The sequence below is a fragment of the Mus musculus genome, chromosome 14 (assembly GCF_000001635.26).
Source record: "Mus musculus strain C57BL/6J chromosome 14, GRCm38.p6 C57BL/6J".
Taxonomy (NCBI): Eukaryota; Metazoa; Chordata; class Mammalia; order Rodentia; family Muridae; genus Mus; species Mus musculus.
Window position 1 is genome coordinate 103,852,578 of NC_000080.6, and position 72,089 is coordinate 103,924,666.

The 72,089-nt window shown below is 40.5% G+C and overlaps 2 long non-coding RNA genes across 2 annotated transcripts in view; both read left to right on the plus strand.

Moving 5' to 3' along the window:
• The window catches only part of Gm35197, a 148,688-nt gene extending 133,552 nt beyond the window's left edge, over positions 1–15,136 (plus strand). Inside the window, exon 3 of the long non-coding RNA XR_383715.2 lies at positions 14,858–15,136. This is a non-coding gene — a long non-coding RNA (predicted gene, 35197). The remainder of the gene's footprint in view (positions 1–14,857) is intronic.
• Positions 15,137–46,189: 31,053 nt separating this feature from the next.
• 4930518C04Rik lies at positions 46,190–48,067 on the plus strand. Its single transcript, XR_383716.3, has 2 exons — positions 46,190–46,781; positions 46,904–48,067. It is a non-coding gene; the product is annotated as an RIKEN cDNA 4930518C04 gene (long non-coding RNA).
• The last annotated feature ends 24,022 nt before the right edge of the window (positions 48,068–72,089 follow it).

Consider the following 72,089-nt stretch of genomic DNA (forward strand, 5'->3'; position numbering starts at 1 on the left):
ATATTGTTGTTCCACCTATAGGGTTATAGACCCCTTCAGCTCCTTGGGTGCTTTCTCTAGCTTCTCCACTGGGGTTTCTGTGTTCCATCTTATAGATGACTGTGAGCATCCACTTCTGTATTTGCCCGGCACTGGCATAGCCTCATACAAGACAGCTATATCAGGGTCCCTTCAGCAAAATCTTGCTGGCATATGCAATAGTGTCTGAGTTTGGTGGCTGTTTATGGGATGGTGGTACAGTTACACAATGGAGTACTACTCAGCTATTAAAAACAATGAATTTGTGAAATTCTTGGACAAATGGATGTATCTGGAGGATATCATCCTTAGTGAGGTAACCCAATCACAAAAGAAGTCAGTGGAATATGAATAAACATATCCTTCCTAACATTTATGAACTTGCCATGAAATAAACCCTTTCTTTCTTAAGATGCTTTGTTTGGATGCTTTATTACAGCAACAGGAGAAGAAACTAAGATATGCACTCACTGATAAGAAACTTAGATACGTACTCACTGATAAGTGGATATTAGCCCAGAAACTTAGAATACCCAAGATTCAATTTGCAAAACACAACAAAATCAAGAAGAGGGAAGACCAACGTGTGGACTGTGCCATGAAATAAACCCTTTCTTAAGATGCTTTGGTTGGGTGCTTTATCACAGCAACAGGAGAAGAAACTAAGACAATGGGCTTGAGTTTCCAAGGTGATTGTTGGAACATTGCTTATCTTTACTACCAGATACCAGGTTCTGGCCACATCTACAGGGCAGCTCACAACTTTTATTATATTCATCTGAGCAGGCATGAGTGGGAGAGCAATAATCTTATTATGTCTTCCATTTTCTGTGAAGTAAGCAAGTCTATAGGTCTAGTTACATACACAGAGATTGTTTTAGGTATGATTTTTGAAGACATGGTTTGAGTCTATCTCCATGGTACAAACAGTGAAAAGAGATGAAGGCGAATCAACAAGTCTACAGTAAGGCTAAGGGGCGGTACCCATGGAAGGTGACATTTGTTTTTTGTTTTTTTTGTTTTTGTTTTTGTTTTTGTTTTTGTTTTTTTTCAAGACAGGGTTTCTCTGTATAGCCCTGGCTGTCCTGGAACTCACTTTGTAGACCAGGTTGTCCTCAAACTCAGAAATCTGCCTGCCTCTGCCTCCATAGTGCTGGGATTAAAGACGTGCGCCACCACGCCTGGCAGGAAGGTGACATTTGTAAGCCCCCTGGGTAGGATGAAAGATCAGGGTTGATTTCCAATCAGCAGGTGGAGGCAACTAAACATGAAGTGTCCTGTTAGGAGGTGGTGTGCTAAGGCTGATGAGCAGGAAATACCTGTCTAGGTCCAGGAAGCAGAACTCTTTAGATGTGTAGCATCCTTTATTGGAGTGTTGATAAGAATTGTTTCCAGAGTGGGATGTACTAATGTCTTGAATTCATGATGCTGCTGGCAGATGGGTTGATGTGGTCTTGCAACTAGATGGGAGACCTCATTGCCTTCTGGTTCTTATGGTAAATATGTTAGGTCTTAAGAAGTAACACTTTTGAATCTCTGTCTTAACGTGGGAAAAAGGTAAAGAGCCCCCATTCATATGTGTCCTGAGCTCCCACTTATGTTTCCCTTAGTCATAAAAACCTATAGAGATAATCTCTTCTACTGAATAGAAGCATCACCTATGAATAAAAAAAAACTGATTGGGCAATGAGCTAGGGCAAGATTAGAAGGTGGAGCATCTGGAAGAGAGTGAGGAATTCTGGGAAAATAGTTAGGCATGGGAGACTCACCCCAGACATAGAAGAAGATGGTTGTATAAAACTTTTATTCATACATAAGGAGTTTCAGAGTCATTTCTGGGATCAGAGTGGACAGGTGGAAAAACATGAGGTTACAGATGGCATCTACTACACAAAACTAAAAAAATATTGAAAGCCTTTTCCTTGAACCAAGTTGAGAAATGTCTGGGGCAACAGAAAACGGACTAATTCTTCACCGTTGACTTTTTACAAATGGTAGGTAAGAGTGCATGCTATACAAATGCAGATTGGTGTTCTGGGGCACATGCATATTTGAGAATGATGGAATTTAGCAGGTTAAAAATTAATTGCTTCATATGTTTTCATATAGATTGAAATACATCTATTTACTTGGATTCTATCTCTATCTGTCAATCTATCGATCTATCAATCAATCTCTATCTCTCTCTATCTCTCTATCTCTATCTATCTATCTATCTATCTATCTATCTATCTATCTATCTATCTATCTATTTATCTATCTATCTTTCTAATCTATCTTTTCCTCATCCTTTGTTGAAGGCTGTTCCTTATTAGTTTTACATCCCTGATTATGGAAGTCTGAAGTTGATGACTACTGAGAGGATTAAGCCTTCATATCTGGGAGCTAAAGTGAGCTGAGAATCCATGGTAAGGCAGGTTGATAGTTGGGCTGTTGAATTTTACCCTGCTTTGTTCTAGGTTAATGAAGGCCTTGTATAAACCAGGCATTAAATAAGAGTGTGAGTAAAGCCATCCAGGAACTGGAAGATCGAAGAGTCTGTATCTAGTGAGTATGACCACTGCAAAGACAGACAGGGAGGGAGCACTCAAGACAAATCTAAACCAAATTGCCTCACTTGATAAATTTGGCAAATTAAACAGCAATTATTTGATGGGAAAACAGACATGGAATTTGGGATAAATTCGCCAATGAGGAACATGATATAGACAGTTTAACTCAGCTTTGACTTTTTTCTCTCCCAGTCTTCTAATTTCAAGTTATTTAAAAGTGAGTGAGTGAAGGTCATGACTGTGACATATCAGTCTTTTTATCACTCTTTATGCTTTTAAGTAAATATAATAACTATAAAGTGAAATTTATAAGTTAAAAGATACAAGATAGTTTCTTATGCCCCTCCTGGGGGTCCAGCTCATATACAGTCACCAAACCACTCACTATGGCTACTGCAGATGCCAGATTCTGAGAAGTGCTTGCTGAAGGGAGCCTGAAATGACTATCTCCTGAGAGGCTTTGCCAAAGACTGACAAATACAGAGGTGGATGCTTGCAGCCAACCATTGGACTGAGAGTGGGTCCACAATGAAGGAGTTGGAGAAGGGACTGAAGGAGTTGAGGGGGTTTGCAGCCCCATGGGGGTGAGCAACAGTGTCAACCGACCAGACCCCTGGTGGCTCCCTGGGACTGGACCACCAACCAAAGAGTACACATGGATAAACTCATTACTCTGGCCACATATGTGGCAGAGGATGGCCTTTTTGGACATCAATGGGAGGAGAGACCATTGGGCCTGAGGGTGTTCTATGCTCCAGTGTAGTAGAATGCTAGGGCGGGAAGGCAGGAGTGGGTGGGTGAGTGGGTGGGTGGGTAGGGTTGCACCCTCATAGAGGCAGAAGCAGAGACGATAGGATAGGGAGTTTCCATAAGGGAGACCTGGAAAGGGGATAACATTTGAAATATAAATAAAGAAAATATGCAATAACAGAAAAAAAAGAACATTCTTAAATAATTATTGAAAGTATTACTAAGATATTTTCCAATGAATAATCCCTATTTGTAGTAATACATACGCTAGAAAAAATATTGCTATTATTTAGGCGTATTCAATCATTTTTATGCATTAAAATAGATGAGCAATTAATTTTTGTAGAATTCAAAGAATTAAATGTCATGCTTACTATATATGTTATGTTATTATATTTTGCTCTGTTATTATATTTTTAATGATATGATCTATCATTGTGTGGGGCACATTAAATTCTTTTTGTTTACCACAGGTGTGTGTGTTTGTATGTATGCTATTCTTACCTTTACCCCAGGGAAAAGATTAATTTGTTCCATATATATTCCATATATAATATATGCATGCACACACACACACACACACACACACGTATGTCTGTGTGTGTGTGAGATAACAGTGGGTTTTTTATATAAAATTAGTTGAAGCACACGATATTTTAAGTAACTTTTGTTTTCAAGAGGAACATCTTTTCTGAAAATATCTCGGAAGCAACAACAATGTGTTTGATTTAAAATTAGATCTGAAAAACAACATATTTAAGTTATTTAATCTGAAGTATATAAATGCAAATAGATTTGTCTAAAAACCCAAACTGTTCTTTTCCTTTGGAATTCCAGACATAACATAGCTTCTTCCAGGCAGGAGAAAGCCTTGTATGAGCACAGTGCTATTCTCACCTTTACCCCAGGGAAAAGATGCATTTGTCCCAGGGATAGGAAGAAAAGGCAAAATGTCACTGTCTTAGCAACATTGTCACCACATTATCTAAGACTCCCGAGTATTTCCTAAGATATTTCTAATGTTCAATTTGACAATAACAAAATCTGTCTTCCAAACCGCAACTTAATTTCTATAGTTGTTAAATATCCTTGGAGCATCAGCCATTAGCAAAAGCTGAAGTAGGACTGGGAACAACAATGGTGCTTTAGGAATAGGCAACCACAGAGGCAAACTGTTCAAATATGTGTGCGCTTTGAGTTAGGACATTGGTAAAGGTCAAAAGGTCAGCGATTCACTTCCTGTACTATGTTGTTCCTTATAACAAATTTCTGGAAGTGACCGGCAACAGAGACAATCTTGCAAATGTCTTCATTTGTGCAATATGATGAAGTAAATTTCAGACTCAAAACAGAATTGTTTTGACTATTAACAATACTCACAGCGGGGGAATCAAGATGGCTTCATGGGTAAAGGTGACTGTGGCCAGTCTGGCGACCTGAGTTTGATCCTCAGGACCTACATAGAGAGAACTGGCTCTTACAACTTGTCCTCTAACCTCAACACATATGCATTCACACACACACACACAGACACACACAGACACACACACACACACACACACTCACACACTCACACACACACACAACAATGTGTATGCACACACATAAAATAAATAAATAGAATAAAAATAGAAATAATCATAGCCTAAGAGGAAAAGGACTAAGTATACAGAACTAAAGCTTACATAGCAGTCAAAGCCATGATGCAGCAGATGAAGTTAAGGTAACCAATGTAAGGTCCATTCATAATAGATGTATATCTTTGTTTATGTATGTGTAAGAATACCCTTTGATATTAGCAGTGTTATGTTGACTTCATCTTGATCTCAGTTGATTTCATCTTGATCTCATAATGTACTGACCTCTTTAGATGTCCTTTATTTTCATAGAATTATATTCTACAGTAGATTTTCTCTTTGATGGTTAACATTAGTTTTTGGACTAAACTTAAACCCATGTAAATCACTTCACATTAATAAATTCCTGGGCAAAAAAGGGAAGAGTGTTTCCATTGTAACATTGAGATTCTAGGTTTGACAAACATAAGCACATGGAATAGAGCAACATGTTATCTAAGAAGCAGAGATTTTTGTTGTTGCTGCTTCTGTTTTTTTGGATATTGTTGTTGTTGTAGTTTATTTGTCTGAGATGTGGTGACACCATTAGGCTGTAGGATGGAGTCTCCTTAGCAAGGGTGTCAGGTGTGTACTTGGTACATTCGAAGGTTCTCAGTCTGTGTAATCAGCAGCAGCTGTGGTCGCCCTGAAAACTGCTTCCTTTTGATGGTCATCTGTGTTGATGACCAGGCACTGCTGAGAGAGAGAGAGAGAGAGAGAGAGAGAGAGAGAGAGAGAGAGAGAGAGGAAGAAGAAGAAGAAGAGGAGGAGGAGGAGGAGGAGGAGGAGGAGGAGGAGGAGGAGGAGGAGGATACAGGAGAGGAGAGGAGAGGAGAGGGGAGGGGAGGGGAGGGGAGGGGAGGGGAGTGGAGGGGAGGGGACGGGAGGGGAGGGGACGGGAGGGGACGGGAGGGGACGGGAGGGGAGGGGATGGGAGGGGACCGGAGAGGAGATTGCACACAAGCCACAGGTCAGAAAGACAAAGTAAGGTCTTTTTGATAGTTTCATAATAACCATTTGAAAACAACTGAAGATCTGGGGCACAAGTCCCTTCCGCTCGACTCGAGACTCGAGCCCCGGCTACCTTGCCAGCTGAGTCGCCTGACACCCGCAAGGGCCCACACAGGATTCCACACGTGATCCTAAGACCTCTAGTGAGTGGAACACAACTTCTGCCAGGAGTCTGGTTCGAACACCAGATATCTGGGTACCTGCCTTGCAAGAAGAGAGCTTGCCTGCAGAGAATACTCTGCCCACTGAAACTAAGGAGAGTGCTACCCTCCAGGTCTGCTCATAGAGGCCAACAGAGTCACCTGAAGAACAAGCTCTTAACAGTGACAACTAAAACAGCTAGCTTCAGAGATTACCAGATGGCGAAAGGCAAATGTAAGAATCCTACTAACAGAAATCAAGACCACTCACCATCATCAGAACGCAGCACTCCCACCCCACCTAGTCCTGGGCACCCCAACACAACCGAAAATCTAGACCCAGATTTAAAAACATTTCTCATGATGATGATAGAGGACATCAAGAAGGACTTTCATAAGTCACTTAAAGATTTACAGGAGAGCACTGCTAAAGAGTTACAGGCTCTTAAAGAAAAGCAGGAAAACACAGCCAAACAGGTGATGGAAATGAACAAAACCATACTAGAACTAAAAGGGGAAGTAGACACAATAAAGAAAACCCAAAGCGAGGCAACGCTGGAGATAGAAACCCTAGGAAAGAGATCTGGAACCATAGATGCGAGCATCAGCAACAGAATACAAGAAATGGAAGAGAGAATCTCAGGTGCAGAAGATTCCATAGAGAACATCGACACAACAGTCAAAGAAAATACAAAATGCAAAAGGATCCTAACTCAAAACATCCAGGTAATCCAGGACACAATGAGAAGACCAAACCTACGGATAATAGGAATTGATGAGAATGAAGATTTTCAACTTAAAGGGCCAGCTAATATCTTCAACAAAATAATAGAAGAAAACTTCCCAAACATAAAAAAAGAGATGCCCATGATCATACAAGAAGCATACAGAACTCCAAATAGACTGGACCAGAAAAGAAATTCCTCCCGACACATAATAATCAGAACAACAAATGCACTAAATAAAGATAGAATATTAAAAGCAGTAAGGGAGAAAGGTCAAGTAACATATAAAGGAAGGCCTATCAGAATTACACCAGACTTTTCACCAGAGACTATGAAAGCCAGAAGAGCCTGGACAGATGTTATACAGACACTAAGAGAACACAAATGCCAGCCCAGGCTACTATACCCGGCCAAACTCTCAATTACCATAGATGGAGACACCAAAGTATTCCACGACAAAACCAAGTTCACACAATATCTTTCCACGAATCCAGCCCTTCAAAGGATAATAACAGAAAAGAAGCAATACAAGGACGGAAATCACGCCCTAGAACAACCAAGAAAGTAATCATTCAACAAACCAAAAAGAAGACAGCCACAAGAACAGAATGCCAACTCTAACAACAAAAATAAAAGGGAGCAACAATTACTTTTCCTTAATATCTCTTAATATCAATGGACTCAATTCCCCAATAAAAAGACATAGACTAACAGACTGGCTACACAAACAGGACCCAACATTCTGCTGCTTACAGGAAACCCATCTCAGGGAAAAAGACAGACACTACCTCAGAGTGAAAGGCTGGAAAACAATTTTCCAAGCAAATGGACTGAAGAAACAAGCTGGAGTAGCCATTTTAATATCGGATAAAATCGACTTCCAACCCAAACTTATCATAAAGACAAGGAGGGACACTTCATACTCATCAAAGGTAAAATCCTCCAAGAGGAACTCTCAATTCTGAATATCTACGCACCAAATGCCAGGGCAGCCACATTCATTAGAGACACTTTAGTAAAGCTCAAAGCATACATTGCACCTCACACAATAATAGTGGGAGACTTCAACACACCACTTTCTTCAAAGGACAGATCGTGGAAACAGAAACTAAACAGGGACACAGTGAAACTAACAGAAGTTATGAAACAAATGGACCTGACAGATATCTACAGAACATTTTATCCTAAAACAAAAGGATATACCTTCTTCTGAGCACCTCACGGGACCTTCTCCAAAATTGACCATATAATTGGTCACAAAACAGGCCTCAATAGATACAAAAATATTGAAATTGTCCCATGTATCCTATCAGACCACCATGGCCTAAGACTGATCTTCAATAACAACATAAATAATGGAAAGCCAACATTCACGTGGAAACTGAACAACACTCTTCTCAATGATACCTTGGTCAAGGAAGGAATAAAGAAAGAAATTAAAGACTTTTTAGAGTTTAATGAAAATGAAGCCACAACGTACCCAAACCTATGGGACACAATGAAAGCATTTCTAAGAGGGAAACTCATAGCGCTGAGTGCCTCCAAGAAGAAACGGGAGACAGCACATACTAGCAGCTTGACAACACATCTAAAAGCCCTAGAAAAAAAGGAAGCAAATTCACCCAAGAGGAGTAGACGGCAGGAAATAATCAAACTCAGGGGTGAAATCAACCAAGTGGAAACAAGAAGAACTATTCAAAGAATTAACCAAACGAGGAGTTGGTTCTTTGAGAAAATCAACAAGATAGATAAACCCTTAGCTAGACTCACTAAAGGGCACAGGGACAAAATCCTAATTAACAAAATCAGAAATGAAAAGGGAGACATAACAACAGATCCTGAAGAAATCCAAAACACCATCAGATCCTTCTACAAAAGGCTATACTCAACAAAACTGGAAAACCTGGACGAAATGGACAAATTTCTGGACAGATACCAGGTACCAAAGTTGAATCAGGATCAAGTTGACCATCTAAACAGTCCCATATCACCTAAAGAAATAGAAGCAGTTATTAATAGTCTCCCAGCCAAAAAAAGCCCAGGACCAGACGGGTTTAGTGCAGAGTTCTATCAGACCTTCAAAGAAGATCTAATTCCAGTTCTGCACAAACTATTTCACAAAATAGAAGTAGAAGGTACTCTACCCAACTCATTTTATGAAGCCACTATTACTCTGATACCTAAACCACAGAAAGACCCAACAAAGATAGAGAACTTCAGACCAATTTCTCTTATGAATATCGATGCAAAAATCCTCAATAAAATTCTCGCTAACCGAATCCAAGAACATATTAAAGCAATCATCCATCCTGACCAAGTAGGTTTTATTCCAGGGATGCAGGGATGGTTTAATATATGAAAATCCATCAATGTAATCCATTATATAAACAAACTCAAAGACAAAAACCACATGATCATCTCGTTAGATGCAGAAAAAGTTTTGACAAGATCCAACACCCATTCATGATAAAAGTTTTGGAAAGATCAGGAATTCAAGGCCCATACCTAAACATGATAAAAGCAATCTACAGCAAACCAGTAGCCAACATCAAAGTAAATGGAGAGAAGCTGGAAGCAATCCCACTAAAATCAGGGACTAGACAAGGCTGCCCACTTTCTCCCTACCTTTTCAACATAGTACTTGAAGTATTAGCCAGAGCAATTCGACAACAAAAGGAGATCAAGGGGATACAAATTGGAAAAGAGGAAGTCAAAATATCACTTTTTGCAGATGATATGATAGTATATATAAGTGACCCTAAAAATTCTACCAGAGAACTCCTAAACCTGATAAACAGCTTCGGTGAAGTAGCTGGATATAAAATAAACTCAAACAAGTCAATGGCCTTTCTCTATACAAAGAATAAACAGGCTGAGAAAGAAATTAGGGAAACAACACCCTTCTCAATAGTCACAAATAATATAAAATATCTTGGCGTGACTCTAACTAAGGAGGTGAAAGATCTGTATGATAAAAACTTCAAATCTCTGAAGAAAGAAATTAAAGAAGATCTCAGAAGATGGAAAGATCTCCCATGCTCATGGATTGGCAGGATCAACATTGTAAAAATGGCTATCTTGCCAAAAGCAATCTACAGATTCAATGCAATCCCCATCAAAATTCCAACTCAATTCTTCAACGAATTGGAAGGAGCAATTTGCAAATTTGTCTGGAATAACAAAAAACCTAGGATAGCAAAAAGTCTTCTCAAGGATAAAAGAACTTCTGGCGGAATCACCATGCCAGACCTAAAGCTTTACTACAGAGCAATTGTAATAAAAACTGCATGGTACTGGTATAGAGACAGACAAGTAGACCAATGGAATAGAATTGAAGATCCAGAAATGAACCCACACACCTATGGTCACTTGATCTTCGACAAGGGAGCTAAAACCATCCAGTGGAAGAAAGACAGCATTTTCAACAATTGGTGCTGGCACAACTGGTTGTTATCGTGTAGAAGAATGCGAATCGATCCATACTTATCTCCTTGTACTAAGGTCAAATCTAAGTGGATCGAGGAACTTCACATAAAACCAGAGACACTGAAACTTATAGAGGAGAAAGTGGGGAAAAGCCTTGAAGATATGGGCACAGGGGAAAAATTCCTGAACAGAACAGCAATGGCTTGTGCTGTAAGATCGAGAATCGACAAATGGGACCTAATGAAACTCCAAAGTTTCTGCAAGGCAAAAGACACCGTCAATAAGACAAAAAGACCACCAACAGATTGGGAAAGGATCTTTACCTATCCTAAATCAGATAGGGGACTAATATCCAACATATATAAAGAACTCAAGAAGGTGGACTTCAGAAAATCAAATAACCCCATTAAAAAATGGGGCTCAGAACTGAACAAAGAATTCTCACCTGAGGAATACCGAATGGCAGAGAAGCACTTGAAAAAATGTTCAACATCCTTAATCATCAGGGAAATGCAAATCAAAACAACCCTGAGATTCCACCTCACACCAGTAAGAATGGCTAAGATCAAAAATTCAGGTGACAGCAGATGCTGGCGAGGATGTGGAGAAAGAGGAACACTCCTCCATTGTTGGTGGGAGTGCAGGCTTGTACAACCACTCTGGAAATCAGTCTGGCGGTTCCTCAGAAAACTGGACATAGTACTACCGGAGGATCCAGCAATACCTCTCCTGGGCATATATCCAGAAGATGCCCCAACAGGTAAGAAGGACACATGCTCCACTATGTTCATAGCAGCCTTATTTATAATAGCCAGAAGCTGGAAAGAACCTAGATGCCCCTCAACAGAGGAATGGATACAGAAAATGTGGTACATCTACACAATGGAGTACTACTCAGCTATTAAAAAGAATGAATTTATGAAATTCCTAGCCAAATGGATGGACCTGGAGGGCATCATCCTGAGTGAGGTAACACATTCACAAAGAAACTCACACAATATGTATTCACTGATAAGTGGATATTAGCCCCAAACCTAGGATACCCAAGATATAAGATATAATTTGCTAAACACATGAAACTCAATGAGAATGAAGACTGAAGTGTGGACACTATGCCCCTCCTTAGATTTGGGAACAAAACACCCCTGGAAGGAGTTACAGAGACGGAGTTTGGAGCTGAGATGAAAGGATGGACCATGTAGAGACTGCCATAGCCAGGGATCCACCCCATAATCAGCATCCAAACGCTGACACCATTGCATACACTAGCAAGATTTTATTGAAAGGACTCAGATGTAGCTGTCTCTTGTGAGACTATGCCGGGGCCCAGCAAACACAGAAGTGGATGCTCACAGTCAGCTAATGGATGGATCATAGGGCTCCCAATGGAGGAGCTAGAGAAAGTAGCCAAGGAGCTAAAGGGATCTGCAACCCTATAGGTGGAACAACATTATGAGCTAACCAGTACCCCGGAGCTCTTGACTCTAGCTGCATATATATCAAAAGATGGCCTAGTCGGCCATCACTGGAAAGAGAGGCCCATTGGACTTGCAAACTTTATATGCCCCAGTACAGGGGAATTCCAGGGCCAAAAAGGGGGAGTGGGTGGGCAGGGGAGTGGGGGTGGGTGGATATGGGGGACTTTTGGTATTGCATTGGAAATGTAAATGAGTTAAATACCTAATAAAAAATGGAAAAAAAAAAAAAAGAAAACAACTGAAACCAGTAAAAAAATATCTGGTAGACACCAGGTTCAAAGCTACACCAGTGCAGATGATATGGTTATTATATGAACAAAATATGTTCCTGATAAGCTACATTCACAGAATTCAGTATAAATATCTGGTTCAGGACAACAGAAGTCTCAAATTCTACTTTAGAATACCATTTTCTTTTTTCGTTTTGTGCATGTGTGTGTGTGTGTATGTGTGTGTGTGTGTGTGTGTGTATGTGTGTGTGTGTGTGTATGTGTGCATGTGTGTGTATGTGTGTGTATATGTGTATTGTGTGTGTATGTGTGTGTATGTGTGTATTGTGTGTGTGTATGTGTGTGTGTGTGTGTTTATGGTATAACCCTTGTGTGGAGATCAGAGGACCTCGTGCTGGAGTTGATTCTCTCCTGTCCTCATCTGGACCTTGGGATAGGACTCAGGTTCTCAGGCCAAGCTCTTTACTCACTGAAACATGTACCCATTCCCTGAACACCATTTAAAGCTTTATATTTAACATTATTATTCATATAAATTATGATATTATGAGTTATATGAATGTCATTGTAATTATCCTTTTCTTTTTTTAGCATAAAGCTGACAATGTTGTACTGGAAGAAATGACTTCCAGTACAAAGATAAACCACCTCTTAGTGATAATCCGTGACTAGCGTCATGTCACAAACCTTAATAGCTTGTAACTTACTGAATTTAAAAAGTACTTTTAAAAAGTTATTTTTAAAAACTAGGCATTCGTTGATACATCTGTTCCATGCCAAAATAGAACTGTTAGCAATTCTGAAATGTTCTCAGAAATAATGAGACTTGGCTAAATGCACACAGTGCCTACAAGTTGATCTTCGAGGCATCTAAGATGCACAGCTGGGTTTTGTTAATGGTGCCAGTGGAATTTGTAGCACTATCTATTTTATGACAGCCTCACACCTACTTTTACCTTATAAGGTAAAGACCCAAACTCTAAATGTCTATTGTACATAGTCCTATATTTAGCAACAAAATGTGATTTTTGCAAGCCAAAAAGAAACAGGAATCCAGTCTCCAGATGCTGTTTTTGAAAGACAGCATCTAAACATTTGCTGTCCCATGACACAATAATGTTGAAAATAATTTCAGCCTGTTTTCCTAAATGCATCATATAAAGAAAGCCTGATTTCTCCTCTTTCTCCTCCTCCTCTCCCTCCTCTCCCTCCTCTCCGTCCTCTCCCTCCTCTCCGTCCTCTCCCTCCTCTCCCTCCTCTCCCTCCTCTCCCTCCTCTCCCTCCTCTCCCTCCTCTCCCTCCTCTCCCTCCTCTCCCTCCTCTCCCTCCTCTCCCTCTCCCTCCTCTCCGTCCTCTCCCTCTCCCTTCCCCTCTCTTTCTTCCCTCTCCCTTTCCTCCCTCTCCCCTCTCTCTCCCTCTTCTCCTCTTTCTCCTTTTCCTCCTCTTCCTCATCCTCTTCCTCTTTTTTCTCCTCCTCCTTCAATATGAGGACTGAAATGCTCAAATCCATAGCAGGATTTGCAGTTGTTAAAAGTACTTGTTCATGGTCTTTGGACCAAACAGAAACTCCTTTGATTGCAATGCCTGTGTTAAGATGACCTTCTTGAAATATTCTGGCAAAAAGGAAGAGTGTGAGATACACCAAGTGTTTGAAGACTACAGAATATTAGCACTTTAATCTGGCCTCCATAGGACATAAGAAGACTTAAGATGAAGATATCCCCCTCTCCTGGCTAGCTGGATGCTATTCCAATCCTACTTTAGCTAACAAACACCCCTTCTTCATTACTTGCTGTCTTACTTTGACAAGTTGTAAAGACTTCTCTTGAATGTGTGTCAACCCCATTTTACTAAGATAGAAGCCTCCAGGGGCATGGCAGAAGCCAAGGCTTGGTCATAAGACACCTACATCTCCTCTCTCTTGTCTTTTTCTCTCCTCCTTCCCATCCTTGTTCTCTTCTCTTCCTTCTTTCATCCTGCATTATGATCTGAGGGCATTCTTCTGCTCTCTCAGGGCTGTCCTTGAAAAATCCATGAGGCAGATCACTCACACACAGGACTTCTGATCATGACCTCAGAGACTATGTGATTTGATAAATGTTTGACATTTTTAAGTTATTAAAAGTTATTAAAAGAGTATCAGGTTTAATTGGACTTATGCATTTATACATAGGTGACTACTCATAAAGAGTGAGAAAAAATTTTAAAGGCACTGGCTTCATGGCAGCTTTGTGCCATCATGTGTGGTCTCAATATATGATGTGAAAGGAAAAATATCATTATGTCATAAAGGTTTATGAACTATACTAACATCATAAACATTAACATACTGGGAAGAGTTAGAAACATTGTGACAGACCGCTGTTTACAAAAGTGAATTGATTCAAACTTCAATAGAAAGAAAAGCCATTCCGTTTTTGTAGAGTGCTTTGCTCTTTCTATAATCATATATAAATATTTATAACATATGTACTTCCATGTATATGCACATAAAAACATAGACTCCTAAATATTTAGTATTCTAGTAGAAATTACATTATTAAAAGTAAATGTAAACTAAAGTCTGACTTGCCATAAACAATGAAAAGTATTACATATTAATGATTTTTTTGTACCGGGAGTCCATGTTGTTTAATTTTTTAAAAAGTTCTCCTATTTATAACTCAGTGCTTAGCTGATGAATTGAAAGTGAAGACCTTTTCTCCAACAGGGTCACACTGATAAGCTAGCTAGCAGTGATACTGATTTGTGTGAGTCAAAGAAGGATTTAGTAAATGACAGACATATATCAGTTACTAGATAAAACACACAAAGTTACTTTATAACTTACGAAAAGTTCCACTGGATCTAATGGTTCTGCTATGTAGAAATCAATGCCCATTTTTCTGATATGTTTGATTTCTTTTCCCAGATATTGAATTTCCCTCTTGGGGAATGTCAGGCCCTGAACCAAAGATCATAAATGATGGTTGGTTTCTAGTTTACAAAACACATCCAACTGCACTGCATGTGGACCTGGTCCCGTTCTGATTCCTCTGGATGTACATCTCTCAGCTCCTTCTGCAGCACCATGCCTGCCTGGATGTTGCTGAGCTTCCAGTGATGATAATGAACTGAACCTCTGACACTGTAAGCCAACCCTATCATGTTTTCCTTTATAAAATTTTCCTTGGTCATGCTATTTCTTCACAATGATGGATACTCCCAAACAGATATGCTTTTCATTTCTACATAATTACTCTGGAGTTTGAAAGTTATGGACGAATGCACCCAGTCTCAAACCATTTCTCCCCATAGCCTTGTTTAAAGCACAGGTATACTGGTCATACAGAAAATACCCACATCCACAGTATGGTAAAAACAGTGAGGTAGGCATAGTTCACACCACCCCAGAAAGTCTGTTAACGTGTTGTCAGCTGTTTTCTCACACTTCTCTTTATGGGTTGTGTTAGATACATGTCACTGGGATGTGTCCGCATCACTGGGAGCCTGACAAATTCTAGTCTACTTAGTTCTTACTAGTTTCAAAGGCACTGCAAGATTTTGGTCTCCTTACTGTTGGCTGGAGGATCTGTGTCCATGCTGGATTAGAGGGAGTCTCCATCTGGCCCTAAATTCTGTGTTTCTTATTCAATGATATCGATGGTCGGGGGAGGGGAGAAAAACCCAAACCAAAACTGAATCATCATGAAGAGAATCAATTTGTGTAGAGCATTCTTCTTATCTTATATTTAAAACTTTAAAAAAAATTTTTTTTTTAGATTTTTCATTCTGTGAAGGTTTTTAATCTGTATTTTTCTTCTTTGTCTGAAATGGAAATTCATGTCCAGTCTTTTTTTTTTCCATTTTTTATTAGGTATTTAGCTCATTTACATTTCCAATGCTATACCAAAAGTCCCCCATACCCACCCACCCCCACTCCCCTACCCACCCACTCTCCCTTTTTGGCCCTGGCGTTTCCCTGTACTGAGGCATATAAAGTTTGCAAGTCCAATGGGCCTCTCTTTCCAGTGATGGCCGATTAGGCCATCTTTTGATACATATGCAGCTAGAGTCAAGAGCTCCGGGGTACTGGTTAGTTCATAATGTTGTTCCACCTATAGGGTTGCAGATACCTTTAGCTCCTTGGCTACTTTCTCTAGCTCCTCCATTGGGAGCCCTGTGATCCATCCATTAGTTGACTGTGAGCATCCACTTCTGTGTTTGCTAGGCCCCGGCATAGTCTCACAAGAGACAGCTACATCTGGGTCCTTTCAATAAAATCTTGCTAGTGTATGCAATGGTGTCAGCGTTTAGATGATGATTATGGGGTGGATCCCTAGATATGGCAGTCTCTAGATGGTCCATCCTTTCATCTCAGCTCCTAACTTTGTCTCTGTAACTCCTTCCAGGGGTGTTTTGTTCCCAATTCTACTAAGGGGCAAAGTGTCCACACTTTGGTTTTCATTCTTCTTGAGTTTCATGTGTTTCGCAAATTGTATCTTATATCTTGGATATTCTAAGATTCTGGGTTAATATCCACTTATCAGTGAGTACATATCATGTGAGTTCTTTTGTCACTGGGTTACCTCATTCAGGATGATGCGCTCCAGGTACATCCATTTGCCTAGGAATTTCATAAATTCATTCTTTTTAATAGCTGAGTAGTACTCCATTGTGTAGATGTACCACATTTTCTGTATCCATTCCTCTGTTGAGGGGCATCTGGGTTCTTTCCAGCTTCTGGCTATTATAAACAAGGCTGCTATGAACATAGTGGAGCATGTGTCCTTCTTACCAGTTGGGGCATCTTCTGGATATATGCCCAGGAGAGGTATTGCTGGATCCTCCGGTAGTACTATGTCCAATTTTCTGAGGAACCGCCAGACTGATTTTCAGAGTGGTTGTACAAGCCTGCAATCCCACCAACAATGGAAGAGTGTTCCTCTTTCTCCACATCCACGCCAGCATCTGCTGTCACCTGAATTTTTGATCTTAGCCATTCTGACTGGTGTGAGGTGGAATCTCAGGGTTATTTTGATTTGCATTTCCCTGATGATTAAGGATGTTAAAAAATATTTCAGGTGCTTCTCTGCCATTCGGTATTCCTCAGGTGAGAATTCTTTGTTCAGTTCTGAGCCCCATTTTTTAATGGGGTTATTTGATTTTCTGAAGTCCACCTTCTTGAGTTCTTTATATATGTTGGATATTAGTCCCCTATCTGATTTAGGATAGGTAAAGATCCTTTCCCAATCTGTTGGTGGTCTTTTTGTCTTATTGATGGTGTCTTTTGCCTTGCAGAAACTTTGGAGTTTCATTAGGTCCCATTTGTCAAATTCTCGATCTTACAGTACAAGCCATTGCTGTTCTGTTCAGGAATTTTTCCCCTGTGCCCATATCTTCAAGGCTTTTCCCCATTTTCTCCTCTATAAGTTTCAGTGTCTCTGGTTTTATGTGAAGTTCCTCGATCCACTTAGATTTGACCTTAGTACAAGGAGATAAGTATGGATCGATTCGCATTCTTCTACACGATAACAGCCAGTTGTGCCAGCACCAATTGTTGAAAATGCTGTCTTTCTTCCACTGGATGGTTTTAGCTCCCTTGTCGAAGATCAAGTGACCATAGGTGTGTGGGTTCATTTCTGGGTCTTCAATTCTATTCCATTGGTCTACTTGTCTGTCTCTATACCAGTAACATGCAGTTTTTTATCACAATTGCTCTGTAGTAAAGCTTTAGGTCAGGCATGGTGATTCCACCAGAGGTTCTTTTATCCTTGAGAAGACTTTTTGCTATCCTAGGTTTTTTGTTATTCCAGACAAATTTGCAAATTGCTCCTTCCAATTCGTTGAAGAATTGAGTTGGAATTTTGATGGGGATTGCATTGAATCTGTAGATTGCTTTTGGCAAGATAGCCATTTTTACAATGTTGATCCTGCCAATCCATGAGCATGGGAGATCTTTCCATCTTCTGAGATCTTCTTTAATTTCTTTCTTCAGAGATTTGAAGTTTTTATCATACAGATCTTTCACCTCCTTAGTTAGAGTCACGCCAAGATATTTTATATTATTTGTGACTATTGAGAAGGGTGTTGTTTCCCTAATTTCTTTCTCAGCCTGTTTATTCTTTGTATAGAGAAAGGCCATTGACTTGTTTGAGTTTATTTTATATCCAGCTACTTCACCGAAGCTGTTTATCAGGTTTAGGAGTTCTCTGGTAGAATTTTTAGGGTCACTTATATATACTATCATATCATCTGCAAAAAGTGATATTTTGACTTCCTCTTTTCCAATTTGTATCCCCTTGATCTCCTTTTGTTGTCGAATTGCTCTGGCTAATACTTCAAGTACTATGTTGAAAAGGTAGGGAGAAAGTGGGCAGCCTTGTCTAGTCCCTGATTTTAGTGGGATTGCTTCCAGCTTCTCTCCATTTACTTTGATGTTGGCTACTGGTTTGCTGTAGATTGCTTTTATCATGTTTAGGTATGGGCCTTGAATTCCTGATCTTTCCAAAACTTTTATCATGAATGGGTGTTGGATCTTGTCAAAACTTTTTCTGCATCTAACGAGATGATCATGTGGTTTTTGTCTTTGAGTTTGTTTATATAATGGATTACATTGATGGATTTTCATATATTAAACCATCCCTGCATCCCTGGAATAAAACCTACTTGGTCAGGATGGATGATTGCTTTAATATGTTCTTGGATTCGGTTAGCGAGAATTTTATTGAGGATTTTTGCATCGATATTCATAAGAGAAATTGGTCTGAAGTTCTCTATCTTTGTTGGGTCTTTCTGTGGTTTAGGTATCAGAGTAATAGTGGCTTCATAAAATGAGTTGGGTAGAGTACCTTCTACTTCTATTTTGTGAAATAGTTTGTGCAGAACTGGAATTAGATCTTCTTTGAAGGTCTGATAGAACTCTGCACTAAACCCGTCTGGTCCTGGGCTTTTTTTGGCTGGGAGACTATTAATAACTGCTTCTATTTCTTTAGGTGATATGGGACTGTTTAGATGGTCAACTTGATCCTGATTCAACTTTGGTACCTGGTATCTGTCCAGAAATTTGTCCATTTCGTCCAGGTTTTCCAGTTTTGTTGAGTATAGCCTTTTGTAGAAGGATCTGATGGTGTTTTGGATTTCTTCAGGATCTGTTGTTATGTCTCCCTTTTCATTTCTGATTTTGTTAATTAGGATTTTGTCCCTGTGCCCTTTAGTGAGTCTAGCTAAGAGTTTATCTATCTTGTTGATTTTCTCAAAGAACCAACTTCTCGTTTGGTTAATTCTTTGAATAGTTCTTCTTGTTTCCACTTGGTTGATTTCACCCCTGAGTTTGATTATTTCCTGCCGTCTACTCCTCTTGGGTGAATTTGCTTCCTTTTTTTCTAGAGCTTTTAGATGTGTTGTCAAGCTGCTAGTATGTGCTCTCTCCCGTTTCTTCTTGGAGGCACTCAGAGCTATGAGTTTCCCTCTTAGAAATGCTTTCATTGTGTCCCATAGGTTTGGGTACGTTGTGGCTTCATTTTCATTAAACTCTAAAAAGTCTTTAATTTCTTTCTTTATTCCTTCCTTGACCAAGGTATCATTGAGAAGAGTGTTGTTCAGTTTCCACGTGAATGTTGGCTTTCCATTATTTATGTTGTTATTGAAGATCAGTCTTAGGCCATGGTGGTCTGATAGGATACATGGGACAATTTCAATATTTTTGTATCTGTTGAGGCCTGTTTTGTGACCAATTATATGGTCAATTTTGGAGAAGGTCCCGTGAGGTGCTGAGAAGAAGGTATATCCTTTTGTTTTAGGATAAAATGTTCTGTAGATATCTGTCAGGTCCATTTGTTTCATAACTTCTGTTAGTTTCACTGTGTCCCTGTTTAGTTTCTGTTTCCACGATCTGTCCTTTGAAGAAAGTGGTGTGTTGAAGTCTCCCACTATTATTGTGTGAGGTGCAACGTGTGCTTTGAGCTTTACTAAGGTGTCTTTAATGAATGTGGCTGCCCTTGCATTTGGAGCGTAGATATTCAGAATTGTGAGTTCCTCTTGGAGGATTTTACCTTTGATGAGTATGAAGTGTCCCTCCTTGTCTTTTTTGATAACTTTGGGTTGGAAGTCGATTTTATCCGATATTAAAATGGCTACTCCAGCTTGTTTCTTCAGAACATTTGCTTGGAAAATTGTTTTCCAGCCTTTCACTCTGAGGTAGTGTCTGTCTTTTTCCCTGAGATGGGTTTACTGTAAGCAGCAGAATGTTGGGTCCTGTTTGTGTAGCCAGTCTGTTAGTCTATGTCTTTTTATTGGGGAGTTGAGACCATTGATATTAAGAGATATTAAGGAAAAGTAATTGTTGCTTCCTGTTATTTTTGTTGTTAAAGTTGGCATTCTGTTCTTGTGGCTGTCTTCTTTTAGTTTTGTTGAGGGATTATCTTCTTGTTTTTTCTAGGGCATGGTTCCCGTCCTTGTGTTGGTTTTTTTCTGTTATTATCCTTTGAAGGGCTGGATTCGTGGAGAGATAATGGGTGAATTTAGTTTTGTCGTGGAATACTTTGGTTTCTCCATCTATGGTAATTGAGAGTTTGGCTGGGTATAGTAGTCTGGGCTGGAATTTGTGTTCTCTTAGTGTCTGTATAACATCTGTCCAGGCTCTTCTGGCTTTCATAGTCTCTGGTGAAAAATCTGGTGTAATTCTGATAGGCTTGCCTTTATATGTTACTTGACCTTTTTCCCTTACTGCTTTTAGTATTCTATCTTTATTTAGTGCATTTGATGTTCTGATTATTATGTGTCGGGAGGAATTTCTTTTCTTGTCCAGTTTTTTTGGAGTGCTGTAGGCCTCTTGTATGTTTATGGGCATCTCTTTCTTTAGATTTGGGAAGTTTTCTTCAATAATTTTGTTGAAGATGTTTGCTGGTCCTTTGAGTTGAAAATCTTCATTCTCATCCACTCCTATTATGCATAGGTTTGGTCTTCTCATTGTGTCCTGGATTTCCTGGATGCTTTGAGTTAGGATCTTTTTGCATTTTCCATTTTCTTTGATTGTTGTGCCGATGTTCTCTATGGAATCTTCTGCACCTGAGATTCTCTCTTCCATCTCTTGTATTCTGTTGCTGATGCTGGCATCTATGGTTCCAGATTTCTTTCCTAGGGTTTCTATCTCCAGCGTTGCCTCACTTTGGGTTTTCTTTATTGTGTCTACTTCCCTTTTTAGGTCTAGTATGGTTTTGTTCATTTCTATCACCTGTTTTGATGTGTTTTCCTGTTTTTCTATAAGGACTTCTACCTGTTTGGTTGTGTTTTCCTGTTTTTCTTTAAGGACTTGTAACTCTTTAGCAGTGTTCTCCTGTATTTCTTTAAGTGAGTTATTAAATTCCTTCTTTATGTCCTCTACCATCATCATGAGAAATGCTTTTAAATCCAGGTCTACCTTTTCAGGTGTGTTAGGATGCCCTGGACTGGGCGAAGTGGGAGTGCTGGGTTCTGATGATGGTGAGTGGTCTTGATTCCTGTTAGTAGGATTCTTACGTTTACCTTTCGCCATCTGGCAATCTCTGGAGTTAGTTGTTATAGTTGTCTTTGTTTAGAGATTGTTCCTCTGTTGATTTTGTTACCCTCTACTAGCAGACGTGGGAGACTAGCTCTCTCCTCTGAGTTTCAGTGGTCAGAGCAGTCTCTGCAGGCAAGCTCTCCTCTTTCAGGGAAGGTGCACAGTTATCTGGTGTTTGGACCTCCTCCTGGCTGAAGATGAAGGCCCAAAACAGGATCTTTCCCAGAAGCTGTGTTGCTTTGGCCAGGAAGGTGGCCGGTTGTCTGGAGCCGAAGATGGCGCCGCCTCAGAAGGTCTCTCTCATGTCCAGTCTTAATTAGTCCTTTCCAATGGACGCTTCCTTATGAGTGGGTGGCACTGTTTTAGATAAATCAAGGGGACAAAAATCCTAGCATGCTACATTTTAGACTACAAAAGATCATCATATGGAGAAGATTTTGTCTACAGAAATAAAATAGAGCATTTTACCATCAGGAGCTTGTGAAAATTCCTAGAAAGGTTTAGGTGTGAATTCGCTTGTTATCTAAGAACTCAGTTTTGAATTTTCAATGTGTACTACGTGGATTCTGTGGCACTATACAAAGTTTTTAGTCACAAAATGCAACAGTAAATTGTTCTTTGCTAATAAAACTTGAATAAAACAAAACATCTGGATGAAGAAAACTCAGAATACTATATAATTTTATGAGATAAGCATCAGTAGAAATAACTGAGTAATTCTGGTTGACTTTTGGAAATTGTGCAGTTTTATTTTTCTTTTCTTCTTCCTTCCTTTCCATCCGTCCCTTCCTTCCTCCCTCCCTCCTTCCCTCCCTCCCTTCCTTTCTTCCTTCCTTCCTTTCTTCCTTCCATCCTTCCTTTCCTCCCTCCCTCCCTCCCTCCCTTCCTCCCTCTTCCCTTCCCTTCCCTTCCCTTCCCTTCCCTTCCCTTCCCTTCCCTTCCCTTCCCTTCCCTTCCCTTCCCTTCCCTTCCCTTCTCCTTCCTTCCTTCCTTCCTTCCTTCCTTCCTTCCTTCCTTCCTCACTAATTTATTTTTATACATTTACTTTTGAGTACACTTTAGCTGTCCTCTGACACACCAGAAGAGGGCATCTGATCCCATTCCAGATGGTTGTGAGCCACCATGTGGTTGCTGGGAACTGAGCGCAGGACCTCTGGAAGAGCAGTCAGTGCACTTAACCGCTGAGCCATCTCTCCAGCCCCTGCAGTTTCTTAGTATCATCTATGTAGTTTTATTATCTAAAAGCTGAAGAAAAAAATAGAGAAAAAATGGAGTATACATAATTCCTCTCTTAAAAATACAAGATGATTACTTATGAACACTTAGAGTTAACTTATTCCTGTTACTGTTGAATATGAATATGCCTTTGCTCATTAATTGTTATCTCTACTTATAAGCATAGAATAGAGTAGCTCAAATTATGAAATAACAGGTTTCTGTGGCACGAGATATTAATTCATAAGCAAGCAAGTCTGTCTTAGAAGGTTCAATTCTGTTTCTTATATATAAAATAAAACAGTCATGTAAGAACTCAGCTTAACCCAAAGGTAACTCTCTAGGTGGGTCACATCATCAGAGAAAAGGTGGAAGAAAGTGGACGGCATGGTAGGGATAGACCCAAGAGTGTCAAGAAGCCAGAGTGTCCCCACTCCAAGCACTGCTTCTAAAGAGGAGGGCTGAAAAGCCTTTACACATGAGAAGAAGACACGAGGATTGTGGGTCAAAGATATGCAGAGACTCCAGACCAAACCAGATACCTAAACAGGTTTTTCTCTTTTCCAGAATTCCAGTAGCTGGCCCTGCTTGAGTTTATCAGAGCAAATGTACATGGACTCCTATGACTTATTTAAGGGGATTCATTAATAATAGAAATAATAATAAAAATACTCTCCACGTGTTGAGTAAAATGTTAATGATGTATCCACATCTTAACTTCTTAGGTTTTTGTTGTTGTTGTTGTTGTTGTTGTTGTTGGAGGCAGGACCATAATTTAGCCAAGACTAATCTTCTGCCCACGCTGTAGCAGAGACTTAAGTGCTGCTCCTTCTGTCTCCTGACCGCTGGGATTGTGGTAGAGAGGCCTAGGCCAAGATTAACTCTCCACTGCTCCAATTTATTAAAGTCACATAAAAACCCATGGAGCTTCGGTAATTGCTCATGTGTCACTAAAGGCGAGACTGCTAAGTCTCAGGGAATGTATAGATTGCAGTGAGGGAAAGGTGGACCCAGAGCTTGAGACCACTGTCTGTCTGTCTCTACTCTTAGGCTCACAAGTGTTTTGGTCTGGCCTGGGATGACATGGCATCATTCTGTCCACTCTTAACTTCTTTGCCTGGCTTTTATTGACACGAGTGTTGGAAAGGACAATTATTATAGCTCAAATGAAAAAGACTAAGTGAATAGTTCAATAATTGGTGCTTGCCAAAGCTGTGTTTCTCTCCATCCCCTTTTTAGATACAGCTCAACTAGTGATTTAATTGTGCAAATTTTGAATATAATTTCACTCTATTTATAATTGAAACAACTGAATAAACCAGGAAGTAAAAGGATCTTTGGAGAGAAACTAGTAGGAATAAATCTGTCAAGACCAAGTAAGGGACACATGACACCAAAAAGACAAACCTTTATGTTTTGCCAAATACTGAAACAAACAAATATTCCTCATTCACGAGCCATGTATATTTAAGAAACTGTGATGACATGGGCTATTTTGACAGCTCTTCAAAATACCCTTTTTTGGAGTTATTTGTTTTTGTGACAATCCTAAAACACGAACAACCCATGCCTATTCCCAAACACCATTAGATATCACAGATAATGTAGACTTCAATATTTAACTCAGGAAACATTTATTCTTGTGAGGAGAAGTGAGATTGGTTTCTTCAATTTATAAATTATAAACAAACTATCCAACTTCTATGAGGTTTGGTGTTGTCGTGTGTGTATTTGTTGAAATAATACATTTTCAACCAACTTTTTGGGAAGACTCAGTGAAGTTACAAATGAGACTGCTTTGGACATTAAAGATATTTTAGGATTCCTACTTTTAAAAAAATATTGTGTAGCTTTTAAATGTGATAAAGCAGTGAAACTATTTAGATGTAAACAAAATGATGCAACACACTTCCTTAGATTTTTTTTTTGTTGTTGTTGTTATGTTAGTGCATTGGCCTTATAATTCTTATGTACAGTCTTATGTTCTTTTGGAGTGTATACTGCTGATATTTATTCTTGTTATAGATAGTCAGTTATTCATTTCTTCATGCCTCATGTATTTACTGAACTCTGAGTTGCAGATGCTATACTGCTAGGCTCTGACACTGAGTCTACAGCAGGGAAGCAGATAAAGTTGGTGATGCATGTAGGACAGTTTTCACAGGGACATTACTAATGGAGCTGAACTGTAACGGATGAACACAGGCTTTCCAGGTGAATATACAGAGAATTCCAGAAAAAAAAAAAAAACGAAGTAGCGCAGCTTGACATGAATCTTGACTATAAAATCCCTTACGGCATATAAGCAACTTATTTTCAGTATGAAGTGGATGGCAAATAAACAATGGCCTTTAGAGTGTAATCAGTTTGAAAAGGCTAACATGAGGCTCCTGGACTAGAGGTTCACAAGTTAAGGGGATTGCCATTTTTCTATGGAAAGCATATGACTAACAGCAGGGAGCATGAACACATTCATGTATCAGGAAAATAGTGGATGGAGCTTGGGCAGATGTGCATGGGAGGAGGAGCTGCATTGGAGAAGGAGCTGTTAAGGCACAGGGTGCCGCTGGGTAAAGATTGTGGTCTGCGTCTGTGGTCACATGACTTTTACTTTGTACTAGACAAGGTGGCCGGGGGCTGCTCAGGTGACCGGCAGGTGGATTCAAGGCCTGATATCTGGGTGTGAGCTGATGAGAGTGAGAAGTGGGATCTTAATGGTGTGCTGACGTCTTTGATATTATTCAGGGAGGAAACATGGAAACTCTGGGATAACGATGAAGTTCGCCTAGTCGTTAATTAGCTTAATTTGTAGTGCTTGGGAAATATACAGGTGTGACATTCAGTTTAACAGTGGAGATGTGAGTTCAGAGCTCAGGATAAGGGAGTTAGAAGTGTCAGCAAAAGCCCCCTCCATGAGATGGAGCCTGTCCCTGACACTGCTTGGGTGGCAAGAATGTGAGACTAGATGGGTCAGAGATCAAGGGGAAGACGACCAAATACTACTGTTCTGCGCTGGGAACGTAGCAATAAAATGATTTCTAATGACATTCTGCTATACTCATAGATCATTGCTCAGACATCATCAAAAAAGTTTTCTTCTGCAGCAGGTGGGAAAAAGTACAGAGGACCACAACTGAACAATGTACACACCCAGTCCTAAATGGTGTTTCTATCAAATCTCTCCCCTTGAAATTCAGGAAACCCTGCTGAAGAGGAGGTATAAAGACTGTAAGAGTCAGCAGAGATATAAGATACCAAGGAAACAGGGCCTTCTAAAGAAGCAGGACTGACACACACGTAAACTCACATAGGCCGCAGCAATGTGCACAGGATCTGCAAGCATCTAATCCAGAGGGGACCCCAGGGCTGAGAGGGGAAGTGCACACAGGCTCACATCCCTCACACAAGTTATCTCCAATTGATAACTGCTTGCAAAGCCAAAAATAGGGTGTTTTGCTTTTTTCAATCTCACAATGAAGTCTCAATGGGTATACAAACCATTCTGAGATCCAAGCCCCGTGTTGAGCAGTAGAGGGACAACACAAATTGACCTCAATGATGTTTTCAGAGGTTATTTGTTCCCTGCTGCTATGAAGGAGCATTTTAGAGTTTTTAGCCTTACAGGTTTTCTGCATATATATTATGGCTTCCAGTTTTGTGTTTTTAAGGGATTTGTGTGTGAACATGTGTGTCTCTGTGTCTGTATGTGTTTCCTGTCTTTTTTCTTTGAATTTTTTCTTGTTTGTTTTTACATATTCTAATATCGTTGTTCTGACTTTGTCTTAGTTTACTTTTTAGATGCCTACTTGTTTTCTAATAAGGCAGAGAAAGAAAAGGTCTGGATTTTGGTGGGAATGGAGGTAGGGATTATCTAGGAAGATTTAGGAGGGAAACCATAATCAGGATATATTTTATTAAAATCATTTTCAATAAAAACAATAGAAAAAGAAGAATCAGCAATACATTGGATGATATGATCTAGAACTGGTATGAAGAGTAATTGCTAAATAAAACCACAAACAAAACTTAAAACTCTCACTGAAGACGAGGAATGGAATCAGAAATGACAGAAAGTGAAGAGATTTAAGAAGCTACTTAGAGATTTATCATGATGAGCACCGAGTAGATCATTGGTTATCTTCATAACTCTTAATAGGTACTCATAATCAATTCTAGAAGAAAGATTTTAAGAAATAGCATGGTTGCTTTGTATTTTCAATGCCCTCAAAAATATTTATTTTTATTTATGTGTATGTAGGGCTGCCTGCTTGTCTGCATGGGCACCGTGCTCGTGGAGGCCAGAAGAGGAAAGTGGATACATTGGAACTAGAGTTGGGGGAAGTTGTGAGTCACCAGGAGTTGAGAACTGAAGGCAGGCCCCTGCAAGAGCAACAAGTGCTTCTAAACTCTGGGCAACCTCTCCATCCTGACCTTATGTATTTTGAGGGAGATGCATATCTGGAAATGATTGGAGCATTCATGAGGCTCCCCAGCTGTTTGGATGCAGGATGCTCTTCAGTTCTTCCACTGTCAATATTCTCTCTTGTTAAGTCGCTAGTATTTTATGACATTCCCAAGATTCCTTGTTTGTGAGCACATTTCTCTCTCAAAAATCATTTAACTATTTTATACATGAAGAAAAATTTTCTTCAGCAGGAAAAATGAGGCCAGGCATGGAATAGGAAAACTTGAAAAGAACCATGCTGTACCGGCTGGGTTTGTGCGTCAACTTGACACAAGCACAGAGAAAGGAGCCTCCCTTGAGGAAATGCCTCCATGGGACCCAGCTGTAAGGCATTTTCTCAATTACTGATCAAGGATGGGAGGGCCCAGTGTGGGTGGTGCTATCCCTAGGCTGGTAGTCTTGGGTTCTATAAGCAAGCAAGCTGAGCAAGCCAGAGGAAGCAATCCAGTAAATAACATCCCCCCATGGCCTCTACATCAGCTCCTGCCTCCAGGTTCCTATCCCATCTGCCCTCCCCCTGCCTTTATGAGGGTGCTACTCCACCCACCCACCGACTCCCATCTTCCCTCCCTGGCATTCCCTAACAATGAGGCATCAAACACCTTCAGGCCCAAGGGTCTTTTCTCCCACTGATTTCCAACAAGTCTGTCCTCTGCCACATAAGTGGCCAGTGCCATGGGTTGCTCCATGTGTATTCTTTGGTTGGTGGTTCAGTTCCCAGGAACATCAGGGGTGTGGCCTGTTGACACTATTGCCCCCTTCTTGGGGCTGCAAAACACCTCAGTTATTTCAGTCTCTTCTCCAAATCCTCCGTTGGAGACCCAGTGCTCAGTCCAATGATTGGCTGCAAGCTTCTGCCTCTCTTTGTCAGGCTCTGGAAGAGCCTCTCAGGAGACAGCCATATCAGACTTCTGTCAGCAAGCACTTCCCGGCATCCACAATAGTGTCTGGGTTTGGTGGCTGTATATGGGATAGATCTCCCGGTGGGGCAGCCTCTGGATGGCCTTTCCTTCAGTCTCTGCTCCACACCTTGTCTCCATATTTCCTCCTGTGAGTATGTTATTCCTCCTTCTCAAAAGCGCCGAAGCATTCACATTTTGGTCTTACCTCTTCTTAGGCTTCATATGGTCTCTGAATTGAATCTTGGGTATTCTGAACTTTTGGGCTAATATTTACCTATCAATGAGTACATACCGTGTTCTTTTGTGAGTGTGTTACCTCACTCAGATGATATTTTCAAGTTCTTTCCATTTGCCTGGGAATTTCATGAAGTCATTGTTTTTAATAGCTAAGTAGTATTCCATTGTGTAAATGTACCACATTTTCTATATCTATAGCTCTGTTGAGGAACATCTGGGTTCTTTCCAGCTTCTGGCTATTATAAATATGGCTGTGCTGAACATAGTATCCTTATTACATATTGGAGCATCTTCTGGGTATGTGCCCAGGAGTGGTATAGCTGGGTCCACAGGTAGTACTATATCTAATTTTCTGAGAAACTGCCAGACAAGAATTGATGACAAATGGGACCTCATAAAATTTCAAAGCTTCTGTAAGGCAAAGGACACTGTCAATTGGACAAAACAGCAACCAACAAACTGGGAAAAGATCTTTACCAATCCTACATTCGATAGAGGGCTAATATTCAATATATACAAAGAACTTAAGAAGTTAGACTCTAGAGAACCAAATAACCCTATTAAAAAATGTGGAACAGAGCTAAACAGAGAATTCTCAACTGAGGAAACTTGAAGGACTGAAAAGCACCTAAAGAAATGTTCAATGTCCTTAGTCATCATGGCAATGCAAATCAAAACAACCCTGAGATTCCACCTTACACCAGTCAGAATGACTAACATCAAAAACTCAGGTGACAGCAGATGCTTGCGAGGATGTAGAGAAAGAGGAACACTCCTCCATTGCTGGTGGGATTGCAAGCAAGACTTTTTGAATCATTTATCATAGCAGCCGTAAGCAGATCATGGCCAGAGAAGTGTCATAATGTAAATAATTAAAAATATGCACAACCTTCAACCTGACTATATTTACACATATTTTTGAATCTAGAGATAAACTAAAATGTTGGTGTTTTTCTAGTAAATGATTTGTACTTTATGATTTGAGTCAGGAGAAAAAAGGATTTCTAGAAAGCAAATATTTTAGGAAATACTGAGATCTTGTTTTCTAAATTTACAAATCTTTTCTTACAATAGTCAACAATATGAAACTTATTTTATGCTCCCAATATTAATAAACAGTCTTATTTTGAAAATATGCATGTATAAAGATATGATCATATGTTATAGACTAGTATTTCTACTATAAATTTCTTTCTTTGGGGGCAATGGTCAGTTTGCCATGTAAAGCAATATGAGACTGAACTAGAAATTATATTCTTCCTTAAGCTCTTGTTGTGTATTGTGGTTCTTATGGTCTAGTCCAGTACCATAATCTTCTTTTACGAAGTCCACTCTTTATTAACATGTCTGAAAAGAAAAGATTAAAAAAAAGTTACCCTATGGAGTTACTTGCCCAAATTACATCTGCTACGTGTACAAGTTTGAACCTGTAAGTTTTGACATAGCTTGTCAGAGTAGAAGCCCAGGTAGGTCTTAAAACCAATGAGACTAAGAAGCCTGAAAGTTAGTTTTGGGTTACTAAATGGCGGTCGGGATTGCAGCAGAGGTTTCTTAGGACCCTGTAACGCCCTCAGGGCATGTTCACTGTTTTGTGGACACTTTCTTGACCTGTGCAATTGTTCACTTATTGTGGTGACCTATCAGCATAAGCACTTAACAAATAGTCCTTAAGTTTTGTTTTATTAATTCCATCTTAGACAGGCATTTCTTAGTTTTAGTGTTTTTAAAGTAGCCGACTGCACTTGCTACTTTTAAAACCTCAAAGCTGCCTTACATTTTATCACGTTCTATTCCAGCCTTTTCCACTCCTGGTGCAATTATTGTTGGCTTTTCCTCCTGGAAGCTTCTATTTCCCCTTCAATGCCTAGTTTTTCTTCATGGACATTTTCAGCTTTACTGTTTGCTTCCAGACTTTAGCATCAGAAACATACCCTCTATTTTGAGTTCAGAAAGCACATTCTTTGTCATTTTAAAAATGTGGAAGAAGATACATAAATTTTTTTTAGAATATTTCAATGTACCAAGACAGACTTTGCTAGATTCTATACTACTGTGTATTTTTTATGTATTGAAATAAAATCAAGGACAACAAAGGAAAGCACTGAAGATCTAAGAAACTGCGATTCTAACCTAGTAGGTGGTCGGATTCAAGCTAAACAACCGCTTAGCAGAATCTAAACAGCCAAGATTATGGGCAAACTGTCTTATTTCACACTTAATTAAACAGACTGGATGACAGATTATCAAGTGGGATCTTTAAAGTTTCAACCTTGCTTTTCATAATGCAAAGCTCCCAACCATATGGAGAAGTTTAGAGGTTATACAGCTGGAGAGGATGACCAATCAGTCTGACTGTAGCAGTGCTTGTCCAAGGGGAATGCCACTTAAAGGATGTTAGTGGGCAATTTTCCTTGGATTTTGAGCCAATGTAAGGTAAGAACCTCATTATTAATGGCTTCTACTTCCTAATGGGTCTAATATGTCACTCTGGATGTATGTGGCTCTTGCTAATGCTGTGATTATGTAACTCAATGAATTTTAGTAATTCACAGCTCCTGGGACAGGCTTAGCCTTTTCCCTCCATGAGTCAGACTGACAAATGTTTACAATGTATAGAGCACAATGTCTAAGCTTAAAAGAAATTGGCACTCACAGGCTAAGGTAAATTAGGTATGCGTAAATTTTGATGAAGAGCAGATGCGGTAAGTATGTAACAAGAAAACTGTCTAGGTCAGTGATGGAAACTCTCAAGGTTGAGTAGATTATTATTAGAGAGGAAGAGGGTCTGGGAAGGCACTGCTTTAGGTAGCAGAAGCAATAGGAGCAAGAGTCAGGGCACATTTTAGTGAATAGTAAGTTAGTCCCTGTGCCTGGGTGTTAGAGAATCAACATGTCTTACTTACTTATTGGGAGCCAGTCCTGGAAGCTAGGATGGGTTTCTCCTATTTACTAAGTTGTGAGACTGGGTTACAAAGCAAGTAACAAAGGACTTTTGCTATAGCTGCCCATGGTACAGAATGAAAGAATTATAGGTAATTGCTTTTTTTGATAGGGAAACTTACAACTACTAAACCTTCTAAGAGATGGAGCTGTTGGATAGCTTCATGGATGTTTGGATAAAACTTTGACCACAATGTCTTTTAACTTAGAATGTTATTTGAAAGTAGAAGCCCTGTCCCTGTAGTGACATCTTCCTCCCATCGGTTACAGATTTATTGACTATTTGCATAGCAAATTTTTACTTTTGAAATTGATCTTGTTAAAAATGAAAACACATGTGCATACACATACAAATAATGTTAAGGTAGTTGCTAGTGATTTTTTTTATATTAAAACTAATAAGCATATTGACTGCCAAGACTGTTATGTGGATTTTGGTTTGAGCTCTAACCATTTACAAAGGGTTTGCTATCATCGATCTTATTCTTACTATCAGAAAATGACTTGGTGAGCTGAAAAGTTAGCAGGTGGCTTCAGACACATATGAGATGTGAGATCATGGCATAATGTCTCACAAAAGAATCTAGAAAGAAAGGTAGTGCTGACATCCAATGACCGGCATCAGCAGACATCTGAACAGGGCTCTGTAGAAAGAGACTTGCAGATAAGAGACCTATACAATATAGACTCCCTTAGTCATACTTGGGGAACCTCAAGTTAGCTCAGGAGGCAGAATTAAGAACACAGACAGATCTTGAAGTACCTGGCACCTGCGGCTACTGCAAATAATTAGCAGAGCCCACCTTCTAAAGATATTAATAAAAGCATCCCACGAAAGGTCTGTTTCTGTCAGTTATTTTCCTATACATTTACTCTCAACCTTTAAGAAAATACTCCAAAGCATGCTGCCCACCAGGTAGAGGCGTCAGAGTCAGGATCAGTTTCTATTCACATGTGGAATCATCAGACTGTGAAGGCCAGGTTTTCCTACTAACTGGTGCAATCCATTATTTCTCATGAAAGTAAGATGCATGAATCCTGACACATGACCAAATCACTACTGGTTAAGACAAGACTTGCATGACGTCCAATATCTGTCTTTTATATGTAGAGCTATCAACAGAATTCAGATGCAGAATTCTCACAGAGAAAGCACTGTTGAATGGAATAGAGGAGACACCTTCATTCAGATAAACCAAACTAAAGTTCCAGAGTGTAATCTTGGAGAACGCTGTCTTCAACTTTTTCTTCACTGTGTGTATGGGGGGCGGGATGTAGGCAAGGGGAAGGAAATGATGCATTTGGCATGTTCTAAAGTGAGATATGTCATCACTTTCAATGACTTAGAGATTTGAAACAAATACAGCTATCAACACATAGGAAAGGGTTTATATTTAATATTGTTTCCTTTGGAAATTTCTGGTTTTCCAGCTAGGATTTGTTCCACCGCTAGGTTGTTTGGGTTCACTCTGATTTATTGCTGAGTTCATACATCTCTTGTCTCTTCTGTTCTAAGGGGAAAGAAGTCATTGATATTAGCCGTATGACAGTGGCAGCATGTGTCCCAGTGGATGATAACCCTGGCTATAGACTGTAAGCCTGAGTCTGCAGAGACTGACACACAGAGTACAATGACAGGAATTTAAGTAAGTGTGTCACAGAGCTCGTGTTTCCCTAGAGATAGCTGGGTGAATGGCAAGGAAATGCTCTGACGTTCTTAGTGATGTATTTAAAGCAGTTAGTACGCCCTCCCTCCCTCTGCTCCCTTGTTACATGGCCATTGCTATTTCTATTAAAAAAAAAAAAAAGGCAGTTTGAATTTGTACAAATGGATAATTCCATACTTGCAAGGGTGAGAAATGGTTCTTTAAAGCCAGTATTGACTTGATGATGGTAATAATAATAATAATAATAATAATAATAATAATAATAATAATAATAATGAAGTTCTGTCAGAATACGAGATGAAGAACACAATTTAAACACATTCCTTAAAGGCCCTCGTGCAGTTAGGTGAGCTTTCCTGAATAATGGGATAGATATTTCACTACAGTTAGCATTTGATCATGACTCTGAAAATAACAACTGAAAAACTGTGAAGTGGGTGTTCATATGGGTGCCTTATTAGAAGGACTGGTGTAGCTAGGCGGTGGTGGCACACGCCTTTAATCCCAGCACTTGGGATAGAAGAAGAACTGCTGTGTGGTAATAGCAATCATGACAATCACGAGCCTCAAGCCCACTAAGCTACAAGTCGAAAGCTGTACTCAAAGGAGTTTGTACTCAAGCCTGAACCACTCCAGTTATAATAGGCAGAATCTTCCAGACAGAACTTTCCAGACAGATGAACCTCCAAATATCCTTGTTTACTTATTTTCATTTTTATTATTATCAAACAATTCAAATTTAAGAATTTAAATTTTATATTCTTATCAAAAGAATTCTTAAATTTAAATAAATTTTGATCATATTATTCCCTTCCTCTAGCTTTGTCCAGATCCTCTCTTCATCCCTACCCATCCAATTTTATCTACTTTCTCAATAAACAAACAAAAACCCAATACAACAACGTCCCCCTCAAACCAATGAAACAAAATAAAATCACAACCTCTGGGGAGGGGGCAGAAACAAACCCACCAAACTGTAACCAAATAAAAGCACACATAAGAAGCTGTGGAGCCGCATCTGCCCTGGACTTGTTGACGTACCCAGTGACACTCTATTGGAGAGAACTGATTTTGAAAAATGCTCTCAGGAACATGCTGTGGCTGGCCTTGAACTCACTCTGTAGATTTGGTGGGCCTTGTGTTTGTGATCCCTCTGACTCAGCCTCCTCAGTGGCTGGAATTGAAAGGTCTTTGCCACCACCTGACCACACTACATATTTAGAGGTAAGAAATAATTTAATTGTGGGAGTATCTATGCACCACATGCATACCTGGTACCCTTGGCTGTCAGAAGTGGGAGGTTGCAATTCCCTGGAACTGGAGTTACAGATGGCTGTCAGAAAACATGTGGGTGCCGGGAACTCAATCTTGGACTTTTGCAAGGGAAACAAGTGCTCTTAACTACTAAGCTAACTACTGAGCTGTCTCTTCAGCTCCTATTAGATTTAAAAGATAAATCCATATGTACCTTTGACCTTTAAAGATTGTTTTCATCTGTGGTCATAATCCTTTCACTATTAATTTGCAAGAGCTATTTCTGCATGGTGAATGCCAACAGAGATTCTACTTTATTATTTTCATCTAATCTGTGGCATCACTATTTTTTCCTGTAGTAGGGATTACAATTAGAGTCTTCTGCATGCTAGACAAGTGTTCTGCTAGCCCTACACTATAAACTTATTATTCTTTCCTGATTTTAATTGTATACATCTTTATAAATGCATCTGGGGACGATTAGAACGAACTTCTAGAAGCAAAATATAGCTTAATTTTTAGCCCTAAATATAGTTTTTTTATCCACCCCGAGACCATGTGTTGAATAACATATTCATGCTGAACCAAACCTCAAAGGAATATTGAGTTAGTTAGACAAAAACTCCCAAAAGAAAATAAAGACCAGACGAGAAGCAAAGAGTGTCTTTTCTCAGCGAAGAGACACAGACTTGTAGATTTCTGTCAGGGACTGCAGAGAGGTGAGAGATCAAAGAAGGACCAACAATGGGACTGAAATTCAGGCCACATGAGGTGCTGATCTTGAAGATCTGAATATCTTGTGGTGAGCTACATGTAACTATTCACTGTGATCTTGCCTCTTGGTGTTTCCCGGTGTTGACCATATCAATCAATTAGGAGACAAAGTATAGAAGCAGAGCAAGTTGCAATAAGCTATTGCCATAAATGAGGGGATTTTATATTACATAGAAACCTTGGGAAAGAGGAACAGGATGAATTTATGATAGGCAGTGTCTTAGTTAGGGTTTTATTGCTCTGAACAGACACCATGACCAAGGCAACTCTTATAAAAAACAACATTTAATTGGGGCTGGCTTACAGGTTCAGAGGTTCAGTCTATTATCATCAAGATGGGAGCATGACAGTATCCAGGCAGGCATGGCACAGGAGGAGCTGAGAGTTCTATGTCTTCATCCAAAGGCTGCTAGTGGAAGACTGACTTCCAGGCAACTAAGATGAGGATCTTTTATGCCCACACCCACAGTGACACACCCATTCCAACCAGGTCACACCTATTCCAACAAGACCACACCTTCAGATGGTGCCACTCACTGGTCCAAGGATATACAAACCATCACATGCAGGAATTACCAGGTATGAGATTATTAGTGCTGAGTGACATCATATAAACCAAAGAGGAAACACTTCCTAAAAGAAGCAATAATGACAAATAGTTAATGAGAGATGCTGTGTGCAAGACAAAGAATGAGTTTCATTTTTTTCTGGTAATGTAGGGGAGGGGTCAGTCTACTGTGTCAGAACCTTGCAGTTGAGTGGTGAGACAGAAGCATACTCTAGTGGGATTTCCATCTTTCATCCTCCTTGGAATGTCTGCAATTCACATAGATACCATAGAACATAGAAGATGCCTATCCCCTCTTTCCTGACCTCAGTGTTGGGCTCAGAGTAAACTTCTCAGCAGTTAGGCCAATTCTCCACAATACAGCAGTTTATCCATGTTCATCACCAGGACCAAGATAAACCAATGGGTTCTTTTCCCTGGGCCTTAAACATGTATTTTAACAAACAGAGTGTAAGTCCCTCTGGATGGTAAAAACTACGATGCACTGGATTTTTACTCCTTACCAAAGTCATATATTGAAACATCACTCTCCAGTGTGGTCACATTTCATGGTGAGGCCTTTGTGAGGGGATTAGGTCATGAGGGGGAGTTCACTAGAATGAGATTGACACCTTATGGGTGACTGAGGAGTCGGGGTTGTCTCCTCTCACTGTGTGAAGACAGAGAATATACTGAAGCTTGTGGATTTGAAAAATGCCCACTTCAGACAATGAATCTGCCAATGTCTTGGACTTGAGCTTCCTGTCCCACATAACTACATTTATTTTGTAGGTCATATACCACTCTGATCACAGCATTATGATGTACCAAGATAGAAGTAGCAATGTTCAGAGGTGCCAACACAGCACTGTGCACCATCTAGCTCAGAAACCTGCTTTCCTGCTGCATGAAGAAATCTTATGCGTATCACAAAAAGCTAAGCCAACCTTGAGAAGAGGTGTAGAGTGTAGCTGGAGTCCAGGGTTCACTCTGGGTACATCCTGTGGGTTTGAATGCATGTATTGTATGCATTTATTCAAGGCTGCTGCCTTTGGTGTCTTCATCTTGCTTTATCACTGTTCTTCTTCTAAGTCCACGATGTGCCCTTTGCTCTACATTCCTGGAGCATTTTCCCCTTAAGACATGAATAAGCCCTCATAAGATTGTCATTTCTGGTCATTGTCAAAATACCAGACTGTCTGGTGCAGACTCATTGGAAGTACTGACTTCTGTACACAGTCCCCAAACCAGCCCTCCTGTGAACATTCTCTTATTTCCCTCAAAGACTTGTGGATACTGTTCCACCTCCTTTTCAGGTTGCTAGTGAGAATCCTTTGAAAAGCCATTTTCATTGTCCTGAAACTTATATCTTTGGTATTAATATTCCTTCCGTGTAAAAAGCCTTTAATCCTAGTCCCATAGCATCTGTCATTGTACTGTTAAATAGAGTTACTTTGCCACACTAAATATTCTCTCTGCATTGTCTGCTCTTTACTCTTTATTCTGGCAACCATCCTGACTCTACAATTTTAGCATTTTCTGAATACCATATAATAGTCAGATTTTCTAGATATTGATCTTTTTCCATTATAAACATACATTTAAGCTTCCCTCGTGTATTTTCATGGTTTGATATTTCATTTGTTTGCATTATAATAATAAACCCACCTACCACACCTTAATCCCTCTCCCTCCCCCTCCCCTCCCCCTCCCCTCCCCCTCCCCTCTCTTCTCTTCTCTTCTCTTCTCTTCTCTTCTCTTCTCTTCTCTTCTCTTCTCTTCTCTTCTCTTCTCTTCTCTTCTCTTCTCTTCGTATGAATACTGGCATGGGTGTATATGCACCACATGTGTGCCTAGTGCCTACAGAAGACAGAGAGATCATTGGATCTCCTGGACCCGGAGTTACAGATGGTTTTATGAAGCTCTGTGTGGGTCCTGGAAAGGGAACTCAGGTGCTTTTAAAGAACAGTTAGTGCTCTTAACTACTAAATTTTCTCATCAGCCCCAAACCGAACTTAACATGTTCAGTTGCTAAAGAAGATAAAGTTGTAAACATCCAGGATTGATTGTTTTGTGTGTGTGTTAAGCAGCATTACTGGATTATGTTTGGAGAGTATGGTTAGTTTTATATGAAACCGTCCAATGGTTGATCAATGTGCTGTTTTGAACCCCTACTGATGGATGAGTATTCCTGCTGCTCTACATTTTTTTCAACAAGATTTGTTACAGTGCAGAAAATAAGAGACTGCAGAATGCTCAGGCTTAAAGGAAGCAAATATACTGCCTTCCACCCCCAGGCTTGGGGATCACTGAAGGATAGCGGTAAAATGAATGCAAGAGCAAGAAGTATTAGATAACAAGAAGACATTTTCTGGACATAGCAGGGCAGCTGCACATATGAGCTCACAGTGGTTCTGAAAGCATGCAAACACAAGCCAGCCTGAATCCCAGGATGGACAGAGGAGTTGGGCACACCATGGGACTGAGGGCAGTTATTAGGTGCTGGGAGAGGGGGAGACAGTTTTCTCTAAGGGTGTAGCCACTCATAAATCAATCATCCTCCATTGGAAGATCACAGATCTAAGAATATTTGGGCAGCATAAATTAGTCTTGAAGGGTTTAAAAAATAAGGACACAAGATTAAATAGGTAGGGAAGTGGAATGGATTCAGGAAGTTGGAGAGGGGGATGAATATTATCTAAACATATTACACAAAACTTTTAAAAATCTAGTCAGGAAAAGGAAAATAATAAATTAGAACATGATTGGTATTTCTGTAATGGTCTCCATCTGCTGCAAAGAAGCTTCTTTGGTGAGAGATGAGAACATTTATCTGTGGGCATCAGGACAAGTATTCAGAAATAATACTGGTCTAGAAAGAGCCTTATCAGGTTCCGCTCTGGGTCCCATGACCTTGTCAGCCATGGGGAAGTTGGTCAGAACTACAGTATCACGCTTGAATTTCCACCCATTGAGCAAGAGAGAGGTGTGAGTATCTTAAAAGTGTCCAGAAAGGTCGACGAAGAAGACCTACCCAGTAGGGAAGCTCATGGAGAAAATAAACTATATGCTCTCTGGATAATGAAGGAAACTGGTTGGCAAGAATCCAGAGGAGTACATTGGACATATATCAAAGGCAACATTCTGGAAAAACCGATGAGTATGGGTAGACTAGGGAAGAAGGCCGAGGCAAAATAGGTAGAGGGTTAAAAAGAAGAGTAAAGCCAAGGTTCCAAAAGAACAAGTTTACCCAATAATAGGGGCTGAGAAGTATTCATGGAATTGCATATACAAGTCGCTCTGAGAATCCATAAACGGCTTCTTCACACCACAATCACAGATTTCAAAGAGACTCACAAATTAGCTCAAACTTTATCTATCTGATTATCCAAGTGTTCAAGAAAAGTGAACAGGTGGGAAAGATTCTGTGCAAAAAGCTAATCTCTCTCTCTCTCTCTCTCTCTCTCTCTCTCTCTCACACACACACACACACACACACACACACACACACACACACGCAAACTACTATACTTTCTGTTTTACAGACAAAGTGTTCTGGATGATGAAAAATTTTAATTGAGACTCTCTAAGATGATATATCTGTGTTTTTTAAAACAGAAAGCCAATTTTATCCTTAATCTCATGATGCCCTGAGCCTTGGATGCTGTTTGTCAAATCAAGGGGCCCTTGTAAGTGCTGTGTAGGTTAATATTGTAAGCTCTGCTAAGACAGTCGCTTGTATAGATGTGCTGGGGAGGCCATGGCCCCAGGCAAGCTACATTCCTCTGAGGTTGACACAAGTAAGGCTTTATGGGAAGTACTCTAATAGTTAGTAGCCACAGAGTGAAGGCATCTGAAGCTATCTCAACACAGGCAAGCTCAGTCCTCAGTAGGCAATGGCATCTCAAATGACTGAGCTCCAAACTATGAGAAAAAGATGGATTTCATATTTTTCAACAATTTTATTATTTAGTTACAGATTTGTACAAATATATTTAACAGCTAAAGGATGTTACCCTGAGAACATCGAATAGTTGGAGGGTTTTTTTTTTTTTAAATTCCATGTTGCTTAGGAGGAACTGTAATCACCAATCTCAAGGAAGCACAGACCCAGCAAATGCCTTCACTCAAATCTGAAATAATCAACTTCCGAGTAGTTGACATTATTAATTTCATCAGACTAAGTAATTATCATATTGTATTTTAGGATGAAAGATGGGCATAAGATGAAAAGTAAGTATACCATGTTTTAGAATGAAATATGTAGACATATATTATAATTCACATGTTTCACTACTCAGCAGCAGAACACATCTTCAGGAAAATAACTGTGTCTTAAAAGACTAGCAGACTAGAATGCACAAAGAAGAGTATCTGGTACCTTTAGGAATCAACACAGCATCTTCAGGTGATCAAGGAGGCTGTGCTTTCTAATAGCTGTCAAATTAGGGAGGAATGACGTTAGTAATTTGGACCCCGAATGAAACACTTTAGAAGTCAGAGGAAGTAGATGAAAGGTCTCCTAGGACAGCCAATGTTAGTACAGGATGATGGCCAGTGTATCGAGCATCCCAGGGTGGATCTGGGAGATTTTACAGGGACATTAGACAGGAACACTTTCAAAGTGTGGGAACAAGTACCAGACACTCGCGTTATTTGTGTTGGAGTGACTCTGACCACGAGACAAGAAAAGGAAGCACAGATATACAAACCAGCTCAGAGGCATGCATGGCAGAGCATGCCTGTATTCCCAGCATTTGTGACCCAGAGATAGGACGGTGGATATTGGAGGTTGGCTTGGGCCACATAAGACCATCTAAACAGAGCAAATCCCCAAGCATGGACACAAAATCCCTGACTAATAAATGAACAAGAATCAGTTCTTACGGGGAAAATATGAACTATTTCTAATTTTTCTTTAATTAGGTCTCAGGTTTTTTTAAAAAAGTTTTTATGGTCACCCTTCTTAACCTTAAACATATTTTAAATTTCATTTTATAAAGAATTTCACACATCCAAACATAGAGCATCGTAATGAACCCCAGTGTGCTCTGCGCTCAGCCTACTTTTTTCATCCTGTTAGCCCCGTGGAATCACTGCTTTTGTTCAGTATTTGCTACCCCAGCTTTGTGTCTTATTTCTTTCTTTGCTTGCTTGCTTGTTTATAGTAATAACCCTTAACGCCAGCCCTACTCTCTTCATACACAGCACCTTATTACCAAGCTACAAACACTAGGATGAGCAGCAGATTTCTGGATGTTGCTCTGTGTGTATAATTACAACGGCAGACTCACTAAACTGCAATTTCCCATACCCCTCTCTTCCCACAGCCTCGGGCAATAACCGTTCTATTGTCTGTCTGCTCGTATACTTTGAACTGTTTCAGGTGCTTCATGTAAGAGAGGTCCTGTTGTATATGTCTTCTTGTGAAGAACAGATAACTTAGAAAAGGTATTCTTCAGAACTATCCATGCTATCATGAGCAACAACAGTATTTCCTTATTTTTCAAGGATGAATCCATTGTACATGTATATGTTTTATCTGTCATTGCATCGACGGGGGACAGTCTTCCTCTAGCTTGTGCTTATTATGAATTAGCCTGCAATGAATATGGGAGGAAAGATACCATCTGGTGACCCGAAGTTAATTTAATTTCATTTGGGTAGATATCATAGATATGCAATTCTATGGCTCGTCTCAGTACATACTGTTTTCCATTGCAGCTGTAATACGTTATGGTCCTCTTCAAGGACATCAGATTTTGGGCTTTCACATCCCTATCCACACTTCTTGTCTTTGGTCTTCTCGGTAGTAAGTACACTCGTAGTCAGACAGAATGACACTATAGTTGGATTAGATAAAGGACCTTTTTATATTCCTTCTGGTCATTTAAAATCTTTGGACAACTGAAAATCCCATTCTCTTCCGGATTTTAAAACCTGAACAGCTTTTTAGGTACTGAGTTTGAGAGGTTCCTCATATATTTTGATACCCAAATCTTGTATCAGATTTGCAAATATTCCTTTTTGTTTATGGGCTGCCTTTTTATTTTCTGATAGTTCCTTTTTCTCTGCAGAAAAATTTTTAGCTCTCTATATTGTCCCTTGTCTGTTTTTGCTTTTCTTGCCTATGCTTTGGGTATTGTTTCCAACACACCATTGCTAATTCAGTTACCTGCGTGGTTTCAGTCTTTGGCATTAGAATATTGTTTCCCTGTTGTAGGACATGTGGGACTGTGTTACCAGACAGACATAAGGACTGACAAGGTTGGGCTCAGATCCCGGGAATCTCAGAAATCTGAGATTCCCGGGATCTGAGCAGAAGTGGAGCCACTCTCTACCTGTCTGTGTACCTGCTCTGGAAGCATGACACCCCAGCTGAGGACCTTGGGCACTAAGTCACATAGCATTAACACCTGGAGATCTCCATGCTAATGAGGTATCTAGATATCCCTGCTCCTTCAGCCAATTTGCTTCCCTTTCTGGGTATTCCTTCCACAAAAGATATTTAATACAATAAAGTATATGCATTTACATGCACCATCAAATAACCAGTATGAACAAGCAAGGTCCATCTCTGAGAGCTGCTTCTCTAAGGACTGCCTCGGGGAAGGTCTTTGACTAAAGAGCCGCATCTAAGACTCCCGAATAAGGCCATCTCCCCTCCCATCTGTAGGTACAGTTGGCCTTGCTCTCAATCAGAGAGGATTCATTCTCCTGGGCTCTGTTTCCCCTTCCTGCCTGCTGAACGGACACCATCAGGGGAAGCAGAGACCGGTGGACATCCATTCCTGACTTTCCCTCCCGACTCCCTCTCTTGTTGATACTCTGTGGTGCCCAGGTACCCAGAAAGGAGACCAGGAACCCTGTTTAAGACTTTGGCCTGCTTCCTCCCAGTGGGGTGCAGATGGCACCCAGGTGCCCTCCCCCCAGCAGAGAGGAAATATGTAGGGCCACACCCTAACACTATTTGTTAGAGAAAGTATTTTTTCCGTATTCCATATTCTTGTTACACTTGTTGAAGATCAGTGTGATTTACAAATACAAGTTGTTATCTGAGATTTAGACACATCTTCAGTTGGAGGTGCTATTTTTGGAGCTCCTATTTGAGTCCTTGCTGAATTAAATGGATCACCGGGAATAGGTTTAATGGTTTATAGTCAGGCCTATTCTGACCTGAGCCACTACTTCCTGATCTACTGGGATCTTCCAAGGAGGCATCCTCCTGTTCCCACTACCAGGGACCACCTGCCACCATGCCTTAATTGCCATTATGGACCTTATGCCTCAAACCAGGAGCCAGGGTACAGCTGTGCATGCTTCTTGTCATGTGTTTGGTCACAGATCATAAAAGTAACTCATGCTGAAGTGCATCGCCAACACTCTTGATAGCGGCCTATGAATGAGACATGGCCCCGTGGCAGCTCAGCAGAGTGACTCAGGCCGCGCTCCCAGGAATTCCTTAGACTGTTTAGTTTTGTGGAACTGAACTGGCGCTGGCCCTGTGTTTTCCAAAACACTTGATGGACTTGGCGAAGCATCTCTTCCCACTCTCAGTCCACCCATTTAGTTTCTATTACCATGTGAGCTCCTCTCACTCTAACTATAGACATAATTAACAGTGAAATAAGTGTCTATAGACATAATTAACAGTGTCTAATAAATGAAATTGAATTGGTCTTGAACTAGGCTTCACAGTAGCTAATTTGACTAATTCGAAGAAGAATTTTTCAAAAGAGCCAAACTCAAAAAGCCATAGAATGATAATTTTAAATTAAAATTGTGGAAGAAATGGCTCATGAGTGTCTGTTTGGATGTTCTTTTTCCATGTTGCCTTCTAAAAATAAATCTTGGAACTTCTTTAACACAAATGGTCTTTCAACATAGATAAGCAGAGTTCTAGCCAAGGTTGTTTCAACAGTAGAATTATAGTTCATACTCTCATATTTATGCTTTCTTTAGAGACCATGTAGCCAAAATTGTGACATTTGTGCAGTTTTCTATCAACTGTATTGGAAAAGAATTATGTAACCTCAATAGTTTGAATTCCCAAATTGCCAGCAAAAATTTTTTAAATAATATAGCTTATTTAAGACATAGGAAATCCTTTAAGTAGTGCATGCACTAAAAAGTGCAGTTCAACAACCCTAGTTTGTGTTTTAAAGACTTCCCTCGCCAACAACATTTTACAAGGGTTTTAATAACTGGAAATTATCTTTGGTGATGTTTGTCCATCTGTATTAACTTGGAAGAGGAAAAATTAACTTAAAATTTTAATTAGTCTTTATGTGTCTATTTGAACACTGAGTCCAGGTACCTGTGGAGCCTAGACAAGAGTTTTGGATCCCCTAAACCTCTTGGTATAGGTAATGGTGAGCCATCCATCATGGGTGATGGGACCCTCACTTAGGGGTCTTCTACAAGGTCAACATATGTTCTTATCTACTGAGCCATCTCTAGCTCTTTAACATTTTTTAATAAAACTACTTTTAGGGGTCTTTTAATATAATTTTGGAACCAAGTATAATAAAAAAAACCCATTTACAATAATGACAACAGAAATGTGGAGGTATTACAAGTTGATTATCTCAGCTTGTCCTTTGTCTTTCCATGTTTTCTATAATCTAGTTCCTCTACCTCTGCTATAGCTGGGAAAGCTAAGTAACTCCACATAGCGAGTAGGAGGGAAGAGAGACCCTGCAGCAAAGGCTAACCATCATTAGCATGACACAATCAGCACTTTTCTAGTTAAACCTTGAATTCTCAAACCTTGAGTTCTTTAAACCTTGAGTTGGCCTTATTTTTTTAATGAATTAATTTACATCCCAAATGTTGCCCCTTCCTTGTCTCCCTCACAGTCCCTTCCTCATAACCCTTCTTCTTTGAAAGGGAGAGGTGTCTCCTGGGTATTCCCCCACCTGGCAGGCACATCAAGTCTCTGCGGGGTTAGGCGCATCCTCTCCAACTATGAAGTTGGATTTATAATCCAGAATACAAGCTCAAGAGAATAGGCCAGCTATTGCTCTGTACTAAATTACTGCCTACAATCAACTTCCAATAGACTACTTGCCACAGAAAACAAATATATATATATATATATATATATATATATATATATATATAAAACAAATAAAAAGCATTTCTCATTAAATCAACACAAATCTAATTCTCTATTGTTCAAAACTTACTTCATTTCTGGCAGGTGTATCTGAAAAGTGCAACTGACCCAGGAAGAGAACACTCACAACATAATGCTTAATATTCTTCAATGCACATTGTAAATTCTTTTCTAGAAGGCTAGCTTTTAGTATGACTGGCTGATTGGCCCTGTTTTGCTGTTCCTCCTTGCTGTGATGTTTGCCTCTGTGGAGCTATGTAGATGTTCATCTGAGTTTGCAGCCTGAGCCAGGTCATCTGGGTGAGCTGCCTCTGCCTGCAGGCCCCACTTTTCTCAGGACACCACCCTGATGGCCCTTTTCTACCTCACCTGACATTCGTTTCTCCTTAGGATTCTCATCCAATGCATTTTAGTTAAATATGAAACAAAAAAGACAGTCATGAACATGACTCAAGTTCATCCCTAAGTTCATGAAGAGTTGTATCTAAACAAGAAATTGCCTTTTATGTAAAATGACAATCTCCTTCTCTCTCCTTCCTTCTTATCCCCACCTCTTCAGTGTGCGTGTGCGTGTGCGTGTGCGTGTGCGTGTGTGTGTGTGTGTGTGTGTGTGTGTGTTTTGGTGATTGAAACATTGGACCTCATAGATTCTAGGCAAGGGCTCTACCACTGAGCTACACTCTCAGACGCTCTTTTGGTTTTTAAATGTTATTATTAGCTCATAAAGCAGAAGCCTATGTATGACAAGCCTGGTATATTAAGCAACATTAAGAATATCTATCCTCTTGGTCTGGTTGTATAACTCAGTGAGTTAAGATACTTGCCACTGGGTCAGATCCTGATCTGACTTCAGTTCTCAGGCCCCATTGAAAGGTTAGAACTGACTCTGGCAAGTAGTCCTGTGGTCTATAGACAGTGCACGGGCAGGCATGCTTGTGAGAGTGCATGTGTGTGCGCATGCGCACACACACACACACACATCACACACACCACACAGACACACATCACATACACACACCACATAACACACACACACACACACACACACACACACACACACACACACACACACCCCACAGTTCATTAGTTAGGAAATATAACTTGTTTTATGAAAGAATTATTTTTCTTCTTGAGTTTTATATTTTCTCTGGATTTTGAACATTTTGGTATTGAGTAATTATAACAGCTCATGTTAACTGCAGATTTACTTCATAAAATATTTCAAATTTATGTCATACTTGGTATTAAGAATAATGTTATATCATATATAGTATTTCCTCCTATCTATGGCTGAGAACAAAGTGTTGAAAGATTCATTTATTAACTCTTGTTTTTATTCAGTAGATATGCCTTGAACTTTTATGCCATTCTGAGCTCCCGGGAAAAAGAAAGTTACAGGAGATAAACGTTTTCCGGCCTCATATAATTTATGTTGAATGGCAGAGTTAGCAATAAGTAAAAAACTGTTTTACTAATTTTAAGAAAGGAAATATACATGCATGTTTTGCATTAAGGAGGGCTGAGAGTGTTATGTGGGGCGTCACTGGAAAGTCAGGTGACCCTCGAATCTTCTGTGCTCTGAGCTAATGCACGGGCCGCACTGCATACTTTTCATTAACAAGAAGTTGCCCAATAGATGAAACCACACTCATTTCCCCTAAGCCTCACACCCCTCCTGCGCCTGGATGCAGTGTCAGGGTAACAGGCTGCTGCTTCCCACCAGACTCTCACACCACAGAGATGCCTTCAGCTACTTAAATCCTTCACACTGAGAAGAGAAAGGACTCTCGCTGGCCCCTCAAGTGTGAAAGTTTGATTCAGCCCGCGCTGCTAAAATCTCTATCAGTTATAACGTAAATGCAATTTAATGAGATTTCCTGCATCACTACTTCATTTTGTAAAAGATTAAGCACCTTTCACATGAGAAGAATATTTTGACGATATTTGCTGGAGACGAAGAGAAGGAAAGTGACTTGTGTGGGCATGTCTATGGTGAAGCTGTAAAGTCGGAGACTAACCAGGGTTGCCGCTTGCAAAGGCCATTTGTTCTTTCTCCTCAGAGCAGTAAAAGCAGCTGAGAAAATGGGAGTCCGGCATTTCTAGAGGGTTGTCATAGCGACAGGAGTTTGGTACAATACTGTCTATTTACTCGTCCCGACTCTTGGTTACCTCCCTCGTGACCCCGTGGAGCCTGAGGTAATGCATTCTGCACGGTAGCTGGGGTCTGAGGAGGTTCTAAGAACTTGCGGACAATTATGCATTGTGTTTCATTATTCATCACAGTGGGGTAACGTGAATCCCTCTGATGTCCACTGCAGGCTGATCTGAGGCCCCTGTTCACAAGGGAAGTCATGAGGAACGTGTATGCTGTTTTCAAAGCCTTCCCTACCTCCACCATTCTCCTTCGACTCGACAGGAATAATGTGTTTATGATGAGAAACGACTGTCCTGCTTTCTAGAGCTTGACTCTGTTCCAGACCATTGCTTTTTGTACACAAAGTGCCTCCCGCTATCAGAGAGTGGAGATATTTGCTCTGGACTACTTTATCATCTTCAAACCGTCACTGGCAGAAATGTGTGTGTGAGGTCAGCGCATTCATTCCACCAGCACCAGAAGCTAGCGCGTATCTGCGGCTGTAAATAAACAAGGGGCACGATGTTAGAAAAAAAAATGTTGGGGTTCTGACCTGCGCAAAGTCGACTGGAATGTTTCCCTAGTATTTATCCTCTGCTTTTCCAAGCTTTGTATAAACATGAATTTCCAGAATTTTTTAAGAACTGACGCTGATGAAAAAAATTCAGTCTTCTAATGAGTTTGTAAAACACATCAGATTTAATTGTTGAATACTATAAAAACAACAACAACAACAATAACAACAACAATGTGAACAGAAAGAAAAGGTGCATGTGCGTATTGAAGCAGCTTCAAAAAGAACTTTTCATTTTTTTTGTTATTTTTCATCATCAATACTAGAACAAAGACATATTTTATATGCATATTTAAAGAGTTGAAGTAGACGCTTACACTGCAAGAAGCTTAAATTCCAGACTTACTCAAAAGATGAGGAGTGTTGGATGTAAGATATGAATACCAAAGATTCTGGAACAGTCCAAGGCCCTGCTGACATTTTCTTGGTAAAGGAGGAAGATTGACAGTGAGCATAGCTCAGTTGTGAGTGTGTGACACTCAGTCACACAGGATCAGCTGAGCAGATACATCAGGGAGGTGACAAGACTTGTAGGATTGTCACCACATTTTAGGCATCCATTACATATCTTGGATATTAACTCTTTCTTAGATATGAGGATTGCAAATAGCTTCTCCCTCCCCCTCGAGTTTCTTGCCATTCTGTAGATCATTCTGGTTGCTATGCAAAAAGTATTTTTGCTGCTGTTATTTTTTATGATACAACCCACTTACCTATTTTGTTGCTTCCATTACCCATTCTTATGATATTTTATTAAAGAGACCATCACCAAGACCACTGTGAAGGTTTTTTTTTTTTTTTGTATATTTTTCTTTTAGGAGCTTTGTAGGTTCAGATCCTACAGTCTAATCTTACATCCATTTTGAGTTCATATTGAAAGAGATGGGTACAGCTTCATTCTTTTTAGTAACAACACCCAGTTTTCCCAGTATCCATTATTGAAGAGACTCCCCACCCCCACCCCATCCCCACCCCCACCCCATCCCCACCCCCACCCCATCCCCACCCCCTGTGTATTTTGGTGTCCTGAGGGAGACTCACTAGCCTCAGGTGTGAGGCATTATTTGCTAAGCTCTGCATTCTGCTCTGTTTCTGTGGGACTTTGTGTCAGGAAACACTGCTGTGACCACATAGCTTCATCAGATCGGGCACAGAGTAGCATAATACCTCTACTATTGCTTCATTCATGATTGTGTTGCCTGTCTGTGATCTTCTGTGGCCTCATGAGAATTTTAATATTGCTTTCCTATTTATGTAAAGTGTATCCTTGCGATTTGGACAGGGACTGCTGTGAATCTGTAGATTGCTTTGGGTTTTAACACTAACAGTAACAGTAATTCTTATGGTTTTTGAACCCAGGAACTTTCTTTCTGCTTGCCTTAATCTCTTTCACTAGTGTTTACCCTCTTCAGCATCCATCTCTTTATTTTACTCTTTTAGATTTGTTCCCATTTTACTGGTTTTTGGTGAAAAGCGTGAGAATTTTCAAATTTCCTTTATTTGTCGCTGTTACTCTTCCTTCACATCTGCAGGCCTAGCGCAGAGATGATGCTGAGGAGGTGGTAGGTTCTTCATGGTTCTTTCACAGGAGAAATGGGTATCTGCTGATATAAACAGCATAAATGATAAGGAGAATCAGCTTGGTAATTTCATTCTGGATGGTTGTGGTAATGGGAGAATGGAGATATTACACAAGAAATGGGGCAGAAAACAGAAAGACTAGCCCAGGACCTGAAATGTAGAAGTAACTTAGGTTTCATTTTAGAAACAAGAGGCCCATAGATTGCAGTCCTGGATGGCTAAGCTTATGGTGACTTTATTTAGGCTATGGTCTGGCAACATTTTAATTATCTTGTCCTTAAAAACACTGCACAGTATTTACACAGATGGCTAATCATTTGTCTATGCATCCTGGGTCTACTTTAATCGTTTTCGTAACATTTATATAAAAAAATCACATTCTAATGTCATAGACATTTGCTATCCTATACATCAAGTGAAGGAAGATGAGGACAAGGAAACAGCAAGGAGAAAACTGGGGACACGAATGAAAGGAGGGAGGGAGAAGCGAGAATTCACGGTTTTCTTTGACCAATGAGAGCTAGCTACTTTGAGAGAGAAGACTAGGAAATTGTATGCTCACAACCTGAGAGAAGAAAAGGTGCGCATGCGTGCGTGCATGCGTGCCTGTGTTGTAGCGCTGGGAACTGATCCTCCGGCCTTGTACACATGAGGTGACTTTTCCAGCACTGGCTACCCCCCCGCCCCCCCATGCCCCCTTCCCAGGTTCTCTTGGCCCCAAACGCTTCTATCCTTAGTGAGTCCTTGTGCAGTATTCGTTTACTTTATGAGGCCGATCTCATATCTCTCAGACTTCAAACACTCCAAGGAGAATGATCTTGAATGTCTGATGATCTTGCCTGCACCCACAAGTGGAAGATACGTGGCTTATACTACCTGACCCTGCTAGAAATGATTATCCTGAGGAAGGTGAGTTCGTCTGTGGACACCCGAAGATCTCACGACAGGAACAAGGAGGCGATGGGTTTGAATGAGAGGGGTGTGGACCACATGGGAGGATTTGGAAAGAGGAAAGAAGAAATGTCATTATAATCTCAAAAATAAAATTTATTATTGAATTACATAATTCAATACTTTGAGGTTTAAAATTTTCTTTCAAACTGCTTAAAGAGAAGGTACAGTAGCTTGTATGGAAAACTGTGACAAATACAAAGTTCTTCACACAGTAGGAGCTTTGGATATATTTCTTTAAAATCAAGGTATTATTTTCATCATCAACTGCAGCATCGATTGCCAATGAGAACATTAAAACTTTGGCCTTAATACTGTGGGATTTAATTAGTTTTGTATTATTGAAATTAATTTTTTTATACAGTATATAACCATCATGGTTTCCTCTCCCCCATCTCCTCTCATATCTTCCCCACTGCCCCACCCATCTTTAGACAACAAACAGGCAAATAAAAAAAAATAAACATAATAACTGTGGATTTGAAATTTCTTTTGGAGTATGAGAAATATGTTTTAAATGACTGTATCACAAAGAAAATTGGTTAATGAAATTATGAAGTGAAAATATGAAATGAAATGATGAAAAATGAAAGTTATTAGGCAATGGGCTGAGTACTTGAAAGATTTGAATTGTCAGTCAGCTAAATGTTAAGGTGAGGTAGCTAGAGCCCTGCATCCTATCAGACATCACTATCTGGATGAGGTAGCCCTCGCTCTCGCCCTATCAGACATCACCATCTGGATGAGGTAGCTAGAGCCCTCGCCCTATCAGACATCAGGATCTGGACAAGCCGGAAAAGCTGGAGTTTAGACAGTTTCTGAGAACCTTTCCTGAGAATGTCCCTGACATGTCCCGGGGCTTTGGGACATTTTCTGGGTGACACAGCATGAGAAATATCAGCTCTGCGAGCACGCAGCACACAGGTGCCCTTGTAAATGACAAAATGGTGGTTCGGAGCTTCATGGGAGAAAACACTAACCATGGAAAACTCTTCCGTCTGTATGGAGGAGACAGATTTAAATTGCTATGGAAACAAAAGGGAGTGGCATTTCGGAGGGGAACTTTATCACAGGAGCTGTCTATTATGACAAAAGTTTTGGAGCTTTAGTAAAAAGAATGATTGGCTTCAATTACTGAAGAATGCACACATATATCCAAAACTGTGTAATATGACCAGAATGTCAAAGCTCTTGTAAAATGAGCAGATTTGAGGTCACAGATTTGGAGTTTAAATCCCAGAAGGACATTTATTTCTTGTTATTGGGCTATACAGGCCACAACCTACATGAAGGCCACACAGCTCAAGTGCTTCTCACAAAAGACATACATATGTAACCAATACACAGAAAGGGCTCCCTGCTCCCTACTTCCTACTGGCTCCTTACTGTTTGGCTGATTTCCACTACCAAAAATTGAATTAAGTCCTCTATCCCCTTTTTTCCAGTATTATTGTTCAGTGTGCTCTTTTTGCAGTTGATTTCTTCTGCTCCATATAATGTTTACATGGCTGACTTGTGTTGTTGTGTCTAGCTGTAGTCTAATGGGTTTCCTCCCTAATTATATTTATACAATTTATACAATCTACATTTACATTTAATGCACATCTGGGCCACTTGCACGTTTTGCTTATCTGGAGTGTTCCTAGGAACGTTCTTGGTTATTCGCTTTTTAAACATCTGAATTCATTTGTGTTGGCCTGCTAGGAAGGCTAGCCGAAACAGTGAGGCTGAGGGAGCTTACACAACGGAAATCAGTTATCACAGTGTTCTGGAGAATGGAGTGCAGAGTGAACAGGTCAGCAGGTTTGATTCCCCCCCCCCCCCCCCCAGCATTCTCAGGATCCCTGCAAGTTTCCTGTGTGCTCGCTCCTGGCGTTTCTTCCTTCCCTCAACTGAGAGCAGATCCGACAATCTCAAGTCCTGCCTTGCTATGACATTCCATCTCCGTTACCGCCGCTTTGAAGTCCTGATCTTCAAAAAATCATAGCGACATTGGGGATTTCAACTTTTATCAGCTGGATTCCAGGGGGTGTAATTCGTCCCATAACAGCATTTTTGGAGATATTTACTTAGAATACATTCCTGAGAGTTAGAAGTAAGCACCCTCAGCTTTAGGAGGGTGGCTTTCCATATTTATCCAACTGTTTTGCATTCTGCAGGCACTGAGGAGCCTTCCAAGTACATTCACATTTTGGTATTATCACGTCCCCTTTTGTTTTTGTTCTCATCATAGAGCCCTTGCTGGCCTGGAATTCACTGTCTCCATTAGACTTGTCTAGAACTTGCACAGATGACCGGCAACTCCTTCTGCAGGCCAATGGCTGGGATTGAGGCTGTGCCCTCTCTCATGCAGCTGCTATTACCATTTTAGCCCCTCTGAAATGTTTATAGACCCTTATGGGCTAGTTAGCATCTTCAAATGATCATTAAAATGTACTGTTTTTCATGCTAATTTCATTTGGATATCATTATTCTGAGTTGTCTGTTGAAGATTTTGGGCTGTTTTATGTCATTGTTTGCCACTTTCCTATTGGTTTGTAAGCATTTCCACATATCCTGGAAATCACATCATCTTTGTAGAATATGTGACTATTAACTATCTTTAGTTTGTCAATTACCTTGCCATGTACCTTAATCATGTTTTCATCTTTATAAAGTCTTCATTTTAATAGAGAAAATAAGTTACAAGCTTTATTTTGAAGTTTTTTTATTCTATATTTATTTGTGTGCGTGTGTGTGTATGTGTGTGTGTGTGTGTGTGTGTGTGTGTGTGTGTGTGCTATGTGTGGTGGTATCAGAAGACAGATTTCAGGACTTTGTTATTTCTTCCTTCTACTATGTAGATCTGGGTATCAGACTGGGTTGTCAGGTTGGCTGTCAATAACCTTCCTGGATGAACCATGCCATTGATCCAATGTGCCCGCCTTTCTTACCTTATTGAAGTAATCTTTTCTTGACAAGATCGTGAAGATTTTTTTTTATATATACATTTTGAGTAGTCTTTGTTTTCACATTCTGCTTGTTTGGCACCTAAAACTGATACTACATATGGTCTGAAGTTGGGAAGGGGAATATGACTCAAATTTCTTATATAGATATTAAGTGATTCCAAACCATCCTTGTAAAAAGACCATCTTTCTAGCTATACTCTATAGTTGCCTTTGGTGTAAGTTAGGTGATAATTCTAATTCTGGTCAGTCCTTGAATTTGGTTTCTTTATTTCCTTGGGTCTGTATACCTGTCCTTGACTTGCTATCACACTGTAGACTGCCTTTGTAATAAGGCTTGACTAACTGTTTAGTTTGTTTCTAAGTTACTGGAATTCACTTCAAGGGTCTCATCTATGCTAGAATGGATTCTACCCTCAGGTTTGAGTTCTCATGGTAATTTTTGTTTAAGATGCAAACATTTCAGAATTTTTTGGTCAAATTCCATAGACTGTTTATATACTTTTTGTTTGGGTTATGTTAAATTTATAGGTGGATTCAGGAATAACTAATTTTTAAAAAATTGAGTTCTCTTGTTAATAATTCAAAAATATTAAAAATTGCTTTTTTGTTTATTTTTATAGATTTCTAGGTAATGGTATTGTTTTAAATGTTGACAAAAATTAATGAAATATTTTAATATATTTTCATTCATACATTTATTTGCAGATACTTGGAAAACTTTGGAAAGTATTGGTTCAAAAGAGATATAGATAAATAATAATGGTCTTAACTTCTTCATGCGAACACTGTTCACTGTTCACTATATATTTATTTTATCCTGGTTTTATGGTGGGAACAGTGCTAAATTCTAGGTGCACAAAATAAGATAGCCTTTATTCAAGAAGACTTAACAGTCTGTGGTTAAACAAACAATAATACAGGATCATGAATGGAATTACAAAGTGTTACCTAAGTGCTATGAAGAAGGTTGAGTTCTATAAAACATACTGAGAAATTTTGCAGACATTTTATGAGGGCAATAAAAACTGGGACATTTGAACAAAATGAAAGATAGTGTGAAAGAAATTTGCTAATGTTATGTTTAATTGCTAGGCTTAGCAAACAATTATAAAACTTTTCAGACATTTCTGTCACAGGTTGGTGCTGGTTTAAACTCAAGTAGGTAGATAGAGTCTGGGGATAGAGTGCTCTCAGCAAGGGTTTATGGAAGCAGTAGGAACAGCCAACAAGAGCAGAGACTATGATCTCTAGGCGTTGGCAACCCTTTTTGTAGTCTGTTTGCATCAAAAAGAGGGGTTTATCTGGAAACACTGGGATAAGAATGAGGTCAACCCAGTTCTACTATTTACCTCCAAGGCTGTTGCAAGAGGTGTGGACTCTTTTGTTTTCTAAAAAAAAAAAAAGACTATAAACAATCTTCTTCTCTGTTTAAATCATAAAGGATCCCACTGACGTTTTTTATTGTAAACTACAGCAGGGTTTAGGATGTGTCTAGATCATTCATTGTCAAAGACTATGGCTTATTGGCATTGTCAAAGTCAAGACAGTTGAGGAAATCTCAAGATGGCTGAAGCAAAAGAACAGGACTGCATGGTGAGGAAGTCTTGGCTTCCCATGGTTGTGATAAGCCTGTGTAATGTAAACCAGAGATGAATGGACACAGTAAATGGCTTTCTGAGCTGAGCTTCAGAGCTGGGCTCAGTTGGCACAGCAGCAGCAGCAGCAGCAGCAGCAGCAGCAGCAGCAGCAGCAGCAGCAGCAGCAGCAGTAGTAGTTTTTTAGCATATGGAACTTCTTTGGCTCTCAGTTTCCTATACAGATTATATTGGTTTCCTCTCCTAAGAATCTGTAAAAGAATTTTATGCAAAACATAGTATAAAAGTGAGTAGATGGTGATGAGGCTTAGGGGCCTTTCCTTGGGTCTTGGGAACTTTCTTACTGTATGCATTCCATTAAACAGTCATGGACTCTTTCTGCTATTGAGTGGTAATTCATGAAGACATCCCAGATCATTCCTCTGAACTCTGATTGTGTGTCTGCATCTTACCTGGTGGATAGCTCTAGTCCTAGGCTCTTCCATACCTACAGTTGTCACGCCTGCTCACAGCTCACTGATTTTGTTTCTCTTCAGACTGTGTCTCTTTCTACACCCCTATTTTAGTTAGTAATATTTAACAGTTAACCTGTGTGCCCAACAGGGGTGCCCACAGTTTGCTAAAATGATCCCTGTGAAATTCCTCAGTCAAACAGTTTTTCTATTATTATTTTTCCACGGGTTTTCATTAGGCCACCTAAACTGACCTTAATGACTGTAGGATATTTCCAAATAACTTTGCTCACCTCATAATACTCCCTTTGAATGGACCACATGGTTTTAAAAATGTTCAGAATAATCTTTCTAAATACTAACTCAAATTCCCATTATGCTCTGCTCAAAGCCTTCCAGTGATTCTCACTGTCCCAAGAATAAGGGTTAGACTTCATGTCATGATTTGATATTTTCATGATAGATGTTTGTTCTCCGTGTCTAACCTCACTTCTCCCAGTAATCTTACCTTTGATTCTCCCTATTGCAAAACTACATCGTGCTCCATTCTCTACTTTCCTGAACTTGATCATGAGATGGCTCTTATGTAAAGTACTTCCTCCTTGCACATGACACTGACCTATATTTTCTGTATCTTAGCCATTTTCTGTGTCTGAGAACATCGTTGTCTACATAGTTTCAGCTTAGAAACTGTCTCTTTGAAGCAGCCTTTTATGATATTGTTTCCTCCCCCAGGATCCTTGAGACGGCTACTAACACTCCATGTGTTATTCTATTGTAGTCTATTTCTCATTATGTATAGTCTTTAGTTGTTTCACTTCTCTACTAGATAAATAAACTGTTGGGAGTGTGTGAATATTTATCAGTCTGATTGACCAAGTCTGGTTAACTGCCCTGACTTTGGCGATGTCAATGAGCCCATACCTTTTATGTTCAGATGCCATCGTAGAGTAGATTCTTTCTTAAAAAATATAAAATACAGTTATTTTGTTAGACTATTAAAATATTCTTGTAAAACTTGAGATAACATGCCACCATGATGCTCCATTTTGTCAATTTGTTTGGACTGAGAAACAGTTAGGAGTTGATAAGCACACTTCTGGATGTGTCGGTCTCTCTGGTTCCTGCCATGACGTGAACTGCCCTGGTGTATGTACCCTACATGATGGATGGAAACTTCTGAAATCATGAGCCAAAAATAAAAAATTCATCCCTTTAAGTAGTTCTCTTGGATATTTAGGCACAACGATTAAAAATGGGCTAAGCATTCATAGAGCTTAGAAAATAAAGCTTATGTTTGTCTGGGTGGAGAGGCATAAGCAGCGGAGACAGATGGACTCCTGGGAGCACTCCAGAGAGGTACCTTGTTATCTGAGGACAAGTCGTAAAGCTGCTGTGTTTCCCTGTAGCACTTGTTAGGACAGAGTCAGAAGACAACCTATTTGCTGCTTTTGCTGTTGAGGCATATAATATACCCTGGGGAGAAGTGCTGAGATCTGGGACCTTAGAACACAGGCTGTGGGAGAGAAATCTTAAAATTTGGGTGTTACACGAGGGGAAATGGCATGTCCAACTTAGTGAACAAAATTCTACAAAATACTCCAAAGACTTGCTGTATCTGCTCTGACAGTTTAAGGAATTTCCCCCCCAAAATTAGCATGCATATTCTAAGCACTCCCCAACTCCAGATACAGTAGTTTGCAGGCAATTGTTTTCCCTAACTCTAAGCTTATTTGAGAATCCAAGATTCTGAGCTGCCAAGTTAGTAGAAGTATAAGGAAACAGTGGATGAGCACATAAAAGCAAAGCAAGATTTCCTCATGAGCTCAGTGCATTTCTAGCTTAGAGAGAGAGAGAGAGAGAGAGAGAGAAAGAGAGAGAGAGAGAGAGAGAGAGAGAGAGAGAGAGAGAGAGTGATGAAAGGATGAAAGAGATTTACGGTGCTCCAAGAAGCTTGGTTTCTTTCCTCAGAGGCTTATTTTGGTAAGGAGGTTCATGGACAAATGTGGCACCAGTTATGACACAGGGGTCACCCTGCTTTCCTGAAGAAAGGAGGAGGATTGTTAACTACTTAAACAACTCTCTTCTTTATTCTTTCCTTCACTCTTATCTTTTAGGATAGAAAATTTTCTCAAATGTAGCAATGTGGGCTGGTGGGATAGCTTGTGTCAAGCTATGGGGAAGAGGCCTTGTGTCAAGCCCATTGACCTGAGTTGAATACCCAGAACCCTCACAGTAGAAAGAGCAACTTTCATGAGTGTTATTCTGAACTACATACACATGCTCATGTGTGACACTCTGACTGTCTGTCTACCTGCCTGCCTATCTACCTGCCTGGCTGTCTGCTTATCTATCTATCTATCTATCTATCTATCTATCTATCTATCTATCCATCCATTCATCCATTCATATATCTATCTATCTCACAAAATAAAGAAAATGCACAAATGTTAAAATGTAGTCATTTATTACCTACTTTCTAGGAAATGATCAAGAGAAACGTGATAGTATCGGATTTGAAAAACGACTGTGTGTTGTTCTCCTGTATTATCTCAAACACAAACTGCACAGGTCTGGGTTTCCTGCTTTTCTGCCTCGTGCTGCCTCAGTCATTTTTCTTTCCTCCATTGTTTCCCATCATCATCATGTCAGCCCTCCAGCTACTATGCATTAGGTAAACCACACATTTAGAAGGATGCGCATCTTTCAGTCACGTGACTGAAAGTATGGATATGCGCACATGGTTTCTCAGATAGGGGAAACTTGTAGCATTGTAACTTTGAGTGTATGGTACGATCGTAAAATGCACTTTTAGATTTTCAAAAAAGATCTAAAGTAATTTAATTCTATTAAACATCTGAAACCACCTACCTGTGAATAAAGAATTCTTGGTGAATTAAGGGGTTGTGTTATCTGGAACTGATGGAAATTTGAATGTAGTAATGTTAACTTTCCTCTGGTCTACTGGATGCACTTCTAGACACTAATTGTGATATTTAACATGCCTATAGTTACCAAAAACTCCAATGAGTCAGTGTATTCGCATACATGTGCTATATATATAGTCATAATTTTTGTGTATGTATGGATCGTGGTGTGCTATTGTAACTGCATTATTGAGAAGCCTTATTGTTTTCTTTGAAGAAGTCTCATTAAGCTTTGAACTAACTCGTAGGCAGAGCATGTATTTTAGGACTAGGATAATTCTTAAGATTGTTTAAAACTACAAGCTTGACATATTATCTCATTAAGAAATAAAACGTCAGTAGCTCCTCATTAGCAACAAAATTTCAGTTAGGCTGGTGAGACCCTGTCACATGCTGCATGTAAAGAATTACCTAAAATTTCCTTCTTGGCTCACTTCATGTGCATGATAATACTGCTGCAGCTACCAGATGAAGACTTTCATTTTCTTGGCTTACCTTGCCTTTTGACTTCTTGCTAGGTGCTCCCCTGAGCAGGTGCCATCCATTCATCTTTCCTACCCCAGTGCTTGCACATGTGTGGGTTTATCACACTTTTATTTTCAGTAGTCACATGCAAGCAGATGCATGCCAGTGTTGGTAAATCTTGTTACCATCATCAGGCAATCAAGGATCATGAGAACACATGTAAATATCCAAAGCATTCGTCATGGGCACTTGTCAAAACCTTTGTTGATATTGTCCCAGCTTTGGGGTTTGAATCTACTTCTAAAGTGCCACCCCGACTCCCGTTCTTTTATCATAGTTTTGATAACTTCATGAAGAGTCTTCTTCTAGAAAGAGAAATGACTGTGCTCCATGTTGGAATTTTCTAAAGCCACCAAACCCTAATGATATGCCACATAAGGCCCTCCATTAGCGTAGATTAAGAGCATATGTCCTCACTGTATAGACTGCAACCTCCATGTCCTGTTATCACAGTGACCTGCATCTGTGCCACAACTGGTCACGATGGAGCTATAGTGTCATAGCTGTATACTAGCTCATGTTGGAGTGAGAATGCTGTGTTGTCAAAGATGGTCATATCTATTCACAGTTGCAGTGGATAGTAGCTCCTTCTATCATTCTGGTCACATAATCCAACCCTGCAGCACTCTAAGGACTCTGAGAAGAACATGAATAGAGTCTCCCAGCAACAGTGCCCATGGCAGGGACATGGACAGAATTCTTTATTTTTTCTTTAAATAGTCTGATAGGATAACAAGAGTGCAATCAGTGTTTTGCAGCAGGCAGGGTGAGAGGAGATATTCTGATGTACTAAATGGAGAGGATTGAGGGACATTTGTTTTGCAGTTGCTGAATAAAATTAGACTACCTTCAGAGGAAAACAAAGACCCTGAAAGGCATTTTTGCTAAAAAGCTAATATCTGTTTATATATTTGCCAAGGTTATTGTCTTTTGGGCTTAACTTGCAAAAGCAACAACAAAAAACGGGCAATGGCATACCTACTGAAAATGAGAGATGTTTGCAACATTTCTTAACACTCATAGCATTGTGTGTTAAGTATATTCTTGGCTCCCTAACTCTCTTGATTCCACAGAAGGGAGCAGTCATGGTATGTATCACTTCTGTGGGACTGTGCCCTAACTTAGATGACTGCATCATGCATTAAGTAATGTTTAGAAGGCCTCTATCATCTCTCTGAAGTTGTTGTTGTTAAAAAATAATCCAGCTTTATTTTGTATGCATCTTCCACGGTGGTCTTACCCGACGCTTGCTCTGTATGACTGCTGATGGAAAGCCTTTCCATGTTTGGAGAAATCACAGATGCTCTCTAGTTTAACTCCAATAGCAGTTTTCTTCCCTTTGTCAGGAAGCCCAGGCTAGGTTCCACAGAAGCAGTTTTCCCCTGCTTTTAATCTGTTCAGGGGATTGGAGGGAAGAAAGGAACAACAACAAAATAAACAAACAGGTCCCCTAATGAATCACTAGGAAACTGTAGTGGGGAAAATCTGTGTGGAGGATAGGAGGCAGTAGTGAGTATTTAAAGTAGGGTCTCACAAATGGTAATCAAGTGTTCTCTCTCCAAGCTATGGTCTCAACCCCCTAAAATTTTCTAAACTTCAGATCAGCATATCAGTAAAAGAGAAGTAAACGTATGGGTGACTAAGAATGTAACAGGCCTGTCTTCTCATTCTCCAGTGTAAAATTATCACCACCTTCAAAATTCTGTTACAAAAGTAAGAAAAGAACACTACAAAAATTTAAAAATAATGCAAATGTTAATTAATCTCTGCTTTGAATAGGTCACTCCATGACTTTAGTTTTGGATAAAAATAAAGTAACTTCAAATATCCTATCCAACTGAGGCAGGCTCCGGAATCATAAAATAAGGGGGCAGAATACACACTCCACTGGAACACTCTGGAAACAAAGTAGCAACAAACTCCTTTTCAGCAAATATATGATGTCATCTACAAGATGGAAGGGTGGAGAGGACCAGGGAAAGCCTCCAAATCCTCAACCTTAGACCCAGAGCTGCAGGTAACTAAGGAATGCCTTTCCCAGGGAAGATGACATCAATTGGCTATCCAATAGCCAATGGTCAGCCCAGAAAACATACATACATGTAACATTATATGTACACGTACGTGCATATACGCATGTAACAACAATGGCTGAAAGATGAAGCCATGCATTTGAAAGAGAACGAGAAATATGTGAGAGAGTTTGGAGGGAGGAAAGGAAGAGAGAAACCAGGTGATTATAGTAAAACCTAAGAAAACAGAAGAAACAGTGAAAAAAGATGGCAGGCACCTGCGCAGATGTTAGTTAAGCCTGACTTTACCACAGAACTCTCTAATCTTGGCCTAGTTGCCCCAGTTTCTTTAACTATTTTTTTCATAAGACTAATGGTACCTAAGTCTGTTTTGTTTGTTTGTTTTCTGATGCTTTTGGTCATTTAACATGGGAAAGCGTGCAGAAAATCTTAGAAGATAACACATCCCAGGAAAGCCATGTCATTGTCACATTCTTTGTTTCCTGATGCTTATAAAGAAGTACTGTCCCACCCTAAAGTACAACTGAATTTCTAGTCCCTGGCTCTTTAAGCCATGCTGAACAATAGGCTCCTTTTTCCAGTTGGGTGGATACATTTAGTAAATATCATAGAATACTACTATAAACTTTGTGTTAGAATTAAAATGTTTTCAAACAAATTAGAATGTGCATTTCTATGATACGCATATCACTTTGAAGGGGCCGTTGTTACAGTAGTTGAAAGCTGTGCTCAGAAAGTCCATTCATACTTAGAGCAAACCATCAGCTGGTGGAAAATCTGAGTCTATCTGATTTCCCCCCTGATCTATGAGGATGATGGGTCTTCTGTGGCCTTCAGTGTCAAGAATGTTCTCAGATGTAAAACTTTCCTCTGCTTGGTTTTGCAGTCTGTGGCTTGGGGGGTAGGGGGCCATTTCTCATAATGTAGCAGCAATTCCGCAGATACTTGTCCTGCAGTTGTGTACGGTACTTTGTCAAATACAACTCAGTTTCTTCCCAATCGAATGACAAGTCTCTCTTTGTAGATCATAAGTGATAATTTGTGACTTTTGTCTCCTGTACATTATTTGATTTAAAATTATACCCACCCAAAAAATACACATAAACTTTCCCTGTGCGGCTATTTGGTTTTCTTCAAAAATATATTGGCCGTGTTTGCCTTCACCTGAAAGAGAAAAGATGCTATAGCTTTCCTAACTCAGTAGCACTTGCTGTTCTTCTAGCTAAGGCACAATTTTTAAATGTATAGAAGGCAGTAGTTCACAGACCATCCTGGTTTTCATGGGTTGAAACATTTCCCTATAGTATTTGTTAAGAAAAGACTTCTCAGGAGAAAGATATAGATATATATGGTACATACATAACACACACACAGACACACAGATACACATGCACTCACACAGACACACAAACACAGAGACACATGAATACACAGAGACACATATAGACACACACAGACACACATACACAAACAGACACAGGCCCACAGAGACATACACACACTCACAGAGACACAGAGAGAGAGAGACACACATAAATACACGGACACACATACAGACACACGCACACAGAGACACACACACACACAGAGATACACACACACACACACACACACACAGATACACACACACACACACACACACACACACACACACATGAGCACGTGTGACCTGGCATTGGATCCATTCATACTGAAGGTGATGTTCCATATTCTCCCTCTTCTATTCCAGGACTGATTTTTAACCAAAGTGATAGGGAGAAGTTATGTAAAATTTTTCTCTGGCACAAAGAGGAAAATGGAGATGCTAGCATTATTTTTACCTTCATCAAAAATATATCATTTGAGCCTTTACTAAAAATAATTGCATATACAATTAAGTAAAAAGAAAGACCTCTAGGTATATTTTAAGTATTCTTGCAACTATAATATCAATATTTTTAAATCATATTTTGTTTTCTGTCTAGCTTACATATATCTTCCAGAGACTAAATATTCTAAGCATTCTAAGCTCATGTTTGTTTTATTGCTGTGACTTCTTTATTCAGTAGGATTTGGGTTTGGAAAATGTGTGTGTGTGTGTGTGTGTGTGTGTGTGTGTATATAAAATAAAGCTATTTAAATTTGTTGAAACGCTTAACTTTCTTCGTTTATTTCTTCCTGACTCAGTAATCATTGAATAGAGAGTTGTTCAGTTTCCATGAGTGCATAGGCTTTCTGTTGTTTCTGTTATTGTTGAAGTCAGGCTTTAATCCATGGTAGTCTGATAGGATACAAGGAGTTATTTTAGTTTTCTTGTATCTGTTGAGGCTTGCTTTGTGTCCTATTGTTGGGAACTAAATAGGGGGCCCAGGGGATGTCCTGGGGAAGGGGAGGGGCCCAGGGGATGCCATGGGGAAGGGGAGACCCACACCCCTCCAGAGTTTTATCTATGCTCTGCTCTGTCAGGAGTGGGAGGGCTGATATCTACCTTCCACTTATCCCCGGGTGGGCATTCCTCTGACCCACTCTTCAGGGGGTGGCAAGGGGCAGCCCTACCTGGGATTCCCGGAGCTACTTTGATAAAGCCACGGGGTTATGGGAAAAAGGGATGAGGAAAGAGGTTCCCAACACCTGTGAGAGGAAGTGCAGCCTTGATGAGCAGAGACTGTCTATGGTTTTAGATCTTTATTATAGAAAGGCAGGGGGAAAGAGAGAAGGGAGAGAGAGAGAGAGAGAGAGAGAGACAGAGAGAGAGAGAGAGAGAGAGAGAGACAGAGAGACAGAGACAGAGACACAGAGAGAGACAGAGAGAGACAGAGAGACAGAGAGAGAGAAGGCTAGAGAGAAAGAGAGAGTAAGAGGGAGAGAGGAGAGGAGAGGAGAGGAGAGGAGAGGAGAGGAGAGGAGAGGAGAGGAGAGGAGAGGAGAGGAGAGGAGAGGAGAGGAGAGAGACAGAGAGGAGAGAGAGGGTGAGAGTGAGGGGTAAGAGGGAGACAAGTGAGAGAGTAAGAAGTAAGAGAGTGAGGTGGAGCTGAACAGCCCTTTTTATGGTCTTTACTGTTGCTAGGTAACTGGGGAGGTGTTTAGCCTGAAGGTCAGAAGCTTGGGCCAGTTGCCTAAGTGACTTCTAGCCATGCTTCTCTTGTGGGGGCTGTGTGTGGGGGAGGGTAACTTAGGCAGGAGCCATAGTTCCAGGAGCATGAGGGAATGCCTACTGTGTCATGTAGGTAAATTATCACCATTTTCAGGGTTCAGACCTCAGCTCAACTGGAGACCAGCCTGCAATTCCCTACAACCTACCATATGGTCATTTTGGAGAAGAATCCATGATCTTCTGAGAAGAGGGTATATTCTTTTTGTGTTTGGGTGAAATGTTCTGTCAATATGTTAGGTCCACTTGATTCACAATGTCTGATAGGTTCATAGCTTTTCTGCTTAGTTTCTGACTTAATGACTTGTTCAATGGAGTGGGGGGCGGTGTTGTAGTCTCCCACTACTAATGTGTGGAGTTCATGTGTGATTTAAGCATTAGTAATGTTTCTTTTATGCATGTAGGTCCCTTAAATTTGGAACATAGATGTTCAGAATCGAGACATCATCTTGGTGGACGTTTTCCTTTGATGGGTATATAGCATCCTTCTGAATTTCTCATCAGGAAAATCAAAATCAAAGTGACTCTGAGATTCCACCTTACCCCCATCACAATGGCTAAAGTAAAAACCTCAAGCAACAGCACATGCTATCAAGGATGTGGAGCAAGGGGAACACTCCTCTACTGCTGGTAGGAGTGCAAACTTGTACAACCACTCTGGAAATCAATTAGGCTGTTCCTCAGAAGACTGGAAACAGTTCTACCTCAAGACCCAGCTCAACCACTCCTGTGCATAGACCCAAATGATGCTCCACCACACCACAAAGACACTTGCTCAACTATATTCATAGCAGATTTATTTGTAATAGGCAGGAACTGAAACAACCCAGATGTGCCTCTACTGAAGAATGAACGAAGAAAATGTGTTTCATTTACTCAATGATATACCACTCAGCTGTTAAAAACAAGGACATCATGAATTTTGAAGGCAAATGGACGGAATTAGAAAATATCATCCTGAGTGAGGTAACCAAGACCCAAAGGGACATGTATGGTATGTACTTGTTTATAAGTAGGTATTAGCCATAAAATACAGGATAACCATGCTGCAATCCACAGACCCAAAGAAACCAAATAACAAGTAGGACCTAAAGGAGATGCTTGAATCTCAAAGAAGGGGAAATAAAATAGACATTGGAGGTCTATGGAAGTAAGGAATTGGGTTGGAGAAGGGATGGGGAGGGGAATGAGGCAGGGGATCAGTTGTAGGGAGAGCAGGGAAGAGAGAACAGAAATCTGCAGTGGGCTGGGCAGGTGGGGGTGGAGGCATGCCTAGGACTAGGATGTACCAGGGATCTAAGGATGTGGAGACTCCAGGGAGTCTGTAGGGGTGACTCTAGCTGAGACTCCTAGCAGTAGGGGATATGGAGCCTGTGGTTGGTGGCCACCTCCTGTAGCCAGGAAGGATTTCCAGTGGAGAGATAAGGATACCAACCCACACACTAAACTTTGACTCAAAATTTGTCCTGTCTACCAGATGTGTTGGAACAAAGATGGAGCAGAGACTGAGGGAATGGCCAGTCAATGATTTGCAAAACTTGAGACCCATCCCATGGGCAAGAACTAAACCCTGACACTAATAATGATACTCTGTTATGCTTCCAGTCAGGAGCCTAGCATAACTGACCTCTGAGAAGTTTTACCTAGCAGCCTCCACCCGGCAGCCTATGGAAACAAACTCAGAGACCCTTAGTTAACAGTAGACTGAAGTTTGGGGGCTTTGTGGAAGAATTGGGAGCAGGAACAAGACAGTAGAGGGAATAGGGACTTCAGAAGAAGACCAATGGAGTCAGCTAACTTGGACCCTTGGTAACTCCCAGACACTGGACCACCAACCAAAGAGCATGCATGAGCTGGACCTAGCCTTATCCCACTTTTGCACACATATGTAGCAGATATGCAGTTTGGTCTTCATGCAGGTCCCACAACAACTGAGGCAGGGGCTGACCCCAAATCTGTTGCGAATCTGTGGATCCTGTTCTAGCTGGGCTGCTGTTTTTGGCCTCAGTGGGAGATGATGTGCCTAGCCTAGCCCTGCAGAAACTTGATGTGCCAGGGCGTGTTGATACCCAGGAAGAGGTTCCCCCTTCCCAGAGAAGAAGGGGAGGGGGCCTGGGGGAGGAGCTATGTCCAGGGAGCTATGATCAGGATGTAAAGTGAATCAATAAATAAAAAAAAACAGTGAAAGTATAAATAATTGGCCATATATATGAAGTTTTAGTCATTGTTCTTAGAAACAGTTTATAAAATCTTTCACTTTTCTGAATAAGCAAGTTTTGGTGCAATAACACATTAGTGGTCACTTTATCAGAATCAGAACTTCTTCATAGATAAGCAGGTTTCAAATTTTATAGTCAATAACAAAAATAGGAAGAAATTCTATGTAATTTTTCTTCTATTAAACTTCTGCCACTGCTCAGTATCAAATTTTAATTCTTAGAAATTATTAATGAGATTTGTTAGGAGGGAGGTCTGAATTATAGATAAGAACAATTGGACATATCTATGTATATACGTGGTAATACACTTATATATAATAGAAGTGTGGAATGTGCGTGCTTATGTGTTCATATAACAGTACAGAGATATGCAAGGCACTTTTCTAAAGTTAGATGCTGAAAGTCAAAAATCATATAAGATCACATCCTTTGAGTTATATATCCTTTGAGTTTTGTAGATTTGAGGTATTAAGTTTAGAAACCTCAGTTAAATTTTGAGGACATTTAAAACAGGTTTATTTTTTGTTTTTGCTAAGTTTCAAAAAGGATGACTTCTACAATATTATAAAGCTGAAATGACTCATTAAAAATAGTGACAAATGAGAAATAAATGAGAAAAATTTAAAATCCAGGTCACTATGAAAGCACATTTGCTTTGAATTGGTGGGAGGGTGTGGTCCTGCCAACTGTCTTTGCTTCCCATGTAGGGTGGATTGTTAGCACATTGTAGCACCACTGAAATGCCTGTGGTTTGCTATTTTGGGAAGATCGTCTTTTACCAGCAGGCCTGATGTTAAAGCACACAACCTCTTGTCTTCCCGGCCTAGACATAAAATCTGTCATGGTTTATAGACTCTGCTGACCAACATTTGTAACTTCTTTTATTACTAGGAAAAGTTCAGGTGTTCTCTCTGGTGTTTTTATTTATTTATTTATTTTCTGCTTGAGGGTCGTTGCCTGAGAATGGACCATAGTCTCTGTCATTGTGATTTCTTTGAATGTTTTTCTCACATTTCTCTCACCTTCACTCATGTGAGTATCACAGAGTACATGGTGCTCCTGATCCGTGGGGTGAGCATTCAGCTTCATACTAAAAAAAAAACCAAAAAACAAAAAACCAGAGCATGTCCTCTCAATAAGAATGAGCCCCAGGGGATGTAGTGACATCAGATGGGTTAGAGCAGACAGAGGGTCCAAGGCACGCTACTCCTTCTTCATGATCACATGTGTGTGGTGAAGGCCTCGATAAAGGTTAGGAAAACATCCTGGCCTGTCTGCTTGCTTCTCACTGGTTTCCTGAGCTGAGATTAGGGATCAGGGTGGGAGCATGGGTGAAATCTCTTCCTGAACATCACGGTTCTACGATTCAGAGGGATCATGACCAGAGGTTCCCACAGCATAGCCATGTAAATAAACAAATAATAAACTAGCCTTGCACCCTGACATTTGGCCACACCCTTGGGTATTGTATCTTGGACTTGCTGTATTCTGTTTTCTCCTCTAAGAGGTAACTGTTTAGAACACTGAACAAATACTTTGTTTTTGCTACATACATTCACAATTTCTGAACTCTGAAATCAGGAAATAAGAACAATGACCATGGCCTTGCCATCCATGGTCCATTGGGACGATGGGCATCTCTTCTTTGTGAATAATCTCAACTTTTTTGATTTTTTGTTTTTGTTTTTCTTGTTTTTTTAATAAACTGCTTCTTTAAGGATTACAGGGTGATACCCTTGTATTTTTAACAGAAGGTGTCTTTTGTGATAAGGTTTTATTTGACTACACTGTTTTAAAGGCTCTGTTACCACAAGAAATTCAGGAAGGGCTTCAAACTAGCCCAAACGTTTGTTCATTCAATTCTGCAACACAGAATAAGTGCTGTTCATATAAGGCAGGCTAGCAACTGCTGTGGGAGTCAGGGCTTTAATTTAGTCTATCATTTAGTTCTGTATTTTGAATTTTAGCCTATTCCAACATTAAAAATGCCTACACCGTTCAGGAAAATAGTGGGACCTTCAGAATCAGACAGATCTCTCCTAACTCCAGGACTGACAGTCATGCAGCTTTGAGCTCACCATTCAACGAGCTCTGGGCTTCTGTAGAGAGGATTGTGAAAGAGTTGCGGTGATCTGTGCAGGAAACAGGAAGGAGCATGAAGGAAACGTCCAGCAAACAATAACCGATCCATGTTTAAGCATCAAGCAAAGACAGACCAGAATCTACCCTTCACAATGAGGGCAGCTAAAGTTCTCTATCTGGGGTGACAAGAGAAGTCACTCCATCTTAAATATAGGCTTATGTTCCAAGGAGAGCTGGCTATGGACAAAGATAAACATGAGCCGTAGATGCAGCAGGAATTTCCATTTTATGACTTTATATCCATTATATAGAAGAGCGGGATCTGCCCCAGACATTCCTGGAAATTTAGAAGTTACTTCTTCCTGTTTCCTTAAATTCTCACTTCCTTTCAGGTGCCTTTCCACACTCACACCTTGGCCACCGGGAGCTTCCTTTTCAGTCTGACACTGAGCCAGAGAAGGAGTGGGGGAGGGGGGAGAGGGGAGGGGGCGGGGCGGGGGGGGGAATGGGACGACTCTGAGCCACTGGATGATCCTGTTCCATTTCTATCACTGGCTACTCTGCAATTCAACAGGGTCTTAAACACACAGGACTTGTTTTAAAATTGATTATTTTATTTATTTACATTTCAAATGTTACTCCCTTTCTAGTTTCTCCTCCGCAAACCCCCATCCCACACCCTGCTTCTATGAGGGTGCTCCCCACCCACCCACCCACTCCTGCCTCACAGGACCAAGGGCCTCCCCTCCCATTGATGCCAGATAAGGCCATCATCCTCTGCTACATATGCAGCTGGAGCCATGGGTTCCTCTATGTGTTTTCCTTGGTTTAGTCCCTGGGAGCTCTGGGGGCAGGAGTCTGTTTAGTTGATATTGTTGTTCTTCCTATGGGGTTACAACCCCCTTCAGCTCCTTCAGTACTTCCCCTAACTCCTCCATTGGGGACCCCATGATTGGTTCAATGGATGGCTGTGAGCGCGTTTGCCTCTGTATTGTTCAGGCTCTGGCAGAGCCTCTCAGGAGACAGCTATATCAGGCTCCTGTCAGCAAGCACTTGGTGTCTACAATAGTGTCTGCATTTGGTGATTGTATATGGGATGGATCCCCAGGTGGGACACTCTCTGGATGGCCTTTCCTTCAGTCTCTGCTCCACAATTTGCCTCTTATTTCATTTAGACAGGAGCAATCACAGGACTTTTTAGAACCAGCAGTATACTTCCTTATGAGGAAGACTTGATGTCCCCTTTTAAAACTTGGCATTATTTTTATTATTATTATTATTATTAAATCATTTTTTACAGTCCAGTCCTTAACCCTCTTCTGGTTTACCATCTGACAGGCCCTAATCTCATTCCTTTATCCCCCAACCTCCCTGTCTCCAAGAGGATGTCCCTCCCATCCCCCATCCCACTAGACCTCCCCCTCCCTGGGATCTCAAATCTCTCCAGGGTTAGGTGCTTCTTCTTTCAACGAGGCCAGACCTGGCAGTGCTCTGCTGTATATGTGTTGGCCACCTCATGTCAGCTGGCGTATGCTGCCTGCTTGGTGGCTGAAAGATCTCAGGTGTTAGTTGAGACTGCTGGTCTTCCTAAGAGGTCGCCCTTTTCCTTAGCTTCTTCCATCCTTTCCCTAATTCAACCACAGGGGTCCTCGAATTCTGTCCATTGGTTGGGTGTAAGTATCTGCATCTGGCTCTTCCAGCTTCTGGTTGGGCCTCTCAGAGGGGTGCCATGCTAGGTTCCTGTCATGCATGTCCTTATGTGGTCACCTTTACCTATTTCCTTGTGATTCTTACAATATATTGGTTTAGGGAACTTGTTTCTCCATAAACCTTAAGAGCTCTCGTTTTGTTCTGCATCTTCTTAGTGGATGTTTCAATTGACTCAATAAACATTTTAGGAGACATGCTCATTGACTCTGTTAAAATCAGGACTTGAAACACATTAAGAATAGGATGTCTTGCTGTGCCTGCCAAGTGTCTTCTACTCTTCTGTGATCCTTTTATATCCTGGTTTCCTACCCGCTTGGGTGGAATGTGTTAGAAGCATGTTCCAGTTGTTAGTGTGGTGGTTCCTAAAGGAAGGGAACTAGATCACGGGGACTACACTCTTATGAGTGGATCAATGCTCACTTGATGGAGTTGGTCAGGTTTCCCGGGACTGGGTGGTTTTGTATTTTGTTGTGAATATTTTTCTAGGCATGAGATCAAAAATTTTTCTTAAAAAGTAAAACAAAGTTATATGAATTTGTTTTTCTTTTGAAAAATATTTATTTATTTATTTACATCCCAAATGTTGCCCCCTCCCTTCCCCTTCCTCTCTGAGAGGGTGGGCACCCCTCTGGATATTCCCCCTTCATAGCACATTAAGTCTCTGCCAGAGTAGGTATATCCTCTCCCACTGAGGCCAGATGAGGCAGCCTTGTTGGGGAAGAGATACACAGTTGGGCTACAGCTTGAGGAAGAGCCTCTGTTCCAGTTCTTAGGAACCCACATTAAGACTGACCTATTCATCTGCTCCATATGTGCTGGGGTGGGGGTGGGGGGGCTCTTTCCAGCCCACGTCTGTTCTTTAGTTGGTGGCTCAGACTCTGAGAGCATCATTAATAATGTCAGGGTGCTTACCTGCACTGGCTGGGTTTGTGTGTCAACTTGCCACAAGCTGGAGTTATCACAGAGAAAGGAGCTTCCCTTGAGGAAATGCCTCCATGAGATCCAGCTATAAGGCATTTTCTCAATTAGTGATCAAGGTGGGAGGGACCATTGTGGGTGGTGCCATTCTTGGGCTGGTAGTTTTGGGTTCTATAAGAAAGCAAGCTGAGCAAGCCTGGGGAAGCAAGCCAGTAAGCAATACCCCTTCATGGCCTTTGCCATGGCCTCCTGCTTCCAAATTCCTACCAGTGTGTGTTCCAGTCTTGACTTTCTTTGGTGATGAACAATGTAAGCTGAATAAACGCTTTCTTCCCCAACTTGCTTCTTGGTCATGATGTTTTGTGCAGGAATAGAAACCCCGACTAGACTACGACATTGCCCCTAGGATGGGATTTCTAGTTGAGCCTGTTATTGGTTGGCCTCTGCTCCATCTTTGTTCCTGTATTTCTTTAAGGCAGGACAAAGTTTTTGTTGAAGGTTGAGTCTTTATCCCTCCACTAGGGGTCCTGCCTGGCTACAGGAGGCAACCTCTTCAGGTTCCATGTCCCCACTGTTAGGCTAAGGTCACCCATATTGACTCCTGGGAGCCTCCCCCATCTTAGATCTTCAGGACATAGCAGCTGTATTCATAATAGTCAGAAACTGGAAACAACCCAGATGTCTCTTCACCAAAGAATGGATACAGAAAATATGGTTCATTTACACAATGGAACACTATTCAGCTATTAAAAACAAGGACATCGTGAATTTTGTAGGTAATTGGGTAGAACTAGAAAATATCATTTTTAGTGAGTTAACCCAGACCCAATAGGACATGCAAAGCATGTACTCACTTATAAGTAGATATTAGCCATAAAGGACAGAATACCCATGGTACACCCTACAGACCCAACAAAGTTAAAAAAGGAAGGCCCAAGTGAGGATGCTTGATATAGCTGTCTCTTGTGAGACTATGCCAGGGCCTAGCAAACACAGAAGAGGATGCTCACAGTCAGCTATTGGATGGATCACAGGGCTCCCAATGGAGGAGCTAGAGAAAGTAACCAAGGAGCTAAAGGAATCTGCAACCCTATAGGTGGAACAACAATATGAACTAACCAGTACCCCCAGAGCTATTGACTCTAGCTGCATATGTATCAAAAGATGGCCTAGTCGGCCATCAGTGGAAAGAGAGGCCCATTGGTCTTGCAAACTTTATCTGCCCCAGTACAGGGGAACGCCAGGGCCAAGAAGTGGGAGTGGGTGGGTAGAGGGTGGGAGGAGGTTATGGGGGACTTTTGGGATAGCACTGTAAATGTAAATGAGGAAAATACGTAATAAAAAATATTAAAAAAAGAAAGGGGGAACAATGTAGTCATAGAAGGCAGAAGGAGGGAGTGAAGTGGGTGGGAAAAAGGAGAGGGGGAGGGGAGAAGGGAGGGGGAGAGGGGAGAGGGAGGAGGATGGGCAGGGTCAAGTGTGGGGAAAGAAAAGAGAGATGGTGGGGGGGCTTGAGAATGAATGGTGGTGGTGGAGGTGGTGGTGGTGGTGGTGGTGGAGGTGGTAGTGGTGGTGGTGGTGGTGGTGGAGGTGGTGGTGGTGGTGGTGGTGGTGGTGGTGGAGGTGGAGGTGGTGGTGGTGGTGGTGGTGGTGGTGGTGGTGGAGGTGGTGGTGGTGGTGGTGGTGGTGGTGGTGTTGGAGGTGGTGGTGGTGGTGGTGGTG